Source organism: Cyprinodon tularosa, unplaced genomic scaffold (assembly GCF_016077235.1).
Source record: "Cyprinodon tularosa strain WSP-4 unplaced genomic scaffold, ASM1607723v1 ctg72, whole genome shotgun sequence".
In the NCBI taxonomy this organism is placed as follows: Eukaryota; Metazoa; Chordata; class Actinopteri; order Cyprinodontiformes; family Cyprinodontidae; genus Cyprinodon; species Cyprinodon tularosa.
The window spans coordinates 1,200,259-1,272,347 of NW_024039474.1; the positions used below are offsets into that span (position 1 = coordinate 1,200,259).

At 38.2% G+C, this 72,089-nt stretch overlaps 2 protein-coding genes across 2 annotated transcripts; one reads left to right on the plus strand and one right to left on the minus strand.

Annotated features, from left to right (window-relative positions):
* Positions 1-3,660: 3,660 nt before the first annotated feature.
* aga (aspartylglucosaminidase) lies at positions 3,661-29,264 on the plus strand. The gene is made up of 9 exons (XM_038269101.1): positions 3,661-3,947; positions 9,931-10,084; positions 13,375-13,487; positions 16,609-16,721; positions 21,849-21,957; positions 22,196-22,271; positions 23,794-23,901; positions 27,663-27,796; positions 29,029-29,264. Exons 1-9 carry the CDS (start codon positions 3,839-3,841, stop codon positions 29,127-29,129), a joined length of 1,017 nt encoding a protein of 338 aa, XP_038125029.1. The 5' UTR covers positions 3,661-3,838; the 3' UTR covers positions 29,130-29,264.
* Positions 29,251-59,437, minus strand: neil3 (nei-like DNA glycosylase 3). The gene is made up of 10 exons (XM_038269100.1): positions 59,231-59,437; positions 58,888-58,997; positions 42,417-42,551; positions 41,833-42,046; positions 40,960-41,034; positions 40,691-40,857; positions 36,202-36,365; positions 30,964-31,378; positions 30,494-30,668; positions 29,251-30,390 (listed from the first exon to the last, which is right to left on the minus strand). The coding sequence occupies exons 1-10, from the start codon at positions 59,333-59,335 to the stop codon at positions 30,208-30,210; spliced, it is 1,743 nt and encodes a 580-aa protein (XP_038125028.1). The 5' UTR covers positions 59,336-59,437; the 3' UTR covers positions 29,251-30,207.
* Positions 59,438-72,089: the final 12,652 nt, after the last annotated feature.

A 72,089-nucleotide genomic window follows, 5' to 3' on the forward strand; every position in this document is an offset into this window, starting at 1 on the left:
GGCCAGAATCTCTGTTGATGGTAAAAATCAGGTTAGTGACCACATAAATCTGTAGGAGGACGATTACAAGAGTGTGAGTAACGAACCTGGTTATAAAGTAGGTACGAGCCAAGGAGAAGGAGTGGAGTCCAGCCGGATGAATTCCCACAGCATGCAGCACAAGCTGCCCAGAGAGTTCCAGGAGCAGAAGCCCAGAAGGCAGCTGAATTGGCTGACGAGCAGAAACAAGCAGACAAGGGAAAGCAGGAGTTTCAAGAGGGCTAATCCAAAGCCGGTATCGATAAGGTAAACAGGAGTCCAGGCCAGAAGATTAGAGATCCAAGGAGGAGCCGAAGGAAAATCCAAGTCGGGGTCAGGAGACAGATCCAGGGTCAGAAGCAGGCAGAATCCAGCAGGAGTCCCAAGACAGGTCAGGGAAACAGATCAGAATGGGAACAAGCAGGCTCAGAGGTCCAAAGGCAGAACTAGTCAGGATCAGGCAATCAGAACAACACACAGGGTATGCTAAGGAACTCTCACCAAAGGCTCAAATAATCTGGCACTGAGGACTGGGGGTAAGCAGCTTAAATAGAGGCAGGAGTGGGTGGATGAGATGAACAGTAATGAGAAAACTCGGCGTAGCTGGGCAGGTAAATGCAATGAACCATTAAGCTAGTCATTAGTACCTTTCTTTATGGAGTTTGTATGTTTTCCCTGTGCTTGCTCGGGTTCTCTCCAGGTACTCCAGCTTCCTCCCTCAGTCCAAACAAATGACTGTTAATTGGCGTCTATAAATTGTCCTTCTTGATATTGATTGTGGAAATACAAAATAACTGAGAAGGATAAATACATTTGGGAATAGCTTTACGTAAAACAACTTTACCAAAATAGGGAGGTTTTTATTTAACCTGTGACAGCAGGACTCTTTCATATCTGTTATATTTCTACTGCATTTTGCACCATATTTTTTCTGATCACTGCTGCAGTTTATAAATGGAAATGTTCATTTCACTGTTTTAAGCTGCTCATTCACTGTTTAAAAATTGTATGGATCGAAACTTAATTTTGTGTACACTGTGTATACAAAATAACAATAAAGTTTGTCTAAGTCTCTAAGTTTAAGTCTTAGCGAGATAGGATATCCTTGTCGAATTCCAGGAAGGACCTTAAATCTAGGAGTTGTTCCAGGATTCAGAGACACAGAAGTAAAAGTACTAGGATATTAATATTTATTTATGGTGGTTTCCCTGATAATGAAGAATTACACAATTTCAGGGAAGATGAAAATATGTTCCAACAAATTTTTCTGTCAGTTGGGTGCAGGAATTTATTCTTTTTAGTATTATAATGTAGGATGGAAGAAGAATAACTGCAGGACTGGAGGTCAATTTACCATTGGTCAAGAGTGATGAAATATTTTGTTTTCAGATGCCCTGGTCCAATAATTATACCTACTGGAAAAGGCGATGTATTGTGTAAAATGTTGAAAGGGTTTTTTTAGGTTGTTACAACCTAAATAAAATCCTGAGCACATTTTTGTTGCAGAATTTTTTTAAAGCTTTACTCTTCTAAAACATTTTACACCAGAATAAATGGATCCTAAAGACAGCTGTAAGAAATGATACAAACTGATAACAAAAACAACCTGAATGTAATTCAAGCAGCATACACAGCAGGACAAAAATCTGAAAATGATCTGTGAAACAGCAAACAACCTGGGCCACTTATTCAACTCTCTGACATTTGCCAAGAACAAACAAGCCATCTTACATCTACAAAAGACCATAGAGCAAATACTTACCTGGGTTTCCTTCTGCCTCCAATGTAAATTAAACCCTTGAGAGGAGTCACCAAGATCCAAATCTGCCAGAAGTGCAGCAGGTTTCCCTTTGCACCCTTTAAGTGGTCAGCTTGGAGCATACTGGTGTAAATAATGAGTGGACCCTCTGAAGCGAGTCACAAAGCAACCCTGATTGTGCACTTATATAAAAATGTGGATGCTATTTCTGCAATAGGTTAACAGCAAGTCTGTATCCAACTGGTGCTGAATTCTATGAATGTTAGAATTTCTAAGTCTTATTGTCATAACTTCTACACCTCAGAAAAAAATAATTTACGAGAAAAGTGCAAAGAGGAGAATAGGATATGTGATTGAAATCCACCATGGAAATAGTGTCTAATTTTGCATGTATTCATAAGCAGAATATTCATTGTGATTCCAGAGTAAACTGAGCCATTATTTATTTTGGGGGTTACTTTTTTTTCATGAAAATATAAAAAATAACTCATTATAATGGAGCAAATATTTATGAATTAGAACATATTTTACCATAGAATTGTGCACTTTTATATTCTATGTCTAATCCTACAGAAAAACACAAAAATGACTTTGATATAGCTTGTTGGATACAGAACATTTGGATTATAGCTTTGTTGTTTCTTAAAATGACAGATATCTGCATATTAAACGTTAACATCCAGGTATTCCTATGGAAGTAATGAAGGACTGGCTTCTTGATTTTTTGGGAATCAGGAGTATTTTCTATTGTGGGACATTAGCCACACCCAGAGATTAGTAGCAACTAGTTTCAATTACTCAGATATAGTTATTTGAGGAGCTTTCTGACAAAAGAAAAAAAACCCTTCTAGGAGTAGTTTCAATGTATCATATGTTTTACTTTCACTTGTGACAAATCAATACTCTAACTTTAATAAAATGTTTAGATTCTCCATCCGTCGTAACTTCACAAAATAACAAACAAGTTTGTTTAAAAGAAAGTGATCCAGTCGAAGACACAGTTCATGTTTGTCAAGATGACAACAAAGACTTATTTTGTACACAAGCTAACTTCAAGGGTCCCTTGAGGGTCAATTTTGGGACCCTTACTGCTCTCACTCTAGGTTAATGGTTTGTCAAATGCAATTAAAATGTAGATACCACTGTTGTTACAAGCATGCTTAGTGTGAGGGATTGAATTCGTGTCAATGAGTCGATGAAATCAACTGGTTTTTCTTGGATAGAAAACTTTGAATCAATCTAACTGTATCATCTGATGAACTGTAAAGTGCTTTCAGATGACATGTGTGTTGAATTGGCGCTATATAAAGTGAATTTAATTGAATTAGAGCTTCATTGACAAGAAAAGCCCCACTGACCTTTTTATATTTAATGATGTTGTCTCATATTGAATTCTACATTACTAGTTGTCATACGCTGAGGCGTCCAACTATACGTGTAACTCGTGTCACTGGGAGAGGTGACAGCGAAGTTCAATTTAGACGGATGTCATTCTCACTAACTGTCATGAAATTCAGGGCATAACCTTCTGGGAAACGATATAATTCAGTGAGGGAAAGCACAAGTTTTCAAACATTTAAAACAAATGTAAAAATGTGGTTGCAAGACCCTCAAACATGTGATCCTGAGTGATCACTATAGTGATAAACACAATCAGGTCACCAGTTTATCATCATTATCACATTCAGTGCAATATTAAAGAAATCGGTGCAATATTAATGAGAAGTGGGCAATATAAATAATTTACTTTCTGTTTTTCTCTTACAACATGTACTTATTCGTGTTCTCATTTTACTTGTAAGCTGATTTCACAAAACAGCCATTTCCAAGTTTGTTGTACAGGCGAAATATGTGTACTGTCTCTTTAAGGAGGAACCTCCCCTCCACTCGGCATGTGACACAACAAGGAAGTAGACATGCTGTTTCCTGAAAGTCTCCAGAGTATTTCATTTTTAAGGCAACTCTTTTTAAAGCCGTTCCCTCATTTTTAGTTTTCTGTCAGACACATTCTTGACAGCGCTGGTGTAAAAAGATCGCGGCGTTTTAATATTCAGGAGCAAAATGGACGTTTCACCACAATTTTTCTTTTTAATGTTATGTTTTCAGCTTGGACGGACATCCTTACCGCTTGTCATCAACACATGGCCATTTAAAAGTGCAACGGCCGCAGGTAGGTTTATTTGCCTCTTGTCTGTCTACGTGCAAACGTCCAGTAAACAAATGTTTAAAAGTCTCCGCACCATTTCAATGCCGGTGCATGTAGCGGCGCGCTGAGTGAAGGAGGTGGAGTTAACGCATAAAGTAAACCCCTCAGCAAGTAGGGCTCTCATTCTTTTTGTGAAAACGACAAACCTGTCACCCCCTTTGTTATGAGTAGCACATTTGCTGCGAAATCATATAAGGTATGTGTGCAAAATATACTTTAGAGGTTATTTTGCAAACTAATTGTATTATTATACAAATTTAGATTATTTTACCCTCAACAGTATTTAATATTTAATGGTAAAAATCACAGAGGTTCAAAAAATACAAATTTTTACTAAAAGAAATTTGTGAGAAAGAACAAAACGTGCTTCTCACAATTACCACAAAGTAAACTGATTAGTACTATGCTGCATAGTTAGGCATAAATTACAGTGTTATTTATGCTATACAACACCTAAATGTATTTAGTAATAATTATTGTTCGTTATCGTCTTTTAAAAGGTTATGTCTAGTTCACAGAAATGTTGTTTTCAGTTTATCTATAAGCTAAACTCCGCCTTCACAGATTGTGATTAACTTGTTCCAATACAGATGTAGGCTGCTGGAAAAGAAGCTGACCCATTCTTTCAGTCTGTGCTGAAGCATGTGACAATAGATTGATCCATGCATCCTTTTAATGTGTCCATGTTTATGAATGGTTTTGAAAGCAAATAAACAGATTCCATCCATCCATCCATTTTCTGACATGCTTAATCCCAAGTGGTGGTGAGGGGTGCTGGTGCCTATCTCCAGCTGTCTACGGGCGAGAGGCGGGGTACACCCTGGATAGGTCGCCAGTCCATCACAGCGACAAACAGGACAAACAACCCATTCACGCACAGACTCACACCTAAGGAGAATTTAGAGAACCCAGTTAACCTAACAGTCATGTTTTTAGGACTGTGGGAGGAAGCCGGAGTACCTGGAGAGAACCCACGCATGCACAGGGAGAACATGCAAACTCCATCCAGAAAGACCAGGAATCAAACCCGGAACCTTCTTGCTGCAAGGCAGCAGTGCTACCAGCTGTGCCACTGAGCAGCCAAGATTAATAAAATCTTAATATGTCTGGGGAACAACGTACTGCAGCCAAGCAATTTTGCATTTTACACTGCTTTGTTTAAATCCCCATTAATTAAAAAAATCCAGATTATGTAGCAACTGGACATTTAGATGTGTTGCTTTTCAGTTGATATATGCACTAAACATATTTGTTATGTAGAGGTAAAACAGCCAGCTTAGAATATTTACATCTGCACTAAATATGTTGATTAAACAGTATTTGTATTTACGTTTTGCAATTGTCTTAAAATTCATGTAGACTTTTGCTGCCAGACTGACCTTTAATCTGCAAACACTGTGATAATTGATTAACTGGCTGAGTGGTCTGCTCAAATAGATGTGTCTGATATATGGTTTGCAGGTCATCTCTGTTAATGATGGCAGGTTAAAATGTCACCCTAAGTCGTGAGAAATTATGAATGATCACATTTCTATAAGTGGGCAGCATCCATTACTGTTCATTAGCAAGAGAAATATGTTTTCTCTTCCATCTTGCGGAACATATGATTAAAAAAAGCTGGAGGTGTAACGCAATATGCAAATATTACAACTCTGAAAATATTCCTGATTTCATTTTTTTGCCTCTAAATATATTAATAACTGAAAAATGAATCCCTTGGACTAATTTTCAGCCGCTATAGGAGAAAAATGTGTGTATGCATATCTCCACAGAGTGTATGTGTGGTTAGGTTCAAGCTCTGGTCGATTCATAACCTGCATTTTCACGTTTCTTTATTCACACCATTTATTTTTTTTTCTTGTATACTTGCGACTTAGCTGAAGCTTATCTGTATGAACGACCAGCCGAGTCTTAGATGAGGCTATGAAATAGGCTGAATCCACAAGGCTCCACAGCTGCTGCCGGCAGGCCTGCCCCCACTCTCTTTGATTCCCTTCAGGGTGATACATTTGGACATGTTCAAATTGAAACTGAAACTATTTCGACGTGGCTTGTGACTTATCCATCAAGTAGGTTTCTGGTGGGTGCACAGCACAGCACGAAAAATGACAGAAATAATATTCAAAACATCTTAAGCATCAGCTCAGGCCTGTCGGTGATTTAAGTTCACCTGAGAGTCTCACTCCTGGATAGATGGAGTCCCGTTAATACATCTGCCGGCTGTCAACTCTCTCCTTTTTTCATGCAGAAGAAATGAAATTGAAAAATGTACCCTGGAAAAATTTTGTTGGGGGTATTTAACGATGCAAACCTCAACTGTTAATTTACCTCAGCAAATATTTCCCATCAGGGGATTATCATAGCAGCAGGCATTAGGAGTAAAATCTCTGCTTCTACTCTGCTTATTTTTGGAAAAGGGAAAGAAAGTCTTATTTGCATATGGATTGAGAGAAAAAATAAAGTTGAACTCTGATATAACCAGAGCATTTATTGGGAAGATGGTGGCTGCAGCATCAGTTGGTGTGATGATCCCTCTGGGACTCTTAGGGGATCAGTGACCAAATGCTGTGAGCCCCCTGTTTGACAGGAAGCCTTAGCATTGGTCATCTTGGAGATGATGCAAAGCTTACTAGTTTTGGTTCAGAAAACAAGTGTTTTTGCCAAATGCAACATCCTAAAAACTCCCACTTTTCACCTTTTTTACATTTTACATGTTATACCTCAAATATTTTGAGGTATTTTTTGTGATAGGTCAACTCAAAGCTGCACAGATAAAACAAAGGAAAACAAAATATGTATATGTATTCTTCTGAAATTAAAACTCCCTTTGCTCCTATACTCCTAACATAATACAGTGCAATAAATTGCATGGAGAAATTTTGTAAAAAAAAAAAGAAAAGAGCTTACAATTTAATCCAAAAATAAAAGAACTAGCAATTGCAGTCTGCTCAGAACAAGTCTGTCCATCTGAACTGACCAATTTGAATGCATTCATCACACATTTTGAGTATCGACCAATGCTGATATTCACTAAATACAATATAAACACAATTCATACAAACTTTTATCACATATTTTATAGTTCTGAGTGTTAGTTTAATTTATTTAATTTGAGGCCCACAAATTAAACTCTGTAATCAAATGTTGGTCCCGAATAAAGAAATGATTGAGTGACAATAGTCTACAACAGAACTCGGAAAACACTGAGACACTCATTATAGCCCCAGACAAAGCCATTCCTGGCATTAAGCAGCAGTCAGGTGACTTCAACTAGGTGACAAAAGACACTCTGAGAAACCGGAGTTTTATTTGCTGAGGCAATGTCTCTGAAGCAACACACAAAACAATAATAAAAACCTTCTTCTTTACACTACGTATCATCGCAAAACTCAGAAATAAAGTTTATGAAAAAAACCTTGTCTGAACAAAAAAGGCCTATATCGATTGCAGCTACTGCAGAATTCTGCAGCAAAGATCTTGACACATAGAACCAGAAGAGCTCAGATAACTCTTGTCCTCCAAGCCCTACACTGGCTTCCCATTGAATAACGCAATAACTTTAAAATTTTGGTTCCGATCTTCAGAGCCCTGCATTAACAGGCTCCCTCTTACATTTGCGACTTGATTCAACCTCACTTTTCTGCTTGCAGTCTGAGGTCTGCTGAACAGAACTTGTTAATGGTCCCTCGAACCCGTTTTATGACGAGAGGTGATATGTCCTTTGAAGATGTCGCTCCCAGACTATGGAATGCTCTACTACTTTACCTGCACTTGGTGAACAACTAAAAACATTCTTTTTTAACAAAGCATTTTAGACTCATGTTATTAAGGGCTGCTATGATTGTATTTATTTTATCTACATGTATTTTATATGGTGCTAATTTGTATTCTATGCCTCATATTGTACAGCACTTTGTGATGCTTGTCTGAGAAAGAGGCTCAATAAATTATCCTTACTAATTTACTACTTACTTACTTAAACATGTTTGCTCAAATTATATTTCTTAAAAAGAGATCAACAGGGGGACATAAGGCTAATTTCAATCAAATGTCAACCTTGCCTTGTACAAAAAGAACAAAATATATTTTAACACACTATGCAAATAGATGTTTTTTTTATCACTACAACGAGGAATCACAATAATGAGAGAATAGATCTTCAATTATCAAACTAAACTTTCATCTTAAACAAAAAAAATATTTTACAGTTGCATGAAATAAAACTTCATAAATTAGAAACATTTATGTGAGAAGCTCACTAAAAGATGCACAGACTGATGGAGCCATATGCTAATATCAGACATTTTACATGCAGACAGATTTAATCCAAATATTCCTTTTTTTGGCTGACAGACAGATTTCTATTACCAAAATTGCATTGGCACATACGTGCAAAAATCGACATGTCACAGACAAACTAAACATAAATAAACGTACATCACAACTCATGGAATATGCCATTTCCTCTGTGGGACACCGTGGTGGCAGCATCATGCAGTTGGGTTTATTTTTTTTACAGTAGGGACAGAGAGGCTGATCAGAACCAATGAATAGATCGAGGGAGCTATATTTACAGATTTACTGGGAGAAGATGTATCTGAGGCAGTAGCCGGTGGTGCATATGGTACCTAGGCCTTTAGTAGGTACCCCTCAACTTAAACCTACTGTTTATCCCTTGATGTCCAAATATATCATCAGAAGCCATTCAGATTTAATATGCATTTAATTACTAGATAAAATGGCACATAAAGCATGAAAGTAAAATATATCACACACACCAAACAGAATCCATCCTTCTGCCTTTGTGCAGGAAGTCTTAGTATCTCCATGTAGTATCAGTCATTGAGGCCAGAAAATCTTTTAACAGAAGTGAATCTAAAATGCAGATTATCTCTAGCTTAACATGACTGTAAACATTATGTTCTACCTGACCAATCAGAGGACAGAAAATGCTGACGTGGGGTGGGCCGCTCGCTGGCCCAGTGAGGCAAATCTGATTGGTTTAAGAAAACGTTCCTCATTAATATTGTTAGGGTAAGATCAGCCAGCACTGCTGATTCTGAAGGCCCTGGGCAGATTTGATTGACATAGCAACGCAAGTCTGAATTCTGATTGGACTCAAAATATAACAACCACCATAAATGAAATGGAAGCAGCACAGCCAAAAAAATTAAGAGAATGAATTGTTTGAAATAAATTAATAGTTAGATAGAAGAAAATTAAAGTTTAGGTTGTGAATTTAGGTTAGTGTTTCTGATTGATTTTATGCCAGTGGTGAAGACTTTGAAGGCCCTTACTACCCACCACTGGTCTGAGGCTGTGAAAAACAAACTGTTGCTGTATTATAGAAAACTTACTGAAGTTTGTGGTTGTAATGTTTACAGCCCATTAATATTTTTCTATTGTATATTTAGTAGGGCTGGGTGTTATGCACTTAATACCTAATCATGAGGTAATATTATTGTGATAAAAGTTACGATAAAAAAACAAAACATCTTTGCCTTATTTCTCATTTCACCGTTATGGCTGTGACTTCTTACAACCCCAAAATCACAAATAATACTCTTAAAGATTATACACATTAGCTTCTTCAGAATAATGATGAATTATATTAAATGATATCTCTAAAAGTTTAGTTTACACATTTAATCATATACCTCAAATGTATCAATGAATATATGCTCTCCCCTAACATTAAAATTTGACTTTAAGATTTTAAAAACCGCAAACAAATGTTTCCTGTTTTTGATCTAAAAATCAGTCACTGTTTGAAAGCCAACTTATAAAATAGTTTCTAATCTTTTATTTTAACACTGGTGTGTAAACCTTTGTCTCACAGGGTATCTAAACTGCAGCTTGTTGTTTATGGCATCTTAAACAGTCTCTGACAGCTCACCCTTAAACAGATTTGTGACCCTACATGCTGATTGGTTGTTTTTATGTGCAGCATGGGATGCCCTGCAGTCCAGCGGCTTAGTGTTGGACGCAGTGGAGAAAGGCTGTGCCCGCTGTGAAATAGAACAGTGCGATGGCACTGTCGGCTTTGGCGGCAGCCCGGATGAGACTGGAGAAACCACGCTGGACGCCTTGATCATGAACGGGTAATGAACAGACACTGTGCTGGTAAAATCATTTGGAAAGCCGACAGATTTACAAGTGAAGTTTGGCATGATAGGCAGTATCTGTCAGCAGAATGTAACTGGTTTATTATTTAGCTGCCATTTGCACAACATGACAAGCTGCTAAAACATAACTAGTTCAATGCAGCTTTGTTTTCAAACATTATGCTTCAATACTCTATGATCTGAGGGGGAAATCTATTTAAATCAACAGAAAGCATTTTCTAAAGATGCTGTCCTCATTCATGCATTTGTGTCATCATGTTTACTACTGCAATAGCCTGTTTAATTCTCTAAACAAAAAAGGCATAGGTTGATTGCAGTTAGTGCAAAATTCTGCAGCAAAGATCTTCACACATAGAACCAGAAGAGCTCACATAACTCTTGTCCTCAAAGCCCTACACTGGCTTCCCATTGAATAATGCAATAACTTTAAAATTTTGGTCCTGACCATCAGAGCCCTGAATGGACAGGCTCCCTCTTACATTTGTGACTTGATTCAGCCTTACTTTTCCAGGCAGCCTGAGTTCTGCTGAACAGAACTTAATGGTCCCCCGAACCAGTTTTAGACGAGAGGTGATAGGTCCTTTCAAGATGTCGCACTCAGACTGTGGAATGCTCTAACACTTTACCTCCACTTGGTGAACTGCGTAGATGTTAAAAAACAACTAAAAACATTATTTTTTAACAAAGCATTTTAGACAAATGTTATCAAGGGCTGCTATGATTGTATTTATTTTGTCTACATGTATTTTATACGGTGCTGTTGGTATTCTATGCCTCATATTGTACAGCACTTTGTGATGCTTGCCAGAGTAAGGGGCTAAATAAATAATCCTTACTAACTTACTACTTACTAAAACAGGTTTAATCCATATAAATCAACAGAGAGCATTTTGTAAAGCTGCTGAAAATCAGAACTTGTGTTTATATGACTCAAACCTTTAAATGCCAATGGGCTACAGGCAACCATCAACATCTAACTTTTCTTATTCTTTTATTTATTTAGTTTTCTGCAAATTGCGCTGCTTCTTTCCATGTATCTTTAACATTTACACACTTAACTAGCTGACCTTTCCTTCAAGCCTTCTGCAGGGAAGTCCTAATTAAGAGTCTCATTATGATCTAAAAGCGTTCCAATTATGAGTTCCTTAAATACTAACATTTAGAGGCTCAGAAGTTATAATGAGAAGTAAATGTCAGCTTACGACAAAAGATAAGTAGCAAGCTGTTTACTCTTTCTTTAGTGAATACTCACACTTTAATTTTCCCTCAAATTTTACCCTTTTTTGTTACAGTTATATATTTCTTCACATGTCCCATTGAGGCATTTCAGGCATACCATATAGAGAAGCTGGTTGCCTACATGTGACATAACATTTATTCTACAAAAAGCACATCTTAAGACCAAATCCTAATATTGTGATCGACTTAATTAAATCAAGCCTGGATACAATATCAAAGTAGAATTGATGTAATTGTTGCCTGGGTATTTGTGACCTTCAGCAATCTAGTTTACTTGTGTGTTCTTGTAGAAATAAATGTGTTTGTGTCCTGTGTGTTATGTGAGTTAGTTTGTCAACTGCACAGTGCTGAGAGTGGTAAGAACAGTAGAAGGTATGCAACACAGAGAACCCAAGAAGAGCAAAAAAATAGGCAGACTTGACTCTTGAAGACTGCTGCAACCCGAGGCAGACAGACTAGATATCAACCAAGGCGGAGGCCATATGCACTGCAAAGAGGTTAGTGGTTAGCGAGGCACAGGGGGCACGGCCCCAGGCCAACCAACCAGCCATACTGCCATCTGTAACCACACAGGGCAAGCCTGAGACCCAGTCCCTCTTATTACTCACACCGAAAGAAATGAAGGTGGGGAGGAATGTTAGCACCCACCCAGTGAGCTAACATTTGAGAGGTTAAAGCCTGGTTTATACATGGAGTGTACACAAGGTACGTATGGCCAAATTACATTCCTTTAGCACCCACACCCCTTTAAACGCTGTCTGTGTGGCCTGATTTTTCCGCATCATGCATCTAGAAAAATTTTACTACACAGTGGACGCCTATAAGGTCCTTCTTTCCAGGGTGTTGAAATATAATCATCTCTAGGCATCTTATTATTTGCCCCATATATATCGCCATGATCAACAGATTATGAAAAACTGTAAAGAAATTATTGTCCGTCCTGAATAACATTCAGGATATCTTTGACAGTGGAGAGGAAAAACTGTCTTTAAACGGGAAGAAACTCCAGCAGAACCAGGCTCAGTGTGAGCGGCCTTTTGTTGAGGCCAACTGTGGTTCAAGGAGACAGAAGCAGACACACAGAAAGAAGGAGAGATACAAAAGGCCACTGTCAACCAGCTTCACAGCTCTGAGCCAATTCTTTTGTCAGAGAATTAACAGGGCACATACACTTTGTTCGCAATACAAGAAACAGGTCTACACTGACAAAATAGGCCCAACTTCAACATCTATAAACAAAGGTGATGATGGCAGCAGTCCAGCTGATATTTCAATCCAGGATGGAGTCACAGTTTAACAGGAACTGAACACATTTAGCTACTATGACAACAAAAGGCAAAGACAACATACAGTAGAGTTATAAAAGGACCTAACCAATATGGGAGAATAGAGATAGAATGAAGCTGAATAATGAAAAGTGGACCCTACGCGCTCCAGTAGCTGAAACCTATAGCAGCATTAATATAGAAAATAGCTCAGGATTGTCTAACTATTTTGGGTGACTTATGGGAAAGGTAGAGCCAAGACAACACTGTCCCATTCCCATAATGCAGAGACACCTAGGCCATCCCAACAGCAGATACCTCCCACAAAAAAACAACTTGTTTTTAGTACTGTAAAATGTTAAGATGATTGCTGTTTTTCCATGTATATGTATCAAGTACATTCAGATTGTTATACGGTGTTGCGGATAGAGAATATCCTTTTTACCAAATTCAATACACAAGCAGAAGAAATCCAATAACCACCAGCAAACATTCTACATTCATAAGAGCACAGCTCTAAACAAACGCCTCCATGACCATCCAGTAGCAGTCAAATGATAAGTACAAGATCTGTAAGAAGAAAAAAAAATCTATGTAAACTCTTCAGATACAAGCCGTTTTTTTCTTTTTGGTAAACATGAAACATGATCTTTGTAATCCTCCCCAACGATGATTAATAACGGAGATATGTTACTCACAGATGATATTTGGCTGCAGTAAACCAAGAGGAGTGTTTCTTATCTGTGTGCGCTCTCCGAGTAGTAATACGATGGAGGTGGGTGCAGTGGCAGACCTGAGAAGAATCAAAAATGCTATTGGAGTTGCCAGAGCTGTGATGGAGCGCACTGAACATACAATGCTAGTGGGAGAGTCAGGTATGTGAGTATTGCTGTTCATACACCCTGGGTGATATAGCCAGCTATAATGGACTCATTTATTTGAACAACACACAGTTTGTAAAATGCTAATTTTCAACATAACGGCTTGCTTCAGTATATTTCTTTAAAGTCTAAAAGAAAACACTTTCACTATCAGGGGACACTTGAATCTGCATTAATGATCTCAATTAGGCACTTATTACATTAGGACCCAAACCTTTTTAGACACTGCATAGGCTTTTAAATGAAATGACAATCATTAGCAGTAAGTGAAAAACACATGGGTTATATAGTCTCCTGGGCTTGAGAAGCATAATTGTGCACCGGTTGTGCAAAAAGATGTTCAAGAGCTGCATTTATGTAGTGGATGAGAAGAGGGCTATGAACGGAAACTGAAGACTTTATCACTAAAGCCTTTTTGTACAGTTTGGTTCAAAATATCAGCAGTTAAATATAACAAACCAGATTACATTCAGCTGGTAAAATTAGTGTGAAACCTTTGTCAATGTTTTCAAAAGAAAATATTTTGAAATTTAAAATGAGATGGAACTCAAACCAGATGTCTCAAAAAATGCAAGTTATGTAACTTGCAAAAAAAAATGAAAACAAATCTATTCCCATATGGATTAATTAGGAAAGAAACAAGGAATAAGTGTTGAACATGTAAGGAAAAACAAATGTGTAAAAAGGTTTAGAAAGCCAAGAAACCATCTGATCTGTCACATATTTTGATGGCTTCCCTTTTAGTATGTGCAAATTAATATTCACCGTTTACACTTTAACTGGTGGCTTCTCATTCCTGAAGAGTTACACAGACAACACACCTTTGCTCCATCTCACCAGCTCCATGGGGCTTGGCTGTACTCGACCCCATTTTCAAACGCTTTCTAGTAGCGTTACTGACATTTTTCGCCCCTTCTAAGAAGTATTACAGCTTATAGCATAGGCATAATTGATATACCCTATGTGATTGACTATAAGCTGCTACTTTTTTCTTACGCTTTAAACCATGCAGCTTATACAAAGGTGCAGCCTTTCTGTGTATGTTTCCTAACTGCCTGGGGTGGAAGTCAAAGTTGGAAATAAAAGAATAAGTGGCTAATTTTAATTTCGGACAACATGCTAGCAGCTATTGAGGATAAAAAGTGCCAAATTTAAATAAATAAATACAGCATTAAATAAATAATTAAATGTGTCAATAATTAATTAAATGTGGAATTAAATAAATAAATGTCATTCATTAATTAAAACCACGTCACTAATATAAAGTGCCACAATTAAATAAATACAGCGATAAACAATTAATTAAATGTGTAATTCATTAAATAAATAAGGAATTAAATATATAAATGTGTCATTAATTTAATAAAATACGTCTTCATTTTATAAAAAAAAAATATATAATTATTTCAGTGTGCATTTAATTATTTCATGCTCCTGTGCTGCAGTGCATCGAAACCATTAAAAGAATCTGTCAAACTCACCCATCAAAGTTAGGGGGCGGTTATCTAACACCTGATTGGTCACCCTACACATTAAGGCGAAGCAAATCGATTACAGAGACTGTGATCCACAGGTTGTGAACATACTCTGATACAGTAGGTGGCGACTCGATTCGCGTTAACCCCGCCCCCTAACTTTGATGGGTAAGCTTCGACTTTAATTAGAAGCTTTTACCGCCGCAAGCCAAAAAGCTCATGGGAGCTAGCATTCATCTTCGTCCCTAATCTGGGTACGGCTTATAGTGAGGTGCGCTTTATAGTCCGTAAAATACGGTAACTGAAGGAAGGATGAGTGGAAAATGTTCTGGGAGATTCTTGATGAGAAACTGAAGATGTCTCAAGTCTCTGCTTCTAAGCAAATGAAAAGTCCCAAATAACCAAGAAAACTGTGACTTGATGTTTTACCTAGATAGATTGAAATTATTACGTTTTATGTTTAGTACCATATGTCCCATACTTTATTTTTTTGACAAATTATCTTCAGTATTTTAAAATTATTTCTTCAGGCATCGTTTAGAAAACAGTTTTGACTGGAGAGGAGAAAACATATAAAGAAGGGTGGAAAATGATGGACTGCTCTAGTAAAGTAATCACACATTTTAAACTGGAAACCAAACTCACAAAGACACAGAAGAAAAACAGAGATGTTCCAGAGTATTAAATCTAAGCAACAGTGTTTTACAGATATACTATTTTTTTTTTTTACAAATAAGCAAGGTAGGTGGTAGGGCCGACCTCTTTTTAAGGGTGAAAGCTTACATTTAAAAATGGTTAGGGCTGCAGTCTAAATTCAGCTTTTTTCCTCCGGTATGTCTTTCAAACAGGTTAAACAAAAAAACAAAAACAAATCAATAATTATTGATATGGACTGAAATGAAAGGCTGATATCACAAAATATTTTTCAACCATATTCCACAGCCCTATTTCAACCCCAAAGACACAAGAAAGGGAACACCACCTTGGTGCTGGCCAATAAGATTAACTTTATAGAACTTGACATTGATCCATGTGAACATTTGTTACATAGCATCAAGGATGCTATTTCTGAGGCAAAACCAAGAAATGCTGAGGAACCATGTAAGCTAGTCCCATCACCCATAACAGTGCACTTGTAAGTTGCATAACAACTGGTTGTTATGAGGGTTTGTTGGAGTCGACCGAGTGTAAGTTTAGGGATTTAAATGATAAATCAGTCCTAAACTTAAATTCCCCTAACCTTCTTTAGAACAATAAGAAAAAAAATGCGTGGTTTAGAGCAGTGTTCTTAATGCCATTAAAGCCGTTAAATTGAGCATATCAAAGCAAAAAAACAAACAAAAAAACACTTGTATTATTTTGAACACCACTGTACATCTTGGATATTTAATGATTTGGTTTGTATGTCATGAAATCCATGAGATGAATAAATCATCAGAACAGCTATGCTATTCTCAGGAAGTTGTATGATGACAACCTTTCAAAGCAGAGGCTCTTTGAAAATCAGATGAACTGAGACTGAAATGAGCTAAAATTGCTTGCAGTCCCTTTTTTGTCTATGACGCTTTTCAAGTCCTGTCCTAAGGTCAGAGTGGTCTCATATGTGCAACTTGACCTGTGCGTTTCCTCTCTCTTTGTAGCCTCTGTGTTCGCTGAGAACATGGGCTTTGTTGCAGAAGACCTTACTACCAACAAATCTTTGAATGTTTTCACTCAGTGGCTCAAGGGCAACTGCCAACCTAATTATCGAAAGGTAAGTGCATGTGTGCGAGTCTGTTTTCCCTGGCTTGTGTCTGCCACAGGCATATTGCTTCTAAAAGATTGATTTCAAAAGGGAAAATTGACAGGCATACTAAAGTACCTCCGAAAAAAAAGAGTCAGTTTTTGTGGTAAAGGTGATGCCCTAAAGCACCAAGCTTTTGCTTTTCTTCAAAAGAATCCTCTTCATTTCCACAACAATGTCACAACATCTATAGAATCAGGGAGGCGTTACGTATCCAGATATCATCCAGTGTTCATTGATCAAATTCACTCCAGTCATACTTTTAGGAGAGAGAACTTGTGGCTATAAAGTTTGTAGAGCTATTATTGGAAAAAAAAAAAAAATTGCAGTGCAGAAAACCTCTAGTCAGAGGCTGAATGGATGGAAATGTCGAAAGTATAGAAAGGGAAATAAATGGAACCATTAAACTCTTGAATGTGAAAGCTTGATTTCTTTTGAATTAATATAGAACGATGCATTTATATATCAATCATAAAATAAGAGCACAGTGTTAAGCTTCTCATAAAGCATACTATTGGGATTTTTTATGATAGAGCAGTACAAAATGGCACAGTAAGTAGTATAAATGTAAGTTGTATCTGAAAGTCAAATAAGACAGAATCTAACCTTCTGGCCTAAATGCAAAAATGTGGAGGATTACATAACTCATTGTAAACCATCATGAAACATGGTGGTGACAGCTTCATGGTATAGGGATGCATTTTCTCAGCATGACCAGGCAAGGCTATCAAAGTTGATGTATGATGATAAAGATAGATGAAGACTTATGTCAAATACATGATCTATCATTCTGTAAAAGAGCTTGTAGTTCCAGATTTCAAAGGGAGAACTAAGAGAGTCAGAGGAAACGGGTTAGAACCAGTAACCATATAACTTCAGATACACTATATTGCCAAAAGTATTTGCTCACCCATCCAAATTATTGGAATCAGGTGTTCCAATCACTTCCATGGCCACAGGTGTATAAATTCAAGCACCTAGGCATGCAGACTGTTTTTACAAACATTTGTGAAAGAATGGGTCGCTCTCAGGAGCTCAGTGAATTCCAGCGTGGAACTGTGATAGGATGCCACCTGTGCAACAAATCCAGTCGTGAAATTTCCTCGCTCCTAAATATTCCACAGTCAACTGTCAGCTGTATTATAAGAAAATGGAAGTGTTTGGGAACGACAGCAACTCAGCCACGAAGTGGTAGGCCACGTAAACTGACGGAGCGGGGTCAGCGGATGCTGAAGCGCATAGTGCGAAGAGGTCGCCAACTTTCTGCAGAGTCAATCACTACAGACCTCCAAACTTCATGTGGCCTTCAGATTAGCTCAAGAACAGTGCGCAGAGAGCTTCATGGAATGGGTTTCCATGGTCGAGCAGCTGCATCCAAGCCATACATCACCAAGTGCAATGCAAAGCGTCGGATGCGGTGGTGTAAAGCACGCCGCCACTGGACTCTAGAGCAGTGGAGACGCGTTCTCTGGAGTGACGAATCGCGCTTCTCCATCTGGCAATCTGATGGACGGGTCTGGGTTTGGCGGTTGCCAGGAGAACGGTACTTGTCTGACTGCATTGTGCCAAGTGTAAAGTTTGGTGGAGGGGGGATTATGGTGTGGGGTTGTTTTTCAGGAGCTGGGCTTGGCCCCTTAGTTCCAGTGAAAGGAACTCTGAATGCTTCAGCATACCAAGACATTTTGGACAATTCCATGCTCCCAACTTTGTGGGAACAGTTTGGAGCTGGCCCCTTCCTCTTCCAACATGACTGTGCACCAGTGCACAAAGCAAGGTCCATAAAGACATGGATGACAGAGTCTGGTGTGGATGAACTTGACTGGCCTGCACAGAGTCCTGACCTCAACCCGATAGAACACCTTTGGGATGAATTAGAGCGGAGACTGAGAGCCAGGCCTTCTCGTCCAACATCAGTGTGCGACCTCACAAATGCGCTTCTGGAAGAATGGTCAAAAATTCCCATAAACACACTCCTAAACCTTGTGGACAGCCTTCCCAGAAGAGTTGAAGCTGTTCTAGCTGCAAAGGGTGGACCGACGTCATATTGAACCCTATGGATTAGGAACGGGATGTCACTTAAGCTCATATGTGAGTCAAGGCAGGTGAGCAAATACTTTTGGCAATATAGTGTATGACGCAACATTTTTTTTTTTTTTTTTTAAGGAAACCTCTTACAACAGTAAGTTTTTGAACTTTTAAATATATATCTGGCTCATTCAGAACTTAATAAAAAGCATTGCAAGGTTGCGGCTGCAGTGTTCATTGTTATGGTTACAGAAAAGCACTGTTGCATTATGGGTAATTCTGGTGCAAACCTAAACTCCTTCCTCCTACAATGTGATTGGTCCAGTCTTCTTTAGACCATTTGAGCCGTACGAGACTGACTCATGCCCAGTTTTAAGTCAGTCTGGCTAGCCAGGCTAGCTTAATACAGCACAGTCCAGGGGAAAAAGAAAACAGAAGCTGTCGAAAACTGAAGACTGGGACAAAATTTCCCCTTTTAGAAGAACGAGGAGCAATAAAATTGTAAAAAGAAAGATTATTGTATTTACACCTTGAAGCTTTGGCTCCCCAATTTTTTCCTGAGAAAACATAATTGGGAACACTTTAAATATCACTGTCTAATAGATGCGTCCTGAAGGGTTACGTCATGAAGCTTTCTACCGTACCACAGCCATATTGAGTACCGAACACTTAGCTTAGCTCTGTGGTGCTTCCCCTCTGACCACAGTGGATCAATCTAATTTAAATCCATATTAGCTTAAACGAAACACAGAGAAAATCCGTGTGATTGGATGCGATCCATACAAAGTCCCTAATGACTTTTTTCAACACCTTACTTCAGCTGACAGGGTTCCAGATTTTTCTTTTCACAACTGATATATATCATATACACAACCCTTCCTCATACACCAGAGAAAGTCCGAAAGCTTTTGAAAGCACAGATTCCTATCAGTATTTCACAGCTGGCTGGGTTATTAACCCAGAAATAGGGTATCTGTAAAACAAGAAGATATTTGTATGTAAAAAGCATAGGGATGCCGTGTTCTGATCATCTTTATGCTTACTTTATGTAAACAGCTAAACAAAAGTATAATTTCTGTAGCCCCGATCCAGCACTAAAATGGTGGTATCGGTATCAGCAAGTACCAACAAATAGGGCACCGATACCCTTTTGAGGGCCAAAAGTTTATTAAACTATTGTCACCCATTCCAGGTAGGCCATAAAAAGTTCTACTGGATTCACTTTGTATTAGTCTTTTTCCTGCTTCACAAAGGTAGGCAGCAGCTTGACAAAGCCATGATAGCAATTATTATACATCCAAGTAGTTTGCAGTTCTTCATATATACACACACATCAATTTCAAACAGATGGTACTGGTATGGTATTAGCCGATACTGCACAGTCAGGTATGGGGGCCAAAAAATGGCATTGACGCAACACTAGAAAAAACTGTACAAAACATTAAATCCAGTTGGTAAAAGCCTAAGCTGGCTCTCCTTACAAGTATTGAAACTTGCCTGTTATGCAATGTATACTGCACAGACAGCCACTTGCAGTCAGCGTCCAGTCAGCCCTTCTGATCGCACGATCATTTTTCTTTTGGTAAGAGGTACGGTAAAAAGAAATATGTGGGTCATCTCTTTTATTGTCGCAACATGCAGATGTTGTGACAATATCTTTGACGTGCAGGGGACCAGAGCAGGTACTCAATATGGCAGTGGCTAGATTAAAATGTTTAATAAGTCTGTGACATCAGCTGCAAGGCCACTATATTAATTGAATGACTATAAAACATTATGGCAGGTTTAACAGAATTTAATCTTACTCAGACCAGATAGGTTGCACGGGTACAATGGAAGCACTGATATCAGACTTGCCTCTTTAGGAAGTTGGCCCAAAATAACAGTTAAAGAAGCATTTTATACATCTTCACATCTCCCTGAGAAAATCCAAACATGGAATTCATCCTAACAAAGGAGAACGTCCTAAGTTTGCAAATTAAGACATGCTGTTGTCATGAATACCCGCAAACACCTGTGACAATTCAATGCCTCCAAATGATAAAATACAACTTCACTAACTAAACATACAGAAGAAATGGATTCAACTGAACCTTTCAGACTGTTCTAACTTTTCCAGTTTGTAGCCTTTCTAAAAACCTTGGCTGATGATGGAGTGCTGTTTTCTTGGCTTGTTTTGTAAATCAGACAAGATGGGAACTTTCTGAATTGAAGCCAGTGACAGACTGTGTGCAGTCCAACCTTGCTTTATCTGTTTAATTTTTCAGGTGAGAACCTCACTTAATGCTCACCTAGAGCAACAATAAACGTAGCTTCATATAAGCTGATTATGTGAATGCTCTCTGCACAGCCAATGTTCCTGTTTCTAATGGCTCAGTCAAAGTACATGCTTTTCTTTTGTATTTTTCTTTTTTTTCTGTTCAAGATTATAGTCTAACATAAGGACTAATTCATTCATTAATCCTTACATTTCTCCAAAGTCCACTTCTACAAGACTAGTTGTTTAAAAAAAAGAAGGTGCAAACCTGCAGAGGCATACCCTGAAAGACCTGCTGCCATATGTGGCTATGCAAAGTATCTACTCAGGGTGGCTAAATACAAAAACAGATTTTTAAAATTTTCCTTCAAACAGAAAACCTCAAGAAAAAATAATTCTGTGTAGTAAGGCTGCAGTATAACAAGATATATTTTCCATTAATACTTAAATTGGACTCTTGTTTTTATCAGGATTGAACATAACTTCTGTATTAATTAAACAAAAATAAACTGATCACACTTCTCTGCAGATCAAACTGAAATGCTCCACCTTCTCTCTGCTCTCAGTACTGTCTGAGACAATTCCTAACATCCCTTTGAGCAAATCTGGAGGTGCTCTGGGTTGCAGTAAATGAGACCTGACTGCTAAAAAAAGACATATTTAATTATGCTTCAGTTCAAAAACAGTCTTCGAGGAAAAAAAAAAAAAAAAAACCCTGCTCATTGGTTTTTAGTGTCAATGGTTGAAACTCTCAGTTTGAGTCCCAGAATGAAAGCATGATGTAAGAAATGATCCCTGCCATCATCTTTCAACAGAACGTCAATCCAGATCCTCTGAAGTCGTGTGGACCCTACGGGCCAGTGGCAATGCAAACACAGTGTAATGGAGTCCGGCACGTTAACATACACTCCCATGATACCATAGGTAGGAGGGAAATGAGACAGCGTTCTACCTTACATGGTTAAATAATTGTGTTCTGTATTGCTTCAGATGTCAAGGTGCGCTAATTTCCCTTGTTCCTCTCTTGGAAGCTGTCTGTGTAAAACAGACAGCATCTGTTTCTGCAACACTTCATAAAAGAGCTTTATGATCATTTAAATACAAAAATTTGAGCTAATACCAGAAAGCATCTGTTTACTTATAATGCTTGTTTTTGCACCAGGGTTGATTGCCATTGATAAAGATGGTCACATGGCAGCTGGAACGTCGACCAACGGACTGACTCACAAAGTTCCAGGGTGCGTAAATTCTATAAAGTCAATTTCTCAGCATATTTTCTTCCTTCTTTATCTCTAAAACAGACAAAGACTCACACATTGCTTCTGGCCACCACAAAATTGAAAAATTCTTTTTAAACCTCTCTTGGCCTTCCTCTAGAATGATTCTAAACTTTCTAACAACATTGATCTGAAATGAAAAATGCTTCTCTCTCAGAGTGGGTATTTATTTATTTTTTTAAGGAATTCATACTGACTCAGAAATGCAGTATGAATTAGATCAGAAGTTTTTGACCGAGCTGTAGGAAAAAAAAAAAAAAAAAAAGAATTAGAGTATGGCTCCTCTAATTGTAAACACTTAGAAATGTGTGTTTGCCCTGCACCATATTTGTTTTCAGAGAGCCGCTGTGAGAATTTTTTCAATCACATTTTCTCACGCCTTTAGACTTTGACTCTCTGAATAATATTTATAACTGTTGAACAAGAGAAATGAGCAGAGTTTGTATTTTATGCTTGGGAAGATTTTAAAAACTGAAAACAAAGCATCATTCAGTGCTAAACATGGATTGACCAAAAGAAGATGTTAGTAGAGTTTGATCAAAGGTAACGTTTTAGAAAAAAAATACTGATGGAGAATAATGTTTCATTTCCTTTGGTAATCCTGTCTTAAACTTACAAAAACTCTGCATTATTTGAACAAGACTACAGACTAACTCAAGATTCAGGGCCTAACAGTGGTCCAGCTGGTTAGTTTTTAACTCATACTAATTTTACACTGGATAATTCATACGAACTGAATGGTGAGATAAACTCATCTGTTTATGTGAGCCTCAGATGTAAACACTTCATATTTACATGACTTTGAATGTTTCTTGAACACTTCAATGCCCTTGTGTGCATTAACTATACATGCAGTTGATGTGGATTTTCTTCCCTTTAACGTGCAAAGCAGTAAAAAATTCAGTTAGGATTCTGTGTAAGCTGCATCAACGGCCTTTTAAGTCTGTCAGGAAATGAGCGAAGGCATCGTTTTAAAGCATGTGTCTGCTATAAATGTATGTAGGAACACCGCTTTGGAGAAATTATGGTAACAAGTGATGTGTTTGAGCAGAAAATTCTCCTTCAAAGGCAGTTTTCCTGCATCTTCACACTAATAAAAATGTACGTCACATTTTATCCTGACAGCTGGTCTCTCTATATCTTACATAAATATTTTTTTTTGAGAAGCATTAGAACCTGAGGCTGCATGTAGATCCGTCTTTTAAAACCCAGCAGACTCAGTTCAAACTTAAGGTTGATGTTTGAGTGTGATAGCACATTTATTTTGGCTTTAACATTTGCTCCACTCTCCCACAGGAGACTGATGATTTGAAAACTGCTCCCATCATTTTATATTTGCTCACGATACTAAGAAAGGTTGAAGTTATAGTGACATCAAACTTTGAGATTTTTTACAAATAAGAACAATAAAATGTAAAATGTGGTGTTTGTATTTCTGTAATACTTGGATTTTCATATCTGGTTCCTTTGTGGCATCCTTCAGCCGCGTGGGGGACTCCCCCATCATCGGAGCAGGAGCCTATGCAGACAGTTCAGCTGGTGCCGCCGCCGCAACTGGAGACGGAGACATCATGATGCGCTTTCTACCGAGGTAACTTTTTATTGTTCTCCCAATTAAAAAAATAAACCAAATCTGTTTCATTCAATCAGCAGGATAGCATTCGAGACATGTTTAGTAGAACTTCTACTTTTTTCAGTCAGAATTAAGCCCTCCCCAAGTCTGTACTTTATATGGCATGATTTGAATATCCGGTCACAGATTTGCAAGTCTTGCCATATATTCTTAAGTGATTTCAGATCAGTTATCACTTAGATTGGGCCTTTCTAACACAGAAACATTAAGATCTGAATCCCTATGTTTTTCTTAGGGTTGCAGTTATGTTTAGGGATGCATGATATTGAAATTTTGACAGATTTCAATTATGCTGATATTTTATAACTTTATACTTCAAAAACAATCTAAAAATTTGTAAAAATATCTTAAAATAATTGTATTAATCCTTAATTTGAGTAGGTAAATAAGATGGTCTGCCAATGAAATTAGTATTTTTACCCTTAAAATTAGATAATTATATATCATACTCTTTAAATGAGACAGCTGTTGTTTTTTTTTTCTTATTTTAGAAGTAAAATGTCTTATTCCATTAGCGAAGTGTCTGACTTACTTAGATTTACATGTTTTGCAGTGAAGTGACCGGAAACTAACATAGATATTTTTTGCTTTAGACCTTCTTAAAAACACTATATAGTTTTCTCCTCCTATCCTGTATAGTCATTGCAAATAGCATTTTGGCTATCTGTGTCTGCAGTTAAAAAATAAACTCACTGTCAGTATTTTGACTTCAACAGCTCTCCCTTGCAGACTCAGGCATCATTTGGGTCCACATGACCTGCTGGTGCTACAGGCATGATCCACGCTTGTCACAAAAACAGTGCCTTTAATATCGGCGAGTGACACTGGTGTTATGGTGACGTTTGATATTTAGTTTTAAAGCTAATAATAACCAATACAGATAAAATTTGCATCCTTGGTTATAGTAGAAGGTGAATTTCTATCACTGTCTTTAAAAAAATTTGGTACCTGCTGAATAATCATCACAGTAGATGTTGTGTTTTACTATAAGGAAGGGAAGTTAGGTTGATATTTCTCTCCTTTCATACTGTAGCTCTGGTATAGAACATGAAAATAAGGTTCTGAAAAGAGATTCAAAGGGTGTTAATACCTTCTCACCTCGCCATATCTTAAAGGTGAAAATCCAGCATCCATAGCGTAGTCTCTAAAAAAAATAGTCAGTTTGCTGTGAACTCACGTTTTCTAGCTATTCTAGTTTACTTGCAGCTGATCTGCCTTAAACATGTTGGCTGCATCCATCTGTGTCCTGACATCTGCTTTTTGTACTTCAGCTATTGAAAAATAGGACTGTGATGTGTTGTTTTCTTGCTTCACGTCAGCAGCAAAAAAAAAAAAAATGCTCAAAGAGAATCGACATTTGTGACGTGTGTATTTTAAACAGTCAGCTTCTAGTGTCACCCCTCGAACACCATGTGCATAAATAGTGTGAGAAGGAAGAAAAAAAAAGGAGACAACGCTATATCGCCCCAAAACTGTCATCTGCACATTTCTCAAAAGAACTGAGATTTTACCTTTTTTTTTTTTTTTGTTATGTTACAGCTTTAATTTTTTCAGGGTCAGTTTGGTGAACTGAGGGCTATCTGTTTAAATTACTGTTGTTGTTTTTTTACTTGCTTTCTAAAACAACTGCTTATTATTGGACTAAACTGTTTATATATGCCCACATTTCTCCTACTAATGGTGTAACTGCAAGCCTACCTGCTAACCATTAGCCACATTTTATAACCATTCCCTGTTGTGCCTGCTGAGGGGAGATTGCTCTAGGTTCGGAGTTTAATGACATACTGTAATGTGCTGGTTTAAACGGCTTCATCCCTCCTGTCTAACATGGAACAAAAAGCATCTTGATGTTAGTTCAGAAGTATTCACACAGGAGGATTTATATTTAGCTCTTTGAAAAACATTTTTCCCTGTTATTTTTTACAACGACATGGTTCAGTTCAAATACATTCAGATAAAGATGATGTTTCCATCCATTATGGGATGTAATCACAGGATCTGACGCAACAAAGTTGCCCCAGACCATCACACTGCCACTTCTGTGTGTAAGTCCCAGTATTATTAAATTCTTCTTCTGTTGTTAGATTCCTTCAGATGTCACTGGAGACACTTTCCAAAACAAAGTTGCACTTTAGTCTTTTCTGTGTTCTTCTTTCCTAGTAGAGGTTCTGGAGTCCGTTTCATGAAGCTGGTTTAACAAATTCTGATTCAAATAGCAACTCTAAATTGATCTTGCCTAAAGTTGGGAACTGAGTGTTCGGTTTCAAAATGGCTACCATCAATTTGTTAAATCCATCTTAACTACTGTAGGTCAACTCAGTTAAACGCGTGCGCAACAAGTATGAACAGCCATCATCAGTGGAGCACCAATTCGATGAGTCACCATGACAAAGGGCAACAGGAAGTGCCTATTTCACACCACTGGAACTAGATTTTAATGTAGAAATAAAAAAAAAAAATAATAAAAAAGGCAAATGTGTTTAAAAAGCAGAAAATGGAATCTGGAATGGTAGTAGATCAATGTATCTATTTAGGTATGTAAGGGTATGTTACAAAGTATTGAGTTGAACTTTAGTTATTGACCAAATACTTATTTTCTACTATAATTTGCAAATAAATTATTTAAAAATCCTAAAATGTGATTTCCTGGATTTCTTTTTCTCATTTTGTCTCTAATAGTTGAATTGTACCTATGATACATATCACAGACCTTATTATTCTAAGTAGGAGAACTTGCACAATCAGTGGATGACTAAATACTTTTTGGCCCCACTGTATGTGGTTATTCATAGGTAATTTACCAAGAGGAAAATTATGTTTTCATGCAGGGTGAGGTTTATTTGTGTTTTTCTTGAGTAACAATAAAAGCTTTTGGTATCATCTTAGTGTGAGGAATTTTTATTAAAATGAAACTCTAAAGTGTAATAAAACCAAAGAAATCTGCAAGAGGGCAACACAATGAACCGTAACTGTTTTATGAAGGCCAGGTGAAAATTCCCATCGCATCAGAGGCTCACTCATCTTTGAAGCCACCCTATCAGCATTGGACCACAACTCCACAAAGTCCATTCAACATTCAGAGTCCAGTTTAAAAGACATGTAGAATCAGAACACAGCTACTACTCAACTAATCGTCTGCTCATTTGGCTTGCAATGTCTGACTTCGACTCGGATGACCCTCCTCCATCCCCTTTGGCACAAGCGGCATCTGACCCAGACACCCCATTTTTCTCTCCACCATCGCATCATGCTTGCTCATTATGGAGGTTTCATATGCACCTGCGCCTTATTCCAGCAGGCCTCCATCTTCATTCCCCTTTCCAACACCAGTTTCAGGCCTGGTTGGCCATGCATGTAATCAAAGCAAATTTCAGTGCTGATGTTTCCCGCCAAGGTCTGAGTGCCAAAGATTTAAATATTGTATCAATAAATCTCTTTTAATTGCATCCTTTCTTTGTTTGAGTTTTTCAGGTTGAAATTACACTACCCCTAGGCTTACAGTTAATGACATGGGTATTAAACTGCCTAGCAGACAGAACTGAGAGCAGTGGCAGATCCCTGTAAATTAAATTTTTCTTGATGTTTCCCCTCCATACATTTTCTTTAATCGCATCCAGGCCATTATGATTCTAAAGGCATCCTCTCATGATCCTGGTCAGTGGTCCTTTACAGCCTTGTTAGTTTTTACTCATGTCTTCTTCATGTCTTGCTGCCAACAGCTACTTGGCCGTAGAGCTGATGAGGAACGGGGCTGATCCCTCAGTAGCCTGCAAGTCGGCCATTTCCAGAATCAAGAGGCATTACTCAGACTTCTTTGGAGCCATAATCTGTGCTAACACAACAGGCCATTATGGTGAGTTTATGAGTTCACAAATGGACTTCTTTCCAAAGGTAATGACGCATACCCACTGGGATGAAGCAGGAAAAAAACGAAACATAATGGAAAGATTTTCACCTAATAGTGTTATGATGTTAATATATGTTATATTTTTTTCTATCAGACACTTTGGCCTAGTTTTCAGGGATGGATATTGACTTTTTCAACCTTTGTTTTTCATTGTCAGAATATGTTTAAAGGAGTAGCAGCTTGTCACAGAGACCTACTTTCTTATTTCAGGTTTTTAATTTAAGAAATATTAATATAAAAATGGCGAGTTTTTACCTCAAAGAAATATTTCTCGGTGGTAAAAATCCACCATTGTATACAAAAGCTTTAATTGTAATCTGGCAAAATAATGAACTGATCCATTTGCTTTTACTTATAAATAATTCAAAACCCTATCTAAATTCCAAGAAATCAGTTTTGAACATAAATTAAATGACTTGTATATTTTTTTGTATTTTAACACCTAGATTACATAAAAATATCCTTATATTAATTATTTCTGAGGAGAACATGCATGTAGACTTAAAGACAAGGACAGATCTAAAGATTCTGTTAAAACATTTGTCCTTGACCACTTTAAAATCCACACATTTTAAAACCAAAGTATTTTTTTTTCATAATAGATCATCCCATTTCCAAAGGATAAAGATTGTTGATATTCATTATCTGCTCAGGTTTAAAAGGACATACCAAATAAGGGAATTTTCGATTTCATGATTCAGAAAATCTGTGAAAAGTACTTAAAAACAAAAAAACAGCAACAGCACAGGTCCTGCATTAGTTCCATCGATTTATGTTTTCTCCAAAGGTTACCAGATCCTCAGCCGAACATCAAAGCATCTCCTGCTTTTAGGTTTGTCATCCATTGCTCCTTCAAACCTGCCCAACTCAAGATTTTGTTCTCATGGCAACAGCTGCAAACTTTGAAACCCACATATCCCTTGGCCTCTCTATTTTAATGCAGGTCTTAACCCTTTGCCAGCTTCAAGTAACACTTTTTTATATCTGTAGTAGATGCACAATAATGTGAGCGAAGCAGCAGGGCAAATAAATATCTGAAAAACAGGGACAGAAAGGTCTCAGCATGCATTAAACAGAAGCATGCAGAGAAGCAATCACCTTGTTCTCAAGTCATAATGAGGAAGGTGTTTAAATATCGCTTTCATCTAATAGTTTTTTTTTGTGTGTCGTCTTCTCAGGTGCAGCATGTAACAAGGCCCCCAGCCTCACAGAGTTCCACTTCATGGTGCAAAACTCCGAGTCAGACTCACCAGTCCTGAAATCTGTCACCTGCTTTTAAGCGTCTTGTTCAGTCGTTTAGGTTTTCTGTGGTTTACTCATCTCCAGGATGGATTTTTATTCTGATTATTTTATTTGAATCAAAATTTAAAAAATTATCTACTGAATAAATGAAACAGATTTTTTTTATTCAACACAATGTGGTCAATGTGGGATTATTACAACATACCTGATTAAATATGCAGTTCAATAGTATGCAAATATTTGTATTTCCTTTTAAAAATATGCAAGATTTGGGTTTTTATTTTTAAGTCAAACAAGTGCATCTTTTTAGAATCATTAAAAGTGTTCATATCAAAAGTTAAACATTAGACAGTTATACATTACATGTTTCCCTCAGTTAATTTTAATTATATCATTTGAAATGACTGCTGTGCAGCAAATGGACACAGACATCAAGAAAATGATGCTGCTGAAGGAGCTGGCTATTAATTAAAACAGTGCTGCATTCAAGCATACGAATGGAAAGTTTGGTGGAAGGAAAAAGTGTGGTAGTGGAATGGTGTAAAATCAACAGGGATGGTCGCAGGACGGTGAAGCAAATGGTTTTTAGGAGTTCGGAAGATATTCATAAGGCCTATTGTGTTACTTGAGACGTATCCTGTACATGAGCTACAACTGTTATAGGCCGCTTCTGTATCAGAGACATCAGTGACCCCTAAAAGACTAGACTGGTACTCAAAAGTCTTCTTTTTAAAATAAAGTCAATTTAGCAAATTATTTGATGCCAAGCTTGCAGAGTTTGGAGGGAGAGTGGAGAAACTGTCCACCAGGCGGTTTTACAGCATCCGGGGTCACAGAACATGGTCATTACATTTCTCTATACCAGTTTTTGTGAGCATTTTCTTTAATCTCTAAGGAGCAACATTCTGTTTTTTTTAAAATCTGAATGTTTTAAGCTTGACTGTAAAAAAAAATAAATAAATCCAACTGCCCAGCCATACCAGAAATGACTGGAGGTATAGCACACTATGTCTCTAATGCCTCAGTTTGACTTTTTGATTTGAAGGAAAGCAATAAACAGATGTCCTGATGATGTCTTGATGTTTAGAGGTGCCCCTATGTACAGCCTTGATGTGTTAGCAGCCGGGAAGCATGGAAACTCCAGGTCCGTTCTCCGCCCACTGGAAAAAGTCACATTGTTTACCCTTTTGAAAGCTGCAGGTGTAGAAATTGCGACCATTGTTAGGACCCAGTTTCAGAACCGTCCTCATTAAACAGCGTTTCCCGTGGTGACAGAGAGGAAAGTGCAAATCAGCCCACTGCAACAAGGGGGAAAGAAATGTTTTCTTTAGTTTTAAAGCTGAGCTGTAGTCAAGCTGAAACTTAGACATAAAGAAAATCCAAGAAAGTTTCTTTTTCCACCTGAAAGAAGTTGCACTTGTTTTCTCTCGGCAGGGAGCAGGAATAAAACTGTCGTCCTTTATTGTCCCCCTCCTTGTGGACCACTCTGAGGACGGTGGGACGACAGTGGGATGTGCAACAAGGGGGACTAGGAGGAACAGGGGCTGCAGTGCTTGCCGTGCCTGATCTGCGAGCACTGACAGAGGAGAAGGAACAGTCTTATTATTTTGAAGAATGCTGTAGATAAAACACAGGAAATAACTGTCACATCAACACTTATTAGCGAGCTAGGGCCATCTTTTCAGCCAAGTATAATGATGCTCGTTGGCAATTATTGTATATGGCCACTGCTGTACCATGGTTATATGTTTCTGAGGATTTTTTTTTAACAATGTTCCATGAATTGTTCCCCAGCTCATCTCCTTGAACTTATACATAAAACTTATCTTATTATAAACTTGTTCATGGACGGTCGAGGAAGAGATACTCACCCTGAGTTGGAGGTTCCATTTGGAGCTTTGTTACTGGGAGAGGGGCTGTGATCAATTCTCATTTTCTTGGAAGGGTGACTGTAAGATTCCAGTGATTCCCCCTTGGAGAGCTCTGCACTTTTCCTTTGCCAGCCACCAGAGGCATAATTGGGGCTTGTTGTCCCTTGGCATAAGCTGTTTTTATACAAACCCCGTTCTGCCGCCAAGGAATTCAAATGACCGCCGGCTGGGGAGAGTGGGGAGTTTACAGGCTTTGGCTTCTCACTCATGTCAGAGAAAACAAGGGTGGAAGTCCCGAACGCAGACCTCCAGTTGACTTTGAGCTCCTCTCGCGGCTTCCTGAAGGCGTTGCAGGGGTATTTAATTAAATCGGCAGTGAAGGGCGATGCTTCAGTGCTAATGTCGTCTTTGTGAACTGTGTAGATGGAGCCAGGGTGAGAAACTCAATTTATGTTCAGCAGCTGCAGCTAATTCAGATGCACTGGCTGCTCTCACAACATCCAGGTTGTTGTTAGCTTAAAATAGTTACCAGAAATTTAACAAGAAGCAGCAGGAAGTCCTGCTCTGCAGTCACTTTAAATACAATATCCTTCTGAGATGCAGATGCATAAATTAACTCAAATATTTGAAAATAGGACCATTAAGATCAAAATCAGAACATCTATCACCTCTAGCCCACACAAATGTTTCATTTTAAAGCTGAATTTGGCTGTATTAATGGAGATAACAGATGTGTTTGCCTGTAAGCTTCATTTTTTCTTTTTCATGAGGTTTTGATTTGTTGTGTTTTTGACTTTATCTAAACGGATAAATCTGTGTTCCTTTAGTATTTCTGTTCCAATTATTTCAATTCAAAAACAATGGTTGGAATAGCTGGTGTGGAAATTAAATCAAAATGTCTTGTTTTATTAGATTCTGCAAGCTAAGGTAGCCATGAGTTTCCATTAATAAGATTAAAAAATTATCAAATTTCTGTAAACTTTCTAGAAAACCATGTAATAGATCAGAATTAATATTTCTTCCCGTTTAAATTGTGTATTGTGTAAAATTGTGTATTGACTGTTATATTATAAACCAATCAAGGAATCCAATTTTTTCGTATGGAATAGGAAAACAAAGAAGCATGAATGAAGTGAGAAAAGACATATTAGGCATTTTAAAATGCAGACTTTGAAGACCATAAAAAAAATGAGGAATAAGAAAAAAAGGAAACATTTTGTTGTTGAGAATAGGACATGTGGGGCAACTTTCTAAATATTTAAAAGATAAAATTACAATACATTTTCCTGCAAATTTGAATTCCCCCAAGCTTAGGAGAATTAAAAAAAAACAGTTTATAGACATGGGGAAAAGAAAAAAAGTTAAAAAAATCTACTTCAAAAAAAAAACCTATACTGCTATTTCTAATCTGTCAACGAGGAGCATCAGGTCAAGTATAAATTGTGAGGGCCCTTTAATGGAGGCCATCATTCTATTCAGCATGCTCTGTGGTTTCATGTATAAATATGTAGATGGAAGCACTGAGCCACCATCTTAAAGTAAGTATCAGTAATCAGAATAGGTCATTCTATTTGCTAAAACTGTTCATGAACATTTTCCTTACAAAAAAAACTTTTCTCCCTTAATGGTTGAAAAATATATAAAAGTTAGGGTGCTCTCTGGAAGGTTTAGGTGGTTAAATAAACCAGAGCCAGAATGTCAATATTTTTGGACAAACTGCCTCAACCTCTGCTTTCTCAGTAGCTTTTTCTTGCTTTATTTGCAATATTTTACTTCTAACATCTCTCAGAAACATTGCACTACATTTCTTTAAAACCAGGGTCATGCAATGATTTTTCAGCTGTTTTTGGATTTAATGAAAAACAAAATTAATATTATTCCGTAAAAGTTCAACAGTTTACGGAATGACTATGACCTGGATGACTGAGAATCTTCATCAGCAAAATTAATATTAGGACCGGGGGTCAAAATTCTAAATTTTTGTTTTTGCACAAAACAAGGCCTAAAAAATGTGTACTCTGACTCGAACATATAAACATAAATCATGCTAAGGCTGTGATTTCTAAAAACAAACTTGGTGTGAAAAATTGCTTGAACCTTAGCAAACTCTGGTCCTTACGTACGTGTTCGCATATTTTGGACAGAGAGGGAAATTGGTGACTGAGGTGAACTGAAGCAAGATTGAATCAGAATTTTTTTCAGACATCTTATTTTATCTTATATGAAACTTTAACCATAGACCAAAACTGCAGTGTGATATATGCTGGTACTGACACGTTCTCTCACAAATAATTAAAAAGTTTGAATTCAATATCAAATTCTGCAGATATTTAAATTTTTTCTCACAATCACATTCCTCTCTCTGGTGAACAAGGGGCCAATTTGTACCACCGATCAATGAGGAAATGTAGCAAATGTGTAATGGTGCGTTATGGATGACTTGACCATGCAGGAGATTTTGCAGATAGGAGAATTAGGAGGGAATGCATTTCCAGGGATTATCAATGTTTCCTGACCCAGGATGAGGAGGGGTGATCAGCTGATCAAACTCCACAGAGCTTTGCTCTCTACACCTGCTAGACCATCACTGTTCATCATAGGTGTGAAACAGGAGGGGCTGCTGGGAGTAGAATCCCAATGAAACACATAAACAGTCTGTGCTACATATAGAATTCAAAACTATTAATGATTAATAGATATAGATCATTTACATGTTTCATATTGGCGAAAAATGGACGAGGGTTAAGTTTATTAAAGATCCACAGTAATGGAGAAAAAGAAAAAAAAAAAAATCAGGAAACAACCAATACAAATAAATTGTAGCCTAAACATGACAATACTTGTCGATCTTAAACCAAAAAGATAAGTGCCCTGTTTCCTGTTTTGCCAGAATATGTTTTTTTTTTTTTTTATTAATTCCAGCTGTAAACCTCTCTGTGACTTCTTACCTTCTTTTAGGAATAAAATAATTTGGTGAATTTATACGTAAAGCTGGGATGTCACAGCTCTTGTTAATCTGATCTAAGGCTGCAAACAACACTTATTTTGCTAATTGATTGTGTTTATTAGTTTTTTGATTAATCAATTGATAATCGGATGGTCAAATGTTCCCTAAAGGAGATTTTTTTACGAAATTAAACCAGGTAAAACTAAAACCTTTCCACTTGAGGAGTTCTGGATAAAGCATATTGAAAGACAAAAAATACTTTTATCTATCATGCAAAATATTTATACATATATATAGATTTTTTATTTTGGTATAATTACTGCTCTAAGTGGGTCACTTTTTCAGCAAAAGGCATGTTTTACAGTCTCTCTATATTAATAAATTATTTGACAATTATTTCAATAATCGATTAATCATGATAAATCCAATTGATTGTTTGAGCCCTAATGTGATTAGTCCACACACATATTTCCTTTTATTTACAGTGGCATCCAGACCTAACTTTCTGACTTTTCCCCTCACACACCGACACCTCAGTTAAACTGAGATTATAAACTCTGCTTGCAGTTTTTAACAAATAACATTGATCAGCTGGCTCATTTAAATATACAATGACATTCACTGCATTTATGGTTCAATATGTGTCTAAAATGGGCCAAACGTAATGTGGAGCCTTGGACGCAAACTTTTATGCACAGCTTTGATCTATAAAGGTAAATTGCTTGTTTTCTGCGTGCACATGGTTTAATAAAACAGTTTTTATAGCATATTTGATTGTAGTATATTTGGCATGCATAGATTGATATGGATTCCTCATATTTTTTTGTTTATGAGACCCCAGACAAGTTAGGAGCAGATGCTTTTTCATGGCCACACACCCAAATCAGTAAAAGGCGCCTCTCGTTCAAAAGACTAACCACTCCAGAAAATAGCAGGGGTGGAAATGAAAATCAATCAGTTTAAAATGTGAATGGAGGTAAATGCTGTGTAAGGAAATGAAACCACCCTTCAGATCTGAGAATACGGCTAAAATGAGCAATCCTGCAGCTAGATGAAGCAACCTGCCCAGCCTTCCAGAACAAGAACAAACTACCGATAAACACTTGAAACGAATGGAAATACCCTTTATTGTGCCAAAGTGGGGAAGTTCAATGCAGTGATTTTAAAGTGATTATTTCCCAGGATTGAGCACTGCTCAGCAACAGTGGCAGAAGAAACGGCTAAAATTAGCTGGTCAGGCTATCTGCTGACTCCAGCCTGCAGGCAGTTAATTAGCAGACCTGCTGCTTGTTGCTTCCCAACTGTTACCATAAAAGGTGGAGGTTTTTTTTTTTTTTTTGCTTTCCACCTCATGGTTGTATGTAGCATTCACTATTAGATGGATTTCTAAAGAGCCCAATTAGTTAGCTTGTAATCAATATAGTAACACTCTTTCAGAGAACTGACCAGCAGTGCACAGCAGCAGTTATGGAGGAGCAGCAACTGCAACAGCAGTGAGATGACTTTTTATCTTTTTGATCAGTTTAAAAACAGTAACTAGTTCCAAGCTCCATGTAAGCATTGTTTTCCCAGTGGTCTGTTAAGTTGATGTTTGCAGCAACCCGTCTCATTTCTTATTCTCTCATATCTGCAGAAAAACGCAGTGGGTTTACATGAGTACTGGCTGCTCATGTTTATTGTTTCCAAACAGCTCAGAGCAATAATGTAAAAATTCTGATGATTAAAGTGCGGTTCCTTTTCTTCACCCCCCTGTTTAGAAGTTAGAAATCATTTTATGATATGGAACCAAAGAGGTTTTATTGTGGCACTGATTTAATAAAAAAAACACTCTTATTCAAAGCCATAAAAATAAAAGAGGGCTGAAACTACAGCGCCATATAATGCAGCTGTGAACCGATGCTCTTCAGCCCTTCAGGGTGCTGCGAGCTTTAAAAAAGGCTTGATGTATTCCAAATCTAGCTGTGTGATTCCTAAGAGCTGAAGCTGATCAGCTGCAGTTTGGCTGCTGCCGTGAGCCATCTGAAGACGGTCAGAGAAAAATGACCAGCTGACAGATGCAGTCATTATTTGTGGAGCAACGTAGGGCACAGAGGATTCGGCCCAGCTGACTCCAGTACCAATTTGATGTTTGCCATGCCTCCTAAAGCACTGAAGCATTAATGTCAAATTGCACCTTATTATTCTGCTACACAGCTAAAGAAGACTTGCTATTCTATTTTTTTTCTTTCTTAACAAAGCTGTTCTGTCACCCCATTAAATTTAGTGACAATAAAAGAAAACTGTTCTCTCACCCTCAGGTTTTGGAGAGAAGCAGGCATCACAGGCTTTAGCTTCTGGCTGGTTGATGAGCGTGCATAGTTGACAAGCCCAGTCCTCTTCCTCCTTCTTAGCCACATCATCACTGGATCTCTCATGAAATGCCCAACCGATAAGGCTGTTTCTAACTGGGAGCTTACTGTGTGAAGAAAGCAGCGTATCAAAGAGGATTCTGGTAACTCTGCAGCTAAAACAGGCACTTTTCCCCTGCTGAAAACTAATCCAGAAAACTTTTAAGAGCTAGTAGCTTTCACTCTAACAGCAAAAAAAGAAATGATAGATTATCTGTTTTTATGCATCAAAGCACACATTCATCACCAAAAAAAAAGGTCAAAGTACAGTATTTTGGTTGAAGATAGAATAGCCGGAAAAAGAATGACAGTTCTTAGTTTAGAGTTAATGAACAGAAGAAATAAAAAATAAAGAAAACTCAGATTTCTAGCATTGAATTACTGATGAAAGCTGCTTCTAGAGTAATGGTTCAATTCTAACATCTGACTGTCTTACATCCTTTTATAATGAAACTCGTTTTTTTTTTTAACATCATGTGTAAAATTGCTCTTCAAATTCACGACAAATGAGACAAGAGAAGGCTAGGCTAGGTAGTATGTTCAATAAATTAGTAAAATATAACCACAATGCTAATCGTCTCAAACAGAGAAACAAACAAATCTAAGTAACTGAACTTCTGCAAGTTTTCTGAGCGCTTCAATAAAATACTGGTATATATAATGGATTATAAGAAATGCACTGCTTTTGAAGGAAAAAAAACATCAAAATCATTCAAAGTCTGAATGTGATTTAAGTATAAAAAAAAGCAACTTTACTCTTTTGTTTAATCTTTATTATGAAAGATTTTCCTTTGTTTTTTTAAGAAAGAAGAAATCACTGTATTGTTTGAATGGAACATTCAATACAACTTAAGCTTTTCAAATAAATAATGGAAGATTAGAGGCAGAAGCTCATTTCAGTAGTGAGTGGGCGGTAATGATAATGATCATAATGACTTCTTCATGCAGCTATTTTCCTGGTTTTGCTTGATTTTATGCAGAATTTTTTTTTTCTTCTGATGAGCACCGAGTCACAGACAGCTTTTCGTCATATATAAATAACAATAAGGACTAGAAGGATCTGCTAATTAATGCTGCAGCTCAGACATTGGATGCGGATATGAAAGAACACAATGTGTTTCAATAAAAGCTCCGAGCATAAATGTTGTCGCTCTGACATGAAGCTGGACTATGTCAGACAAAAAGGCAAATCTTTAGTGCCAGCCGTCTTGGAGGAGGAAAGGAGCGGCGGCTTTGGGAAACTTCTCCCAGATTGCTTTATCAGCTGTGTCATGCATTGTAAAGGCTTTGGATTCTAACCGCTCAAAGCTTTGCTCAAACACAACCCAGGAGGTGTTGAGCCTGTGCCCTGTCTGGCAAACACAGCCTTATATGCACATTAATTCTCACCCCATAACACTTCCCACTTCCTGCCAAGCCCATCTGCCTCCAAAGATGGCCTCCATGAATTTGATCACCACATCTAAAGAGCTGTGCGGCTTCTGCAAAGACAGGGTTTATAACTCCAAACTACGGTAGCTAGTGTTGCTTTCCTCAGTGTGGGTGTTTAATTTTTCTGTTTTTTGAAACCAGTTTAAGGAGGTTTAACTTAATCTAGGAAAAGGATAATAAAGCATTTTATTTCATTAAAAGCTACATTTCTGATACCCCAATAACATCTTAGAAAATATACTATGAACCCTATTTTCCTCAATGTGATGCAGAAGTGGTCTATAATAATCCAGACTAATAACTGAGATGATGTGCTATCTGGTTTTCTTAAGCAAAGCAAAGTTCCACTACAGATGCTAAAAGATGAGGATTAAACTGACAGTAAAGTCTGTGTAGTAAACACATTTATCTTTTACAACTGACATCGAAAGTGCTTTTATTATTTTAATACATTAATGGTGTTAATCAAACGTATTTACCTTTTGATCTATAAGTCAAGCAGAGCCCTGTAATAAGAGATGGGAAGTAACGAAGTACAAATACTTCGTTACTGTACTCAAGTAGATTTTTCTGATATTTTTACTTTACTTTACTACTTATTTTTATGGCGACTTTTTACTTCTACTCCTTACATTTTTACACAAATATCTGTACTTTATACTCCTTACATTTTAAAAAATTGGCTCGTTACTTTAGTTTTGAATAATTTCAATGGAGTTACCGTTATTATTTTTCACGTCATCAATACCAAATTCAATCTAATTGGATGGGAATCTACGTTGCATTTGACGCACCACTACAAGATGAATCGACAGATTCGGCGGTATTCATTTGCGGCAAATCATTGCAGCTTGGTGGCGGTGGCGTTAGCATAGTAGTATGGACGACGAGATGATTGAAAATGAACACAACGGAGATCTAGTCCTATTGGCAGACATCCATTTAAAATGTAGGCAACAGCATGAAAAAAGTGGTTTCTACTTTTACTTTTATACTTTAAGTAAATTTACAAGCCTTTACTTTGTTACTTTTACTCGAGTAAAGAAGTTTAATCAGTACTTCCACTTTTACCAGAGTATTTTTTAACACAAGTATCTGTACTTTTACTCAAGTACGGAAAGTGAGTACTTTTGCCATCTCTGCCTGTAATCTGTTTTTCTTGTACCTCAAATGAAAACTAAAGCACACAGTGAGGCACCCCCCTTTGCAGGATTCCTACAGCATAAGGCAAATTAAATTCAAGACTTTTTAATGCCACTTGAAATAAAAAATTAAGACCAAATTTACAAGAAACACAAGAAAAACTTGCGACAACTTAACCCAAAGGTTTATTTTAACATAAACCACTGCACCAATGTTTCAAATTTTGAAGAGCTTCTCATACAGGAAAAAAGCTAAAAACACATAAATGACAAATATATTTTAACAATTACTTAACTAAACTCACAAACTTTGTTTTAGCAGGGAACAAAACAAATCAGTTTTAAAGCCACAACATAACCAATGCTAAGTCTATTTTGCAGCTATTTTTCTTTGTATCGTTTTCTTAGTATGTTTGATTTGGTGATAAGTGGAGGCGTTGCAGAGACGAGGGTGGAACAAAACCGAGAAATACCGGCTGTTTCTCGGGAACTCCATTTTGACGCTTTGTGTTTCGTGCTTCGCATGTGCGACTCCACTGCCTTAATTCCCATCGTTCCGAGTTTGAATGACTTCTTTCACAAAATACACCGAGCCTCATGTATGTTCCCTGGTACTGGTTTTAGCCATGGAGAAAACTCTTGGCTGGATAGGCATTTTTCGTTACATTTACACTTGCTCATATTTTCCAGACAAAAAGTAAATGGTATATCTCCCAAATGTCCCGGCCGCAACGTTTTATTGGTTCCGCTATCTGGACGGAATCAATACTGGCGAGCCATTATCTTTTTTTTTTTTTTTTTTTTAAATCAATTTTAACATTTTATTTAGATTACAAAAATAAATTGTAATAAAAATAATGTTGTTTTATGTTGATGTTTTAAAACTTAAGACCTACGAAAGACTGATTTAAGACATTTTAATACCAATTAAGGCCTTAGTTTTATTTTCAAGAATTCAATGCCTTTTAAGACTTTTTAAGGACCCGTGGGAACCCTGCCTTTGGAACAGATATGGGAGAAATACAATTTATTTACAAAATATAGTTTTAATAGAATTTAAGGAATTTAGTTGTATTTCTTTTGTTTGGTAAAAGTTTACTGCATCATTACCTGCTTCTGTTGGATCCTCTATTTCATCTTAATGCGATTTCTATCCTTATTTTGGATTTCTTCAATACTAAACTTTATTCAAAATTCATTTTTGCATTTTTGTCTGTTTCTGGTTGGGACTGTTTCCTTAGTTCTGCATTTTAAAATGATCTTTTTAGTGCATTCATTCAATTCATTTTCACTCTACTTACTTAACATCTCATCAGGTTGAATTTTTATGTTGTTGGTGGCTTGATAGTTTCTGCTATTTTAATGATACTTATAAATCTATTTACTGATTAAATGTCTACTCTTGCATTGCTGAGAAAACTTTTAGTCAACTTTTAGTTTCTTACAATTCCATCTCAAATAATTGCATTCTTTGCTGATATATATTTTTATTTATCCTTTAAGAGAACAACAAAATACTTTATCCCATCATTAAAGACAGTGAATAACTTTAAAACCAGGCTATTTATTCTTGAAATGCATTATTACATTTCTAAAACACCAACTGCACCTGTTCAATTGAATTTTTTATTATTTTGCTGAACTCTGAAATATGGATTTGTGTTGGACAGAAGAAGCAAGGTATTACCGGGGTTTAACCTCACTGTAAACTCAAAAAGAAAAGAAAAACAACCAAATCTGCAAACCTTCAAAGTCGCTTTACAGGAATGCAAAGCAAGAGTTTCTCTGTCAAAGTGCCAGAAGCCTACAAGGACCCTTACCTGACGTCAACGCAGGTGGGATCTCCTTTTTGACAGCGCTCACAGAAGTAAGTCATCCTGCCGTTGTCTCCAAGACGACAGACTGTAATAACATGGGAGCACTGGCCACAGTTGGGACGCTTGTAGACTTTGTAATGTTTGGAGAGAGGAGAGCCAGATTTGCGACACTGACAGAAAAAAACAGAAACAATTATTTTTTTTTGTTTTAAAGAAACTATCCCATCCTTTATGCTTATTAAAGCTTTTAATATACTGTGAAAATGACTGACCTTGTAAAACAGAAGAGTAAAATCTCGAGTCATCTTGACCAAATGGTGGATTTGCACATCTGTCAACTGTTGAACCTAGAAATGAAATGTTTGCAGAGCAGCCACAGCCGTAAGGCAAAAACGACTCTTCATCGCAAAGAGCAAAGAGTTCATTGGAAGTCAGCGAAGCTACACCACAAGCATACAATCAACAAAAAAAGCCCAAGATATGGTTAAAGCCAGAGGTGAATGATTTAAAAGATTAATATTGCATGCTGTATATTTATGGGGATTGCAGCAGCAAATTCACGACTTCAGATCAGACAGAGAAAAAATATTTTTTTTTATTTATTTTTTTGCTCTTTTGGGGACTTGGAGGCTTGATAATGGAGGCGAAGCTTATAAACATTAGGCAGCCCCATGGGAAGAAGGGGCTAAAAGTCCAAGATTAATGTTTTGGTCCAGCGTGTTAAAACACTCGAAGGGGGGGAGGGGAGACAGCCTTGAGAAAACAAAACCTCAAATAATAATTGAGTATTAAAAGTATTCACGCTACGGAGCGTCTCATCAGAAATAGAGAGGTCAATAGTTTGCTCAATCAAGAAAACAACTTCATTAATGTTTATTTCATAAATCTAGGAAAGTAAGCAGAAGCAGAAGCTCCCCGTCTCGGAAGCAATATGCATTCAAAGAGCACAAAAAGAAAGGAATATATATGTGCCGCAGTGCGCTTGTTTGTCTTATCCCCTTTTCACCTTCCTCATTTCCATGCAGCACTCAGAAATACTTGAGCTTCAACTATTTTTTTCCCTGTGAGTGTTGTCTTGCATTTTTTTTCCTCCCTTCCTCATATTTTATTCCTCTGCTGAACACAATCCATCATCTTTTCCATACCTTCACGGCTGGGTGGAGGCCCGAGTCAAACAGGGCTTCGTTTTTAATGATGTTGCCTACTCCCGGCATGACGGCTTGGTCTAGGAGAACGTCGCAGAGCATCCTGGTTGCCTGGCTCCTCACTGCCTCCTCAGAGCGCGAGAAACTGAACTTGGGGGAGCACAGATCCAGACTCTCCATGGCCCTGACCTTCTGCTCACAATCCTCCGTCAACCTGCAGGAACACAGTTTTCAAAGTACCTGGAGGATTGAGAAAATACATGGCTGCAGTTTTCGCTCTAGGTCAACTGCAGCTCTGCTGAGGTTATACATTTCCAAATTGTTTCAGATTCTTTATTATTATCCAGAAGACCATAGGTGAGACTTTCAGATGCTACAAATTATTGTCTGGCTTGCTTTAGAGCATAGCACATAAAATACTATGATAAGGACAAATGCTGAGTAAAGACAGCATTTTTCATGCAACAATAGCCGCTGTCTTCAGAACCAGCCTAATGTAGGACATACTCAGTAAATCAGAAGAATACCCCAAGGTGAACTTGTGTCACCTCAATCTATCTTGCGTTGGCTGTTGTCCCCATTACCTTATTTCTACTGTGCTGTCAAAGAAGGCCACAGTGTCGTTGGTAAGGCGTATTTCCAACACTGCCGCAGAGCCCGCTGTAACCTTCCTCTGAGCAGGATTTATACGGATCGATCCGTTCATGCCGAAGTGGATTCTAGATGTTGAGGGTCATAAAGACAAAAAAGAAAAAAACTAAGTGCATTTGAAATCTGATTTCATATTTGTATTTGACAAGATAAAAAAAATGTGGTTCGTAGGATTTAGGTCCAAATGAAAGAATTGAGGAAGCGCAATCAGGTTAAAGACGACAATCGTTCCACATTTTTCTGATTCTTTATTCTCAAGGATGATGTGTCCCCATTCCACACTGGAGGCTTCAGTATCTCTGTCTCTAAAAATAAATGTCAGGTGTGTCCAACCAGGACAGTAGAGCCCATCCAACTGAGCCCATCTTGCACATTATTAGGAAGTAAAGCTGTAATGTATGACAGTTTAACAACAGCATCCCACAAACTTTGACTTTCCTGCGACTATATTAGCACTGTGCTTATACACTGATATTGCAGGGAATACAGTGATTTAATACATTGTGCAGCATCATTTTGAATAACATCCAATCCTAAAATGATTGGATGCAATTAACAGACATTCCTACCTGACTTCACAAACGGTTTCATCTAAACTTAGGGCTATTTATTACACTATTGCTTTTCTTTTAAGGAAGGACTGACAGAAGACCATGAGAAAAATGGACGCGATTGTGGAGCAATGTGTTGACACTGTTATGGACCCAAGGATGCATTTTGGACAAACGGGGAGGTATGACTAGCCTGGGTGCCATTCCGAACTTAGTCCCGCCCACAAGGTTGAGGTCGGGAAGTTAGGTCTGGCTCTGCTCCATAGTAGCGCGAGTATTATCGCCCACTCTCTGGCGATCCAATCAAATTGTCAGGGCGGGCTTTATACGATGATGGACAGATAATCAACAGTAACGTAATCAACCACGTGACCAAAGCGCGCTTGGGCGACAACAACAATGGCTGCCGCCGGAGAGTTGAGGTGAGTAGATTCTGCTACTAGGTCTGTTCTAGAAGATATCGACAGCAAATTAATTTTAAAATAGAAACAGAGAAACGCGATCAAGGCTCATTTTCTTATTCTAGGTGTGGAACTGCACGCTTTGATTTTTGTTGACAACAACTATGCGTGGCTTAACATACGTCACGCACTCCGTTGCTCTTATTGGTTGTAGGTCTATCCAATTGAGTGCAGAGGCATTTTTTTTCCTGGTTCGTTTGAAACACGCCCCATAATCAGAGCTCTATGGAGCAGTATCAGACTCATATTCTGACTAGAATTGAGTAGGACTACGTCAGGCTAAGGTATGACTAAAGCCTTAGCCAAATCCTTACTTTTTCTATGTGGTTTATAGCTGGTTTGATTGATTTTTCATTATCTTATTAAAATAATCAAATAAATATAATAATTTTAGTTGTATGTATCTTTATAGCACTCAAATAATTAAATAAAAACTGTACTTCTGCATATTTTCCCAGATTTGTTGGAATCCTGTTGTACTTTTCATTAATCATTAATCTGAACTAGGGCTTAAACAATAAATTGGATTAATCGTAATCAATCGGTTATTGAAATAATTGTCAATTTAATCATTAATTAATCGTTAACTGGACTATAGAGACTCTAAAATGTGCCTCTAGCTGACAGAGGAACCCACTTAAAGGAGTAATTTTGACAAGATTGTAAAAAGAAATATATATACATTTTGCATTTAAGATAAAATAAACCTTTTTGTCTGTCGATATGCTCTATCCAGAATTCCTTAAGTGCAAAAGTTTGAGTTCTGTAAAAAAGTCTTCTTTAAGAAACCTTTAATTATCCCATTATTAATCAAAAAGATAATCTACAGATTTATCAATTTGCTTAATAGGTTTTACTTGCAGCCCTAATCTGAGCAACTAAATATACCTTTCAGACATAAGCAAACATAATCAATTTAAAAAACAAACAATACCTGAAACAACAATTACCAATAACAAATGTTCATCATTGCTGCAAATAAGCAGAGAACAAACATTACATTGGAACTATGGCATTCACCAAATAGTTCCACAGCAAACATTTAACTCCTATTAAAAATATGTTATTAACACCTTAAGCCTTTCAAGGATTCATACAAGGTCACTATTTTAAACCACTTAACAAAAGCACAAAGCAAGGTAAAGTGGGAAAAAGAAAACTGTAAAAGCTTTGGAATCATTTATATTTCTGAAAAGCTTGCTTGTTAGAGTGAAAAACTACTTTAAACAACAGAGAGTATTATAAATTGCTTTTGCACACTGCAAGGAACAGACTATGTAGGCCGAAAACCTTCTGACTTTTCCCAGATGCAGCTTGGAGCGAGGTCTTCAAGAAAAGGATATAAAATTGGAAGAGTTGTTCCCTAAAAATAAAAAAAGCACCTCCAAAGAGTAGATTGCTTGATGCGTGCCTCAATTACAACAACTTTCACTAGCCCTGAAAGCACCTCATTTAAACATGCTTGATGTTGGAGGAGAGCACAAAAGCTTTTTTAAAAGACAGCGTGGCGTTGCTCTGGAAGGGGGGAAATGGTTCAAATGAAGGAAATTCAGTGCTATTGCTGCTACTTGTGAGAGTGGGTCATCCGCAAAGATCATAGCAACAATCAAAGACTAAATCCTGGGAGAAGTGAGGAAAACTAATGGTAAAAAGTTCAAACCTAATGTATTTTACAACTGCAAAAAAAACTATTTCATTCAAAAACACAAAACAGGAAAATGATTGTTTTTATTACCATATTTAAGTTGCTACTTTTTTCTCACACTTTGAACCATGCAGCTTATAAGAAGGTGCAGCTTTTCTGTGGAATTTACTAATGGCCAGAGGGGGAAGTCAAAGTTGGAAATCAAAGAATAAGGGGCTAATTTTCATGTAGCAAAAAACATGCTAGGAGCAGACACGACAGAGAACAAATATCCTGAATTTAAACATTTTGACATTTATTTTCTTCATTAAAGCTGTCGAAAAAATAAGGAGACAGGGCTCAGCTCTTACAGAGCTGAAATAAAGAGCTGAAGAAGCCCCATTCTTTCAGTGGAAGCTATTACTGCTGCAAAGCTAACAAGCTAACTTGAGCTAGCATTCCTCTTTGTCCCTACTTTAGGGTCTATATGTAGAGCTCCCCCTATAGGTTTGGTTGGAGATAGTTCACTAGATAGCAGATGCTTATATGTGTGGCTTATGTACGTTTCTGGTTTTTTCAAAAAAAATTTAGCGGGCAGTGGGCAAACACGGCACTTTTTTGGTAAAACTTTTTAAGAAAGAGACTAGAACAAAATTGCTTTAATTGCTTCTAAACGCGAATTAAAAAAAAGGTTTTTATTAGTTTTCCACCAATGCTTCTGTAGCTTTGAGTGACAGGTTTTTAACTCCTTTCTTTTCTAGAAGTCTACTCATATCTGATCAAATGAATTGCAAACATTTAATGTCATATTTTCATGTTTTTTTGTTTTTTTAATGACTCTTTTCCTAGCTTGTTTCAGAGCTTGAAATATCTTGTCATTGAATTACGTTCACCTCCCAGGGGCTGATTAAAATAATAATAGGTTTTGAAAGTTTGTATATAATTTTTCATTTTTCATTATGAAACATAAGGGAGAGAGGGGAAGAAAAGCCCCCAAAGTAATGTACTTAAATAAAAGGTTGGATTTTTCTCTTTTTTGCATTTGGGTTCTATGTTGTTTAAAAAAAGATCGGCCAGATCTTAAACAGGGATGCCAATAATGGTGGAGAACTCTGAATCAGAGATTAGATATCCAAGCCCAATCCAGTCCTACCCAAGGTTAACATTACATTCATTTTTCTTTTTATTTAACTTTTGTTTTTACAGACAGTCTCACTGAGATCCAAAATCTTATTTTCAAGAGACCTGTTTGATTAAATCAAACACCAAAATGCATGAACGATACAAAATAATAAAAAGAAATCATTGATCACAATTAAATAAAATTAAAAGGTCGACCTAAAAAAGGAGCAAGTTGCATATGAGATTTTATGCCTTTAAAGATATTTAAATTGTTCCAGAGGAATCAAAACAGACAATTTCAGTTCCAGCTTTAGAATATTCCCCATTAATTGGGGCATAATACAAAAATGCCCATTACAAGTTTGGACTGTACACATATCACACTGAAGGAAAGGAAACCCTGAGAGCCACGTTTGTAGCTAAATTGTCTCAGTCACAGGGCTAGGTAAGGCGGTAGAAATCCAGAACAGCTTTATAGATGAAAACGTACCAATAAATGAGTTTACAGATGGAAAGCGATGGCCAGTTCACCCTAGAACATATATAACAGCGGTGAAGAGAGACATACCCTGTTATGAACCTCCATGAAACATAACATCCAACACATGCTGAGAAATGACAGGTCCATTCAGTGACGTGCGGTGAGGTTCATAGCTGGTGAGGCACTGACGTCATCAGAATCAGATTTGCAAATAGATGCATAGATTGACAGCAGTTTACAGGTTATGTTTCACTTCTGCATCCTTACACATACAAACTGTAGCTCACAAAACACACATTTCCTTAAAAAACAAAACAAAATAAACGTTATTACTGTCTTACCTTTACTTATAAATGAATAGAAGTCCTCCTTATCTTCCTTCAGTTTTAAAAGTCTCTCTGTCTCAATGGAGATCACTGCCAGGGAAGAAAGCCTTCCTTGATCCGTCCTGTTCCTGCCTTATGTTTTCAGTCTCTTGAGCACCCCCTGCCATGAGGCAAGAGAACTGCCTGCCTCACCTCGAACTTGTTCTCTGCCGTTTATAATCGCTCATTACACGAAACACGTTACACAAACACAGTTGGTGACAAAAAGCTCTGTACATTATATACATAAGCCAAATTATTAGAAATAAGTTCACATATTACATTTGTTTAAACCATTTTATTGACGCCGTACAGCAACATGCTCTCTCCGCTTTGCAGCCAGCGCAGAGCCAGGGGTTGCGCAATCCAAGGTGAGGCAGAGCTCGCTGCTGCCTCACCGGCATCGCTTCCAAGCATTTGAATGGGAAAATAAGAAAATTCAGCGATTTTGAACAAATAAAAATCGAAATTGGTGAAGCTACATGAAAAATGAATATTTTTTAGTACAAACCACCGGATGAATATAACAATTTAAATTACTTTATGATTATATATTTTCTTTCTTTCCATGATGGCTGGTGAGGCACTGCCTCACCTGCCTCCCCTGACCGCACGTCACTGGGTCCATTTATATATAAACAACATCACAGTAATCCAACAGAGGCAGGAAAGTCATTAAAACAAAATGCTTCCTTGCACCAACGGACAAAAACAAGATATTTTTCTAAAGAAAAATCAGAGCTTTATTGTTGAATTTCTGCACAACATGTTCAATATGTGATTTAAAGGAGACCACATGGTCAAGGTAGTTATATGTTTCAACATTTTCTATTTGCGTACCCGTTGATGTTTCTGTAAAATTTTAATATAATTTAATTTATTTTACCAGCATATAGATGAGAAGTAGCATCAGATTAAACAACTTAGACTAAACAGGATCTAATGCAGACTGCAGACATCCAAGCCCAGCAGTAAGACTTTGTTTTTTTTAAATAGCAGTAAACTATTAAACAAAACGTCTTTTTGTGTACACTCTGTGTGTACAAATTGATAATAAAGTCTGTCTAAAGGCCAATTTATTCTTCTGACGCATAGCCTCTGCAACCGTCAAATCTGTTGCCCGCACAGAGGTTCTGCAACCGTCGTTGTGCACCTAGAAAAAAATCCTGACTATGCGTCGGACAGTCGCAAACCCGTGCAGACCTCAAGTGGAAGTGCGGAGACAAAAAGCAGCTGTGATTGGTCCTTGGTATGCTTTTCTGGGTGTCTGTGTGGTCGTCCTTCACGATTCGGTGCCGGGGCGACATCTTTAAAAACCGAGGAACAATGAACAACTATGATGAAAGGTTAATCAAGGAGGTATAGAAGTACAACCACTTGTACGATGCCTTAGACAAATTATGTAAATAAATAAATATATCCTCTTCGATGTCTAGCAACTCTATCTCCATGACCGTGATATCTTGCAGATGCGCCATTGTTGTCTTGGAAGATAAACACTCCTGCTGGAGCCGCCAAAGTTCTCGAGAGTTCTCGAATAGGCTCCCTGATATATACGGCTTTTATATTTTATGTTCTTTGACAATCATACAAGTTTTGTATCACAAATGAAGCACTCTTATTACCTACGCACTCTCATTATCTAAGTTTCTGTTTCCTTGAGAGCATGATATAATTTCTTTTTGTACTCACGAGCTCTCGGTGCCATGCTCTGACCATGATGTAATAATGGTTTTGGTTTCGGCTGTCCATGAGCCCTGGGGGTGCCCATTCCATATTTTGGTTTCTGTAATCATGCGCTCCAGGTGTGAGAGGGAGCGATCACTTTTCCTGATTGGGTGAAAGATTTTCCTTTGAAGTTTGGCATAAATGACGGATGGAGGTTGGCACTGGCAGGGTCTGCTAGGGTTGCGTATGGACGCCTAGCTGCGCGGGTTGCTGCCCTGCCGGATCAACCGGCCCTCTGATCCTTGTGTCACGGTAGGGGGACAATATAAGTTGTATTGAGACAATAACATTTGTATTCAGCACCGTGCCTTGATTGATGTGCTTGCTTTGCTGTTTTCAATTTAATTCTAGCAGAAACATTTTTTGTGTTCTGTGTGTCATCTTTATTACCGACTCATCCCAATCCTGTCTAAATTTCCTAATACACTCCCCCTTGCGCTTTGGCAGAAAACTGCTGTGCGTCGCGAGAAATTCCAGAGCGACGGTGCAGAAGCATATCAGCAAAACTAGTTTGCGGCGCAGAAGTATAATCTACCCATAAGTCTACACTGTCATCAGCATAAAAATCTGTACAAGCATCAGCAACATTTTTACTGACATTGTTTACATACATTGAAAAAAAGGGTTTGGACCTAAACTGGAGCCCTGTGGCACACCTTTTCTGATTTCTATTCACACGCTGACGGTGGCAAGATTTTATGGGTAGCTGGGGCTAAAATGTTTTAGCCCCAGCTACCCACAAGCGAGACTTTCAGAAGTGAGGTTTCTATCTATCGACCCTACTAGGTCAACTGACCACCAACACAGACAAGGCAGGTGAAGTGTCTTGCCCAGCGACACAATGACAGACAAATGGGGTAGGGGATTTGAACTGACAACCCCCAATACAGAAAATACCCAACCACTTAAGACACCTTCCTGGCAGAAAACCTTAAAGTGGACATTCTAAATAGGAATACAAGTTTTATATTTCTTTTTTCTGTTGATTTGTTTTTAAACATACTAAAATAAAGGATAGCTCTATTAGGATAACGGTAAGATGCAAACATATTATAACCATCTATAGTTAATAAAGGCACTAAAAGAAAAAAAAAACAGCATTCTCATTTAGAATTAATAATTTACTCCCAAGGCCAATCATCATTTTGGGGAAATTCATTGCTGCTTCGACAAGGAAGGAATATTTCACCAAGTTGTTAACAAAATAAATAACAGGCCATACTATAGCTGAACCCTAACTCAGATTTATCTGTGCATGGTGGGGACACTATCACTCACAGCCAGAGGAGGGTGCCAAACACAACGCAGAAAAATAATAAAAAAATGGGTCAGATCATTAAGAGCAGAGGGAGAAAAACAACAAGATCGTTTTAAAGAAAGTAGTAGATCTGTTGTCATGTCGGTATGAAAAACATTTCTGGCAGGAAGAACAAGGACAGAACATGTGTAATGATATTCTGATGATAAATTCCTCTAATCTTTTCTTTTTTCAGTTATTTTCTTCTCCTCTAAGTAGACAGTGGATAACCAATGTAGTTTTCTCACTGAGCTAAAAAAGTTGCAAGTGCTTTTCTGTGAAATCAAAGCAGCTCAGATATAGAAGCAGAAAAGCATGTAAAGCGCTTGAAGAAGAAAGCTGTACTGAACAAAAGCAACAAAACAAAGGCAATGATTCTAAAGGTGCTGTGAAACAACACGGTTATATTTATGACCTGTTAGAAGGACAATTGTAGCACTAATGGGGAATAAACCATTTGCAACCTTTGCAGACGGAGCTTTCAATAAGGGATCTGATGCAGGAACCGACACACTGACTGATTCTCAGGTGTTAAAGTAGAAATGCTTCATTTTGTCATGAGTTTCGGTGGGTAGGAAGAAAAATCTTGCACTTTAATTTTTTTTATCTATGTTTAATGGGTTGTTTTATCTTTGACGTGTTTTTCTTTAAAACGACCCAGTTTTAGTCATTTTGAAATGTTTGGAGGAATGAAAATGTTGAAAACGTAACTTGCTGTCATTTATTTTATGTATGGAGTTTGAACACCTCACAGTGTTTGTAGACTCTGTAAATTAATGACTAAATCTTACAATAAATACAGAGCAGTCACTGCTTGCATATAGTGCATTCTAGGTATTGACAACTCATGAGTCTTTTTTGTATAACCAAACATTTCAATTCATTTTACTGAGAAATGATGTAACAGACTAAGACAAAGTGGTGCTTCGTTTTGAACTGGAGGGAAATTATTTCAAGGTGTTCAAATTTTTTCTACTATAAAAATATTGAAGAGAGGGGACATGCTTTTGATTTCAGGCCACCTCAGTCAACACTTTGCAGAGAGGAATCCTAATATATCTTTATGTTCTTTGGGATATGTCTCCACCAGGTTTGCATTATCTAAAGACAGAATTGGATTTAGTTTTTACATATGCATATATATATATATATATATATATATATATATATATATATATATATATATATATATATATATATATATATATATATATATTAAATAAATGTAGCCTATTTATTTAAAATGCATAATTTTCAGGTTTATATATTTAGAATTTAAAAAGTGCACTTACACAAAACTAATACTGAGTTTATCTGTGTCACGTCACGTACATAAAGTTTATTGAATTCTTTGCATAATAATCAGGCTTGCCTTCATGCTATTGAAACAACAAATATGTATTCGAGATAAATATGCTCATTAATATTAATTTTGAAATTGAGTAATTATACTTTATTAATTCTAAAAAAAATAAACCTATTGATTATACATTTCAAATACATTATTTATATTATATGAATGAATAATATAGTTGGCTTAAAAAGCTTATAGCTATAAACAAAGTGATGTTTGCTTAGTCGCTATGTGAACAGAGAGGTAGGTGGAGGTAGAGCGTTAACAGCCTGATCCAGCACAGATTACAGACATTTTTACTTGCCAAACCTTTCTCATAACTGGGCTAATGCTCTCCTGGGTTAATTTCTATATTAATGCTGCTATACGTTTAGGCTGCTGGATGACATAGGGACCATTTTTCCTCTTTCTGTCTCTATTCGCCCCTTCTGCAACATCTCTGTTTATAGATGTTGGATCTTGGCCTGTTTTTCAGTGTAATCCTGCTTCTTTTACTGAGATTAACTGTATGTGCTCTTGTTCATTCTCTGACAAGAGGGCTTGGAGCTCATTTTCCTGGCTGTGGTTTTACTGAATGTTTTACTGAACAGTTACCTTTTGTATCTTTGCTTCTTTCTTTCTTTCTGTCTGTTTCAATCTTCTTGAACCCCAGTCGGCCTCGGCAGAAGGCTTCTCACACTAAGCCTGGTTCTGCTGGAATTTCGTTCCCATTTAAAGGGAGTTTTCCTCTCCACTGTCGCTACATGCATGCTCAATGTGAGGGATTGCTAAAGAATCAATGACAAGCTGCAAGCGACAATCGTCGCTCATCCAGGAAAAGCATATTGTGATGGCCAAATCCATGGCCACACTCTGAAGCTGACAAAAGATGGGGGGGCCAGGGCTCAGCAAATTTGGATGCTGATTGGACTGCACCACTGGTCCTTGCTGGCGGGGGAATGTGTAGTTTCCTTCTTTAGATGAGTTTTTGCATTTAGGTGAATATTGGTATTTGGACTTTAATGGTTTTGATTTTCATTTTGTGAGTCTTTAGTTTAGTCAAACTTAGCTGTACTGTTATTTGTTTTGTTTGTAATTGTATTCTGTTTAGTTACCCCTATTGTGTCTAAATTGGTCTGATCAGCCAGTATATATACCCCTGTCTGTCATTTCTTTGTAGGTCAGTTATGTTTGTTTGTACAGCCAGTTTGTTTACATTTTTGCCTGAGTTCAGTTTTGTTTCTTTGACCTCTTTTATGAGCTCAGTTTATCTTTTGTCATCTATTTTTTGGGTTAAAATAAAAAACCCTATTTTTCTAATTAATATCCTGTGACTCCTCCTGTTTTTTTAACTCGGTCCATCACATGTGGTGTCAGAAGTGAGGATTTTGGGTTGAGGAGCCAGGATTTTTTTTCTGTTTTTTTTTTTTTTTGTGTGAGCAATTTTTCCCCCACCAACAAACTTTTTGAGCCATGCAGAACGGTCTGCGCCCAAGAAAAGGAAATAAGGTGGAGACCAAAGAGGCTTCCCAGCAATCAGAGAGAGAGGAAATGGAAGGAGGAGCTTCAGCAGCAGCAGCTGAAGCCACTGATGAGGAGGAGCCCAGAGAGCCAACTCTGCATGATATTGCTGGGATTCTTCAGGCTTTCATGGGACAACAGGAAGTTCGGGAGAAAAAGCAGAGAGAAGTTTCTGCACAACAAGAACAGCGCTTTAGGAGCTTGCAACATCAGTTTTGGCTTTTGCAGATGGAAATACAGGCCAGGACAACCCCGCCCCCTGAGCCCACATCAACTGATCCACCACCTGTTACAACTCAAATTGATCAGATTCAAACAACATCTCAACCTGAGGATTCAGCTTTCAGCTCAACAGGTCAGTCTGTGCACCTTCCTCATCCTAAATTGGAAAAATTGACTGCTGAAGATGATGTTGAGCACTTTCTGACCACATTTGAGAGAATTGCAGCTGCTTATCGTTGGCCACAATCGGACTGGGTTTTCCATCTCATTCCTCTTCTGACGGGTAAGGCTCGCTGTGCCTATGTTAACATGGATGTGGATGATTCCCTGGAATATGGAAAGGTAAAAGCTGCCATTTTACAAAAATATGATATAAATCCAGAAACTTACCGACAAAGATTTCGCTTTCTTGATGAGAGTCCAAAAGAATTATATTCAAGGCTGAAAGAACTTTATGAGAAGTGGGTTCAGCCTAAAGATAAAACTGTGAAACAAGTTGGTGAACTGATTATTCTGGAACAATTTTTGAGAATGTTGTGTCCTGAGCTTCAGGTTTGGATCAAGGAGCACGATCCGAAGTCTGCTGCAGAAGCTGCTACTCTCGCTGACGTGTTTGTGGCTGCCAGAAGTAGGAGTCAGCCATGGAGCAACAGTGCATGGAGAGCTGCCAAAGATTCACGTCGGTTACCACCTTATCAGCCTCATCAGAAGCTAGCAAAGGGTGGGGGTAAGCCTTTTTTAGGAGAAAACCAGCCTTCTAAGGCAGGAAAAAGGCCTCCAGTGTGTTACCTCTGTGGACAAGAAGGTCACACCAAACCCATGTGCCCTAAGAATCAGAGTAAGCTAACTCAAGTGTGTTTTGTGCCTCATCAGAATGTGGATGTTAAACTTGAAATAAAGCAGTCAAGTAAAATCATTACAGTGAAGATTGCTGGGCATGAAATAAATGCTTTAATAGATACTGGCAGCACACAGACTCTAGTGCACAAGAACCATGTACCAACTAATTGTATATGCCCTTCTGAAACGATAGCAGTTCGCTGTGTACATGGTGATGAGAAATCATACCCCACTGCTGATATGTTTGTTGAGGTGCAGGGAGCTCCCTATCTGTTGAAGGTTGGGGTAGCTGATCACCTACCCTATCCTGTAGTTTTGGGGGAGGATCTGCCTGTCATCTATGACTTATTGAGGGATGTGCAGAGCTGTAACGTGGCTGTAACCAGAGCCCAAGCTAAAAATCAAGATGAGCATTTTGCAACACTTAGTGCTTTACCTTTTTTCGAGGCTGAGTTGCAGACGGAACCTGGGAAGTCTCGGAAGCCACGCAGTCAAAGAAGGCGTGAGAAATTTCAACATGCATTGGGTGAGACTTCAGTTGAAGTGGCTCCAGATATGCCACTGGGTTTTTCAATACCCACAAACATCAGACAAATGCAGCAGAATGATCCAACTTTATTTGCCCTGTTGCTGAAGGCTAGGAGGGAGGCCTCTGTAGGATCTGACACAAATAAAGAGCAGTATATACTGCAAGATGGCATTTTATATCATCAACATGGCCAGTTTAAGCAGTTAGTTGTCCCTAAGGAGGCTCGTGAAACAGTGCTGACTTTGGGACACTCTATTCCCTGGGCTGGCCACCTTGGGAAGTATAAGACCACTGCTCGCATCAAGCGATATTTTTTCTGGCCTGGTTTAAGATCAGATGTTGCTTTATTTTGCAGAAGCTGCCCTGAGTGTCAGAAAACCTCAATGAGAGTCCCTAGCAAAGCACCACTTCAACCCCTTCCCATTATTGGTACACCCTTTCTACGCCTTGGGATGGATGTAGTGGGCCCGGTGGAAAAAAGTAAATCTGGAAATCGCTTCATGCTTGTCATCACAGACTATGCAACAAGATATCCTGAAGTTTTTCCACTAAAGACTGTTAAAGCAAAACATGTGGCTTCCTCACTGGTTCAATTTTTCTCAAGGGTTGGATTTCCACAGGAGATTTTAACCGATCAGGGCACTAACTTTATGTCCACACTCTTGAAACAGGTCTATAAGCTGTTGGGCATCAGGAGCATGAGGACAACACCATACCACCCACAGACGGATGGCCTGACAGAGCGCTTTAACCAAACTCTCAAACAAATGCTACGTAAGTTTGTGAATGATACAGGCTCTGATTGGGACCAGTGGTTGCCATACCTCCTTTTTGCCTACAGGGAGGTTCCTCAGGCTTCCACTGGTTTCTCCCCATTTGAGCTCCTCTATGGTCATGATGTGAGGGGCCCTCTGACCCTGCTAAGAGATGCATGGGAGGGAGATCAGAGTAAAGAGGATCCAGTCAACATTATTTCATTTGTTCTCCATATGAGGGATAAACTGCAGCAAATGAGTGAGTTGGCTCAGAGTCACATGGCAGCTGCTCAGAAACACCAAAAGGTTTGGTTTGACAAGAAAGCTCGCCACAGAAGTTTTGCTCCTGGCCAGAAGGTTTTGGTAATGTTGCCAACTTCTGACAGCAAGTTGCTAGCAAAATGGCAGGGACCCTTTGAAGTACTGAGGAAAACTGGACCTACTACCTATCAAGTCTCTACACCAGGTCTCCAGCGAGGGAGTCGAGTGCTCAATGTTAACCTTCTCAAGGAGTGGGTTCCAAGGAAGGAGAATGAAACTGAGGTGTTGCTTATTCACAGAGTGGAGGAGGAGGAAGAAGTTAATGACTATTTGCCCTCAGTAACATCCTCTGTGCTGGACCTAAGCCATCTCACCAGCGAGCAACAGTCTCAGGTAACACCTCTTATTACTTCTGACATATTTCAAGAGTGTCCAGGTCGCACCACTCTGGTGGAGCACAGCATTGTTTTAAAACCAGATGCTGCCATAAAGCGTATGAGTTACAGGATACCCGAACGCTTCCGGGTGGAGCTGAAGGAGGAGATGGACCTCATGCTGTCTCTAGGAATCATCCAACCTTCAACAAGTGAGTGGTGCAACCCTGTTGTGTTGGTTCCGAAAAAGGATGGCAAAATAAGATTTTGCATTGACTTCAGGTACCTCAACTCTATATCAAAATTTGACTCTTACCCAATGCCACGTATTGATGACCTCATTGAGCACCTGGGGGCAGCAAGATACTTAACAACTATTGATCTGTCTAAGGGGTACTGGCAGGTGCCTCTCACTAAACAGTCCCAGGAGCTGACAGCGTTTCGCACCCCCTGGGGATTGTTCGAGTTCACAGTCCTGCCATTCGGTCTCCATGGGGCCCCAGCAACATTTCAAAGACTAATGGATCAGGTACTCTCTGGGCTCTCAGCATTCACCTGTGCATACCTTGATGATGTTGTGGTTTTCAGTGCAACTTGGGAAGAGCATGTTCACCATCTAAAGGAGGTCCTGGATCGGCTGCGTTTAGCAGGCCTTACCATCAATCCAGCAAAGTGTGCTCTTGCCAGGACAGAAATACAGTACTTGGGGTACACCATTGGAGGTGGTACTCTGAAACCTCAAGTTGATAAAATCAATGCGATAGCATCCTGTCCGCTCCCACAAACCAGGAAACAGCTGCGGTCTTTTCTTGGCATGGCTGCATTCTACCACAGATTCATTCCTAATTTTTCAGCTAGAGCAGCATTCCTAACAGACAGGACGGGCTCCAGAAGTCCCACTAAAATTCAGTGGACAGCAGAGGCTATTGCAGCATTTAAGGACATTAGCCAATCTCTGAGTAAGAATCCAGTTTTGCACTCACCTGATTTTGCAAAAGACTTTGTGTTGCAGACTGATGCTTCTGAAAGAGGCCTTGGGGCAGTGCTTCTGCAGGGACCACCGGAGGACCAACATCCAGTTGCCTACATCAGCCGCAAGCTGCTGCCAAGAGAGGGGCGCTATGCAACCGTGGAGAAGGAAGCCTTGGCTATTAAATGGGCCCTTGACTCATTCAAATATTATTTGCTAGGAAGAGAATTCACACTTCAGACTGATCACAGAGCCCTCCAGTGGCTGGAAAGAATGAAGGACACTAATGGGAGAATCACCAGATGGTACCTTGCTATGCAGCCATTTCGGTTTAAGGTTCACTACATCCCCGGCAAGGACAACACCACTGCTGATTACCTTTCTCGGAGCCAGAGGGAAGATCAGGAAGTGGGGGAGTGTGTGATGGCCAAATCCATGGCCACACTCTGAAGCTGACAAAAGATGGGGGGGCCAGGGCTCAGCAAATTTGGATGCTGATTGGACTGCACCACTGGTCCTTGCTGGCGGGGGAATGTGTAGTTTCCTTCTTTAGATGAGTTTTTGCATTTAGGTGAATATTGGTATTTGGACTTTAATGGTTTTGATTTTCATTTTGTGAGTCTTTAGTTTAGTCAAACTTAGCTGTACTGTTATTTGTTTTGTTTGTAATTGTATTCTGTTTAGTTACCCCTATTGTGTCTAAATTGGTCTGATCAGCCAGTATATATACCCCTGTCTGTCATTTCTTTGTAGGTCAGTTATGTTTGTTTGTACAGCCAGTTTGTTTACATTTTTGCCTGAGTTCAGTTTTGTTTCTTTGACCTCTTTTATGAGCTCAGTTTATCTTTTGTCATCTATTTTTTGGGTTAAAATAAAAAACCCTATTTTTCTAATTAATATCCTGTGACTCCTCCTGTTTTTTTAACTCGGTCCATCACACATATCTTGCAAGTCAACAACTGGATGCAATCAACTGGTTTCCTTGACAGAAAGTTTTAACCAATCTGACTGTGTTGTCTCTGTAAAGTGCCTTGAGATGGCATGTGTTGTGAATTTGTGCTATATAAATAAACTGAACTGAATTGAATATGCAACCCCTAAGGTAATTTAATAGGTTTGTTACATTTATCTAAAATAGTAAACAGGAAATTGTTATGTAATAAAATACCATAAATATAAAAATTTGAGTTGTACACTTTTTTTGAGTGCCGATATTTTTCCCCCCAGGATTAATGTACTGAGGCATACCCAGCATTTCTCGATGTTTAGGTTGAGTTTTCGTTTTCTGCCTGTCACAGCATTCTGCCTGTAGGCCAAACTTCTTCTAAGCAGTTGCTGTTCCCCAAAGAAGCTTGTGGCATTTTCTGGATTTCTTGCTTTCACTTTTGCATATAAGGCCAGATTTTATACAGTGCATGAATTACAGTCAAGATTTTCCAAGCAGAGCTGTGGATATCTGCAACTCCTCCAGAGTTACAGCGGTCCCGCTCTGATTAAGCTCTACTTGTTCAGCCTGTGAGCTAAGATGGATCATCACTTCTTGGTAGGTTTGGAGTCTTTTCATTTATAAGAAGTTCAAAGTTTAGAGAGAGGTTGTTTAAAAATCCAAGACTTTAAACTGACCTGTCTGCTGTGTTCCTTAGTCATTCTGTTGCTGTTCCCACACACATTTTGTGTCATTTAGTCACAAAGCATAATTACAGATGTTTTTGAAGGTTGCAGAACTTTTCTTTGATCAGATCAGGTTCATTCTATATAGTTTAGTTCATTTCTTTATTAAAAATGAATATTATTCAATATTGTCAGGATTAATAATATTAAGGTTGTCTGAAAAAGTAAAACAATCACAGCACTGAGTGCTGATCCGTCTACGTCTGTTGACAGATTCCGGTTTATACCAGTTCTCAGGTTATGGTTGTAATATATCAAAACATCAAAGTTCCAGGAGTTTAAATATTTCTCTTCATTACCTTAAAGCTCTCACACCAAAGTACATGAAAAGCTCCTTCCCAAGAGTTTCAACACCAGTGAACTGACATCCAGAGAAACTGTGGAAGACGTTTGTTTCCGTGTTGCTTTTCTATAAAGAGAAAAAAAAAACAGCTGGATTAATGGCAGAGAAACATCTGTTTCTGTTACATTTACACTGATATTGAAACATACAAATACATTTTACTAGTAAATCTAAAAATGAATAAAAATATCTCGGAGAATACAAGGATAGCAAATGAAAAGAGAATGTTATACATGTATAAATGTATAAGACTGGGCATTCTTTCTTCAGTCAGAAAACTACGACTACTGTTTACTTACAGCTGAAGAAGTCAAAGTGCCCTTCACTTCCTTCACCTTCTGACCCGTTTGGACTTTCGAGCGGATTTTCTCTCCGTTTAAGGTGCAGCCTGGACCCTCCACCATCCTGCTTACCCAAGTTTAGAACCACAAGTATTTTTTAACAAGTAAAAGTTCAAATCAGCCGCCCTGAAGCTGTTGTTGACGTTTTATTTTCCCGGGTTCTGACGTAAGTCTTCTTCTTTTCTATTATGGCGGATCACAAGCGACTTTAAGGTGCATACCGCCACCTACTGTACATGAGTGTGTAGCAACATTACCTTACATCAAATTCTATTTTTTTATTTTGTATTCTGTAGATAAATAAATTATACTTTCCTTAATCTGTGAATATCCTTTATATTCCCTTCATTTTTATCATTATTTTTACCCCCTATAAATAATTAAAAATTGCCATTTAAATAGGTATGGCCCACTCTTAATCTGATGATTATTACTTGTTCCCTTCTGTTTCTGTCATTAATGACTCTATTTAATACAAATTTTTTGTACTTTATATAATCCTCTTCCTTTCTTATCTTCATTCCACCTCTTTAGCCATTTTTCCATTTCTTTACTCTTAATAAGTGCTTTACCTTCCCCTTTCCCAATAGGAATTGTAATGGTTATTATTCCCTCTAAAGCCTTTTTTGGTAATTCATCCGCCTTTTTTTGCCATTCTAATGTAATTCTTCTTCTTTTTTTATGGGGGATCGCAAGCAACTTAACATGAGTGTGTAGTGACATAGACTCACACCCTCTACTGTACATTCTAATTTTTTATTTTGTGTTATGAAGAAAAATAAACGAGCTCTTCTTACTAAATAAATTTCCTTTAAGCCTCCCAATAATCCTTAAAGACTCCATGTCTCTCCTGCCCTCTCTACAATTGTCCTTAATCTCATCCTTTCTGATTCATATAGTTTACAATTCAGCAGAACATGTTCTACATTTTCTTTAATCTAGTCATTATTATTGCCTCCCTTCTATTTTTCTCTTGAATATTTTAAATAATATTTATTTCTTTATTTTATATAGGTAACTTCCTTTCTCATCTTTATCCCATCTTCTTTTTCTTTTTTTGCCATATTTCTGTTTCTTTACTCTTTATATAACAAATTTTCCTTTCACCTTTGTTATTCTTAGAACCATCTGAATATATTTTAAGGTACTTATTAATTGAAAATGTATTTCTTAGGTATATATTTGATTTCACCCCTACTTCATTTTTTTTAATTATTTTAATAAGTCTCATGTTGGGGATATAACCATGGACGTACTAATATAATTTGCGCATGCGTAGTGTGTCTTACTGTCACTAACTGGATGTGATGTTTTAAGTGTACAGGAACAGTATTCCAATGTTGAAGTGGTTCATCTTCTTTTATACCTTAATCTCCTAGAACCTCGTTTTTAACCCCCTCCTATAAAACAAAAAGTCATATGACTTGTTCTTGACTTTTCCATACAGCATTACTTCAGCTTTGTTTGTTTGTTTTTAAACAGTCCTCTGTATGACAATCCTTAAGTGGCATTTTCTCACGTATGAAGGCAAATTATTAATTGTCTAAAGTTATTTCCCAACAACCATGATGAGGGCAAAGACAGGCCATAGGTAATCATAAATCCTTGTTCGGTCACCTTTTTCAGAAAAGAGTCTCTGACTTTCTCTGACCAGGAGCCACTGTCAGCTGCTGACTCAGGCACATTCAATGTCAAGTCCCAGCTGCAATTTTATAAACAATCATGTACATTGAAAGTACTGAAAATATATTATCATTTGTATAAGAAAACTTTTAAAACATAAATATGTGTCTTTTGACATTTATACATATGCCTATATATATATATTTATATATCTGAGGATGTGTTAATTTCATACGTTTTTACAGATAATTGAATGTTTTATTTATATATTGTTTTTTTTTTTTTTTTTTGCCAAACTGTATTACTCTGGACTCATGTCTAATCGTTGATCTAGATCAGCACCCTCCCACACCAACAACCTGCACAAACAAGTAAAATAAGATTGAAGTTGTTTTCTATCCTGATGTCTAAATAATAAGCATCAGCATCTACCGTCTCCATTACCGGTGAAGCTTTTTTACCCAATTACAATTTTCTCAGAATTCTGTGAACATGAAATACAAGGAAATATTTGATGTACATTTCTTTTATATATATAAAATGAGCAGAGTTATAATTGATTGATTTACATTACAGTTTAATTAAAACTATATTCTTGTGTACTCTATTAATATATATATATATATATATATATATATATATATATATATATATATATATATATATATATATATATATATATATATATATATATATATATATAATAGAGATTTATTTATCTCAAGATGGAGAAATTAACAGCCTTCAACCCATCCCCTTTGGGAGCAGTGGGCTGCCACTGTTTGTCACCCAGGGAGCAACGTGGGGTTAAGGGTCTTGCTCAGAGACTTAGAGTGCCGATTGGGGGATTGAACCAGAAACTTGCAACCTTCTCAGAATTACAAGGAAACTGCTATAACCACTATGTCAACACTCCCCCACTATATTTGTACTTTATAATCACAAGAAATACTGAACAATGCACAAAACCTAAAAGAAAAAAACATGTCACCAGATTAATATATCTGTTTGAGTGTATGCATAAATGGGCCAAGGGCTTAATGTAGTGGACCAAATATGAGCAATTCCATTTATATTTCACTTGATGGCGATATTGTATCATTGGAAGGTAGTAAACCACATTCTGCAGATAGATAGATAGATAGATAGATAGATAGATAGATAGATAGATAGATAGATAGATAGATAGATAGATAGATAGATAGATAGATAGATAGATAGATAGATAGATAGATAGATAGATAGATAGATAGATAGATAGATAGATTTTGTTTATGTGTAATGTGAAAAATGAAAAGCAATTCCTCCACCAAACAATTGTATTCTATTTTTTTAAACCAAAGAGATGTGAAAACATTTTAAAGCCATTGCTATCTTAACTATCTTTAAAATATTTTTGTTAGTTTTTTTTGCCTTTGTCATATTTGGGCTAAATAACTTTTAAAGCTGTTTCAAAACACAAGTCAACAATATGTATGATGCCATCTAACCTCGTGCATTCAAACATACATCCATATCATCCAGTCAAGTGTTCAGGCATGCATTAAAAAGAGACATTTTGCTTGTTAAAAACCAGCTGCTCCCTCTATTCAGCTCTAATGTAAGAACCTAAAAGAAGCATATTCCTGCAGGGTTCTGTTCTCCCACAAGGTGTCACATTGCAGAGAATAAAGGGCAGCGACCATGTGATCTCCCCTAATTAGACTCATGCTGGTTCAGATTCAGACTCAGAGGCTTTGAACTTTCTGCAAAGTATAGAGCAATTTATTAAAAAATGGCAACTTTAAAACAATAAAATTCGAATATCCCCATAGTTAATGCAACAAGAGAGACTCACTACATTTAATACAGTGAATATAATGAGCAAGAGCCTTTTTCTTTATCTTTTTCTCCTTAAACCCTAATGTTCTCTGTGACATTCACTTTAAATAATGCACATCTGCTGAAAAAGTAGAGCAGCAATAGATGAATAGATTGGAGAAATATTTAGACATATAAAAATGATAAATTAACTCACAAACGTAAATCTTTTTCTAAAGCTAAGGAGTATTTATTAAGTTATATAAAAAATTCTACCTTTCCCTGTCTGTCTGTTTAATTTCATGACTAATTTCTAGTTTTGCTGGAATAAAACATTACATCTGTATTACCCACATCTGCTCAGTATGCAAAATACATTTGTGTATTGTTGGATACAAAAGCAAAGTTCTTTCTTTTTTTGGCAACTCATCCTTTAAATGTATACTGTATTTCTTGATCCCAGCGCTAATTAATAAACTTAATTAGCTTTGATTAGACTGCAGACACTTACCTAAAAGGCTTTAGGTTTGGATTTTCAGACAACATAATGTTAGTAAGAAATAGCTCTACTGTAGATGCTAGCACAGGTTTGAGTCTTTTTACTGAATCTGCAAGTATGAGAGGCTAACGCAATGTCTGCAAGCCTTACATTTAATTAAAACTTTTAAGTCTCTTAACAGATTAGGCTAATTATCTCCAAACCTAAAAAAAGCCCTTCTCATTCTGCTAATTGTCTGTTCCAAATTGTGCTAATGAGTCTTGTAATTGTTAACTAAAATCTTAAAATTGCAGCTGTTGTTTCTTATTGGGATATAAAGGCACAAAGGTAATTTTAAGTGTTTTGTTTTGTTGGTTGGATGCAGTCATAATAACTCATGCAGTCGATATGTATTTTAAAGTCACAGTTGCTCGAATAGTAGATAAACGCTTCTGTCAAACATTGGTTTGTTTTTATAGTACAATTAACAGCCAGTTAAATTACTTTGATTTTAATGGAAAAGGGAGGACCAGACTGCTGATTGCATGCTTTGTTGGTCCACCAAACAAACATAAAAATTAAAGGTCCATGCTTACATTTTGTTTAACTGTTGACACATTTTAATTACATTAAACTGCATGGGAAGCAAAGAAAAAAAAAAAAGCCAGTTGCTTCTGCAGAGGAGAAAACTGCAGATGGAGATGTGTTGCTATGCAACTGGGATTTCATCACCAGGGTCACATTTGACTGTCTGTCTCTAGCAGTTTGGCAGGATGTGATGACTGCTAATAATGCTATTTTTAAAGCATTTCATTTGCCATCAATTAAACATGAATGATCTCTAACTCACATAATCTATCAGAATCATGTACAGTTTCTACATGTTGCTCAGGAAACGGGAGATCTCCTTTTCTCATAACTCACATCTGGCATCTTTGAATCCCAGATTACTTTGTGTATAACAAGGTATGTGATTATTGTATGGAAATAAAATAGTGCAAGAAGATGTTGGGAACAGTTTTACTTAGTGGCATAAAAGGTATAGAATAAAGTTAAGATTGGAAGGAAAAGTTAAATGTTTTTATATCCTATCTATCTCACTCAGGAGTTTTCCTAGTCATTCCAACTACATTATGACGTAAGATGTAGTAAGAGGTAGAAACTTTCAAATTAACCTTTAAACTTGAAATTCTTCCCAGACCAAGTTTTAAAGGTATCATTTTGACTGTCATCAAATCAGAGGAGACACAACATATATTGACATTCATACATCCCTTGTCTACAGCTGCCTTTCCTTAAAGGGACACAGGAATAAGACAGTGCTGAAGTGCAGTGCTCAACAGTGGAAAAGAAAATCCTCCTTTACCAGGAAGAAATCTCAAGCAGAACCGGGCTTAATATGATTGGCCATTTGCCATTACAAATTGGAGATTTGACTGGACAGAGCATACACACAAAATGAACTTAGAAGCACCAATCCAGAAGTATTTAGTGCTCAGAATGTGCTAAAAACAGTGTAGCCATAATGTCCAATGCTGATCATTTATTGGGTAGCATGATGAAACAGTTGGTAGTGCTGTTGCCTTGTAGCAAGGTTCTGGTTTTGTGTCCTGGCCTGAGATCTATCTGGATGGAATTTGCAAATTTTCTCATGCATGTGTGGGTTTGCTCTGGATATTTCAGTTTCGTCCTACAGTTCTAACAATTGTTGTTACATACATATATAAAATTGTTGGTCCCCCTCGTTTGATGGAAGAAAAACCCTCAATAATTAAAGAAATAGCTCGAAAAGCAAAAAGAATATTAAATGAAAACTCCATTAAGTTAACAAATTAAATTTGGGCATTTTTGTTTTAAAAATGCTTCAAAAGAATAATTTTATGACAAAAATTATCATACCCTTAGAAAAGACTGAAAATAATATGACCCCAGCAAAATGTTCAATCAGGTGTTTCAATCAGTCTTCTAATCACTCAGTGTGTCTATATATAGGGCTACAGGTTGTCACTGTGCTGTTTGGTGACATGGTGTGTACCACACTCAACATGGACCAGAGGAAGAAAGGAAAGAGTTATCTTAAAATTATACACAAATATTCTAAATTTAAAGGTTATATTGACTCGCGACAGACAGACAGACAGACAGACAGACAGACAGACAGACAGACAGGTTCAAAATGTCCATTGACATTGATAGACATTTTGAATTGAAAAGGCTTCCTGGATGGGAAGCGAAACATCTTCAAACTTTGAAACAAAGTCCAGTGGATTTTTTTAACTATTGTTATTAACTTTTTTTGGAATAGATAGATAGATGTTTAAATCAGTGTGTGTATGTGGTTGTGCGTGCATTTCCTAGGTCATGGGATAGCAGTGCTCCTTGTGTGGACTAATACCTGGTTCCCATGGGTACAATTACTGTTTTAGGGTTAAATGTTGGATTTGGACTAAGGTGTGAATGTAGTTTAAGCTTGGTTTAGGTATGTACCCGTGATGGTGTGGATAACAAAAAATCTCAAGACTATCAAGGGATTCTAGAGAGAATGGCCCGAGAATGGAAATAAGGAAAATACTGGACTATTCTGACGTGGCCCTCTATTAGCCCTATCCTAAATATTATTGAGCTCATCTTTGGAAGAAGCCGAAACATGCATTCTAGAAAAGACAGCCTTGACACTAGAGACCACAGGAGCAGTTTGCTCTTAAGAGATGGGCCAAAAATAACTACAGAGAGAAGCAGGAGTCTCTTTTAGTTATAGGAATTGACTTCAGTGATTGCCTCAAAGGTTGTGCAACAAAATATTAAGTTACGGGCAGCATTATTTTTGTCCAGGCCTGTTTCATGAGTTTCTTTAAAATTTTATGACATTCTTTCTGTTGAAGGCTGGCTGGGGTTGGACTTATTCATGGAAAGAATGAATCAGTCAACTGGCAGGTAGTCGACAGCTAAACGGAAATGCTTCATAGTGGAGCTCTTCCCAAGGCTATCACTGTAATGAATACTTAAAGGCATAGTGGAGGATTTTCTTTTTCCAGGTGGCTCATCAAAATAAGTGGTCCTCATAATTGTCAATCGTTCTGATGATATGTTTACGTAAGGCCGACCTACTTACATGTCCCCCTTTAGCTATCTTTTTCTGCGTATGTGCATTTTCAGGTGTATATCTGTGGTGAGCTACAGTTTCAGACAGTCAATGAAGCTCTCCTTTTTCACCACGGTTCTTTGAAACTGGCCGAGGGTCGTAAGAGAAAAAGTGTCTACAAAGTGTATGAGAAAAAAAGAAAGGCCTCAAAGAGGCAGATATAGTAGTGATCTGTCCGAACTCTAAGTTAACTGAGTTAACTGTAAAGTCCACTATATAGTCACTGCTCTATATAGTGATTGAGCAAGCTTGTATGAGCTATGAGAACGGCAGCTTTTATATAGAGTATGCACAAGGAGAAATGGGCTCGTGCATGATCTCGCACACATTTAATAGGCGTGTTCAAATTAATATTGTTAGGACTCCAGTCTGTGTGGTCTGTGTGTTTGTGTGTTTGTCTTCCTTCCTCCACCAGGCGGCGCCTGGTTCTGATTCTCCCACCTGCAAGGGGTTACCTCGTTAACAGAGTGTTCTTGAGCTGCTGACTGCCACTACCTTGACGCCAGAGTGTTTGCCAGTTTTGGGTACTCTAGCCAAGCTGAGTTTTGTTGAGTCAAACTGAGTTTTTGTCAACCTGAGTCTTAAAATTGTTTTTTGTCTTTGCCTCTCGCCAGGAACTCATCCTGCAAACTGGATTTTTCGGACCTTCTCTCCCTGTAAGGATCAACTGAGCTTCAAACTGAGCTGAGGAAACAAACCAGAGGTTTGGATCCACTTTTCCCCGTGGAAACGTTTAAGCTTCATAAAAAGGAGATGAGGTGTTCAACAGGAGTTAACTGGTTTAGAGCGGCAAGGTGTATGGAATGTGTCCCCGTTAAAAGACACGGAAGCAGATGTCTGGTTTGTTGTAGATTTACTGTGGTTCTTCTGACATGTACACACAGCAAGTCCAGTTAGTAAACACATACAAATGAAGAATTTCAGGAAAAAACGGGAAATAATGAGCTTTACACTGCTGTATCAGCAGGAAAAACGTTCAGCCATCTCACTTGCAGGTGTGGTGCGTTCAATGAAGCTTCGAACACTTATGGTGCGTTCATGAGCGTCGGACATATGACATCTCACCGAAAACACAGTATAAATGAACAGTTTCCAACAGAAAAACATCTAAACAACATGGACTTTCTAACATAGCCGCCCCCGACTGTCTATGCACAGTCGAATCCAAGATAGAAAGTCCACTTAAGTAACTAAATCTTCGGCTGCCTCTTCCAGTTTAGGCAGCTGGACCAGCCGAGCTACTGGTCGGACATATGTCCGATCCTTGACCTTGATGGCAGCGGTCCGGACGCGTCAATCAGCCCCTGGGTAAGTGGTTAGTACCTTTCCGACAGGCCATAAAGCCCGTGGGAGCTGTGGATCGACAATGAGCACCACTTGATTTGGTTGGAGCTGTTTTCCATCCTTCAGCCACTTCTGTCTCTCCTGCAGGCTAGGCAGATAGTGCCTGATAAATCTGGACCAGAAGTGATCAACAAGGACCTGGCTATGCCTCCATCGACGATTCTCCAGGGTGTTACTAGGATCGTAAACAGCTTGTGGAAGAGATGCATCATAACGTCCCATTAGCAGGATGCTAGGTGTGATGGGATCCGGATCAGCCACGTCTGACGAGACATACCCAAGGAGCTTTGCATTCAGGATGCCCTCCACTTCCACTAAAACCGTGCGGAGCACTGCTTCAGGCACTGTCTGTTCCTTAAGTACCACCTTGAGAGCGGTCTTAACGGACCTCACTTCTCTCTCCCATGTTCCACCGAAGTGAGGAGCACCTGGGGGATTAAAGCAGAATTCAATCTGCTGTGCTGCCAACTGTTCCTTCAGTTGAGGGCCCATTGCCTCGAAGGCCTCACGTAGCTCTCTGGCTCCACCAGTGAAGTTGGTCCCATTATCAGACAAGAGCTCGAAAGGTTTGCCTCTTCGAGAGATGAAACGTCGTAGAGACATCAGAAAAGCATTGGTGTCTAGGCTCTCTAGGAGGTCTAAGTGCACGCAGCGGGTTGTCATACACTTGAAGATGATGCCCCAGCGTTTCTCCGTTCGCCGTCCAAGCTTGACTGTAAACGGACCAAAACAATCAACTCCAGTTGAGTAGAATGGTGGTTTGTAGAGGCGTAGACGTGCATGTGGTAAATCTGCCATCTTAGGAACAGAAGGGTTAGCCCGCCATGCCTGGCATTGCATGCAACGAATCTGACACTTCTTTACTGCTTCCCTTCTCCGCAGAATCCAGAACCGACGACGCAGCTCACCTAAGACCCTTTCGGGCCCAGGATGCAGGAGGGTCTCATCGAAATCCTGAATGATCAGGTTGGTTAGTGGATGCTTGGGATCCAGCAAAACTGGGTGGATGGTGTCTTGTGGTAACTGCTCTGCTCTCCGTAACCTCCCTCCGACCCTGACTAGTCCTGTGTCCTTGTCGTACTCTGGAGAAAGGGAACCCCGACGACTGGAGGCTGGTAAAGGTCGGTCGGACATGAGAGCCTTGACATCCTCTGGGAATGATTCCCACTGCGCCCTTCTAAGGAGGAGGTTCTCTGCCTTGATGTAGTCAGCTGCTTTACTAGGTGGCTCAGAGTTTGGCTCAGCCGCCCCGTGAAGGGACTGTACGGTTGTCTGCATCAGGTCCTTCCATGTTGAGAATTGGCTCACATCAGGGAGTTGCGGACAGGTGTCAAAAGTTACATGTCCACAGAAGGATGATTTCTTTAGCTCACCATCATCTGTCTCTGGATAGGATGATGGACTGGTTGGCCAGTAATCCTCTGTGTGACACAGGAACTCAGGGCCTTTATGCCAACGATGTGGTCGGGACAGCTCCTTCAGGGTCTTACCCCGGGTGATGTCATCAGCAGGGTTGTTAGCACTGTCCACATACCTCCAGTTGTTCACGTCCGTTAGGCTCTGTATCTCTGCCACTCGGGTACCCACAAAGACTTTATAGTGACAAGATTCCGACCTGATCCAGTGTAGAACTGTAGTAGAGTCGGACCAGAGTGTTATCTTCCTGATGGGTAAGGTGAGTTCAGTGCGAAGAACACTGGCTAGCTGTGCACCAGTGAGGGCAGCGCTCAGCTCTAGCCATGGCATGGAGAGTTGCTTCTTTGGTGCCACACGTGACCTGGCCAGAACAAAGGAGACATGGATTTTATTCTGACTGTCTTCTGTTCTCAGGTAAGCGACAGACCCATAGGCTCTCTCAGAAGCATCACAGAATATGTGCAGGTCTCTGGTTGATGATGGTGAGTCTGCAGAAGCTGGTGCATAACATCTGGGGATTTCCATGTGGATGAGTTCTAGAATCTCTTGTTCCCAGGCGAGCCATCTGTCACGGAGAATCTGTGGCTGAATTGGCTCATCCCAGCCGATCTGTTCTTTCCAAAGATCCTGAACCAGAATCTTGGCTCTGGTGGTAAATGGTACAATATAACCTAGGGGATCATATTGACAGGCAAGTACCTTATAGACGTTCCTTAATGTGGGCTCGGTTCTCTCCACTGTTCTATGTTTGTACTTCAGGGAGTCGCGGAGGCAATCCCAACGTAACCCTAGAGTTGGCTCCTGTAGGTCCATGCTGGATTGGGAAAGCCACAGATCACTGCTCTCAGATCTCATGTCAGATGGTAGGTGCTCAATGACCTCTGGGATGTTGCTAGCCCATGAGTAACTGACTTAGACCATCCACCAGATCCTTTGCTTCCTCCTTCGAGTGGGTGCTGCGGAGACAGTTATCCACATAGAAAGACTGTTCAACACAATCGACTAGATGGCTGTTAGACTTACAAATATCCTGGACGTGCCGCTGCAGGGCGTAGATGGCACAGCAAGGGCTGCATGTTGTGCCAAAGGGCAGAACTTGCCATTCATAGATCTTTGGCTCCTCTGTTCTCTTCATGTCCTGCCAAATGAAGCGCAGAACAGGTTTGTCAGCTGGCAGAAGGCGAATCTGGTGGAACATACCTTTAATGTCCCCACTCACTACAATTGGGTATTGACGAAACCGTATGAGGACTCCTAACAGAGATGGGCCTAGGGCAGGTCCAGGAAGAAGAAGGTCATTGAGAGACTTTCCTCCATTTCCATCTCACTTGCAGGTGTGGTGCGTTCAATGAAGCTTCGAACACTTATGGTGCGTTCATGAGCGTCGGACATATGACATCTCACCGAAAACACAGTATAAATGAACAGTTTCCAACAGAAAAACATCTAAACAACATGGACTTTCTAACACTTCACACTGATGAAAGGGATTCATCTGCACAACAGTTCAAGTACCGCAGGAAATCTGGATGGCAGTCAGTCTTTCTCCGTTTATCTACAAGCAACTGCATTCTGGGTAACCCTGTCCGCCCTCCACCATATGAGACAAACACCGGCACACATTCCTCACCTACTGGAGTCTAACAGTCAACCTGATCTCTGGAAACGTGAGTCCACCAACCTTTTCTCCTCTTTAAGTTCGGGAATCAATTCTCCCACTGAACCTGAACTAACCGCAGTGTCTTCCCCTCACCTTTCAGTTCCGGTTGAGCAGTGTTCAGAGCAATACTGGAATCTCCACAAAACTTCTCAATAAACCTGTTAAACTTTTTCCCTTGTGTCTCTGGACTGGTTTATCTGCATGTGGGTCCGGGCTCTTGATAAAATCATGACAGATACCATACCTATCTGGACTGATTTGAGCTTCTCAACCTTTGGAAAAAGAAAGTGAATATGATGGACTAAGTTTTTTTTTCCTATTATTTATTCTTGTTATTATTATCCTTTTTCATTTTCCTTTATACATGTATTTCTTTTACCCTAATTTATCTACGAAAGTCAAAGTGAGAAAAAAGGAAACCTGCCTAAGGACAATGTGAAGCTGGCTAATAGAGAAAAACAAGATCTGGATTTCCTCTTGAAGTGAGTTCATCCATAACAAAATGGCTGCAAGGGGGGGAAAAGTGCTGTTTTAAACAGGTCTATCCTCTAGATGGCATTATTTCCTTTATAATTCAGATATATTATCCTTTGTTAAGGATTTGGAGAAAAGCAAATTTCTCATCTGAATCAATGGCACTCAGTATTATTTTTCACAGGGGACCCAGCAGAACCTGACTATATTCGTATAAATCAAAGTGTTTAGTTCATAAGAACAATCTAGAATCTGCTGGTGTCTAGTAGAAAGTGAACTCCAGCTTATATTAGTTTCACTCTATCACTCCCTCTTAGCCAGTCACCAATTAATGTAATAATGGTAAAATTGATTGAATGTCAATAAATACACCATTAGCTAAAGGAACCAAGACTCCTGGTGAGACAATCTTGGCATTGATTCTTTAAATCAGGCTTTGATCAGAAGTGGTTCCTTGCTAAAGGGCATGTTTGCGAGACATAAACAAGGTTCCAGTAATCATATCTCATCTGTATAAGAACATGAAGCTGTGAGCAAAGAAAATCAGCTTTTTTGGTGTTTTTATTCTGTAGGGGCAGTTTTTCACAGACAATTCACATCTTATATAAGCGAACAAGATTACTGCAACAGCCCTCTGACCTACAATTTAAAAAGAGAAAGAAAACATCGCAGCACACCTAAAGATAAGTAAGTATACAAAAATAAATCAAAAACATGCAGTATAACTGAATACTTTTAAAGCTTACCCCCAATTAACATAGATACACCAGATTTGGGTTATTTCAGTTCACCCATAAATAAATAAATAAATAAATAAATAAATAAATAAAGAGAATAAAATACCGGATCCAATATTAACACATTAGAGGTGATAGTTGTA

Bases quoted from the DNA above. Each gene is read 5' to 3' on its own strand.
- aga (XM_038269101.1), top strand. From the start codon at position 3,839: ATGGACGTTTCACCACAATTTTTCTTTTTAATGTTATGTTTTCAGCTT. The intron at 22,272-23,793 runs GTGCGTAAATTC...GGCATCCTTCAG, and splicing joins CTGACTCACAAAGTTCCAGG to CCGCGTGGGGGACTCCCCCA. The intron at 23,902-27,662 runs GTAACTTTTTAT...TGCTGCCAACAG, and splicing joins ATGATGCGCTTTCTACCGAG to CTACTTGGCCGTAGAGCTGA.
- neil3 (XM_038269100.1), bottom strand. From the start codon at position 59,335: ATGGTGGAGGGTCCAGGCTGCACCTTAAACGGAGAGAAAATCCGCTCG. The intron at 41,035-41,832 runs GTATGGAAAAGA...TTTCATTTCTAG, and splicing joins GCCTCCACCCAGCCGTGAAG to GTTCAACAGTTGACAGATGT. The intron at 30,669-30,963 runs GTGAGTATCTCT...CTCCTCTGTCAG, and splicing joins AATGGAACCTCCAACTCAGG to TGCTCGCAGATCAGGCACGG.